A 72089-nucleotide genomic window follows, 5' to 3' on the forward strand; every position below is an offset into this window, starting at 1 on the left:
AAAAATTATGAATTGAATCCATTTTGGAATAAGGCTGTAACATAAAATGTGGAAAAAGTGAAGCACTGAGAATCATTTCCGGATGCACTGTATTTAAAGGAACACGTGACTTTTTGGGACTTTAGCTTATTCACCGTATCCCCCAGAGTTAGATGAGTCCACACATACTATTCTCATCTCCTCATTTACATGACCTCTGCTTTCTCCAGATTTGAATGTTGCAGATCGTACTTTCAAAGGTTAACCAAAGTCCCTAAAGTCTTTGGTTTAAACAGTTTCACATCTCAAGCGTCAACGGAGCGTGAGCTGCACTTGTTTTGTCGCTGCCAATATCAATGAATGAGAGCGTTCACTGAATGAATCGGAAGCATGACGGCCGACCCTCTCATTCATTAATATGGGCAGTTACAAAATACGCACTGTTCACGCTCCGCTTGCGATGTGAAACATGCGTAATAGACATGGCAGAATAGTCATTTAGGAAGAAGTTTGTGATCTTTTAACGATTAATCATGCAGCTCTACAGCAACCAAAACATTATCATAAGAAATGTGACCCTAAATTGTCCTTAAAATCATACATTCCATGTATTAATACTAAAACAATCACTGATTAGCCTGGATCCTGGAGGGCCACTGCCCTGCAGAGTTTAGCTCCAACCCTGATCAAACTCACCTGCCTGTAGCTTTCCAGTAATCCTGAAGGCATTCATGTTGGAACTAAACTCTGCAGGGCAGTTGCCCCCCCCAGGACCGAGTTGGCCCATCCCTGGTATAGGGGCTTCAGACAACCGTCACACCGGGGGTGTTCTCATGGCATCAACGACGCAGCATTGAAGTGAACCTAAGAAAGGGAAAATGCTTCCCTGCCATTGGCAGACTTTTCTGGCAGCCCAAGTTTTAACTGTTATACGGTAGGGGGTGCTATTACACATATTGTGAAATAGTACAGAATATCCAGATTAAAACACAGGAAAGAAGCAGAAACAAGCAATACAAGCACTGCTTATGAGATCATCAAACATTACACCGCAAATAAATCAAAACTGCCTAATGTTACAGTACTATACCTCGTCGTCCAAGGTCGTCGACATTTCATTCTGTGCACTTTGGGGGTGTTGATGGACTCTATCTACTCTATCATGGGTTCTGTTCTTTCTTTTGATATACCTTATTGTTCCAAATATAAGACACCCCTAATTATAAGACAACCCCCAAAAGTTTGGTCCCGTCAGCGAGGCAGGCAAACATGACAGTCACGCGGCTTTTAGACTGTAAGTTTTTCATTGACTGTTTGCGTTGTCTTTTTTGCGCTCGCGATCTTCTAACATTACACTCGGACACAACGTACTTCTTGGCACACTCGTTTTCCATGTATTTGGCGCCACCTATTGTTGTTGCTCCTGGAGGGCCACTGTCCTAGCCTGACAAGCCAGACCCACATCAAGATGTTGGGTCTGGAAACTCACCATTGACAGGGCTCACTCAATCCGAGGGGCGGGATAAACGGTTGTCTTTCAAATTCCCTCTGCACGCAATTGGATAGCGCCACAACCAACCAAAGAAGAAGGTGAAGCCGAGCTAACGTTAGTTCATAAACTTTCGCCGTATCCGGTAGGCAAAACTCTTCTTTTCTTAAGAATGACTTCAGTGCCGTTCTTTGTTCTTTTCTCAAAGAAATGCTTTTCGCGGCCAAAGCTGATTCAAAAGACCGCTGTTCGCCAGCTTCTATGTTTACGAGTAGCACGCAGAACCTCCGCAACTCCATGACGTGCCGTCGTTATGTTAAGCCCGCCCACCGATTCTACACACGCTGTGATTGGCCTGACCAGAGTTTGGTTTTTTCTCAGGTCTACCGAGAGTTGCTAGACTACACTCGCGGCAAAATACATTTTATGCCGCTAGGGTCCGTCTAGATTTCTAGGCTACCACTGTCCTTCAGTTTAGCTCCAACCCCAATTAAACACACCTGAACCAGCTAATCAAGGTCTTACTAGCCCCTTACCTGTCACCCCCCTTTTTGAGAATACACATGAAAATGCACTATCCAAACTTAAAGGGCTGTAATTCAAGAATGCTTTGGAATATAGACCTAAGTTTGGTCTTGTTTTAAAGCAGACACTCGGCAGATTATTGCTGAAGTGAACCAAATCCAAAGTGAATACAAAATTCAAAATATGAAAGTATGAAAAAGTTATGGAAATTTAAATTTACTGTAAATAAAAAATACTGTACTAAATATTTTTATTTTATATAAAATATATATTTTACAAAAATGTTTTAATCTAAAATTACAATAAAATCAAAGCCATATGTCTAACCAAGTTGTGTTCCAAATTTGAAGTTGATATCACAAAAATTGAAGTTCCCATGAGATTTTGTTTAGGCGCTGTACCACAAATAGCCACCGGGTGTCACACATATTCCATTGATTGTTTTTTTGATGCATTTTTCTGTAAATTTCTGTCCAAATATCCCTTCCATCACAAAATGGTCACCAAATATGGAACCCTGAGACTCAGACCTTTCCGACGATATGTGTTTTGTCAAGATTAGAAAAGATTTTTATTATAAAGTAGTTAAAATAAATGTTGTAATATAAAACATGACGATGCCCACTAGGGGAGGAGCCCGCTAGAATAATTTAAAGTACCGTTTCCATGGTAATGCGATGTCCAATTTCAAAACTGTTTTCACAGGATGAATTTTGAGTTTGTAAGCTTTTGAATGATACCTAATTTATGATAATTACTCAAATATATGATACAAAAAAAAGCCGATCAAAAAAAGAGTGCCAGGTGTCCCGCCAGCGGGACGGTGACAGGGAAGAGGCTAGGCATACTAGAAACTTCCAGGCAGATGTGTTGAGGCAAGTTGGAGCTAAACTCTGCAGGACAGTGGCCCTCCAGGACCGACTTTGGCCACCCCTGGTCTAGACCCTGAATAAAAGACGAACCCATTTTTTCAGATATATTTCTAAGAAAAAAAATTATGTCTTATATTCGGAACAATACGGTATTGAATGTTCAGATATTCATACAACAAAATATTCTTGTGGCCATGAACACCATTCTTGTGGCCATTTGTGAAATTTGATAAAAAAAAAAAAAAAATGTTGGCGGGGAAAATAGTTAATTATGCAAGAAACAACAAAACATTATTCTGAACTTTAGCTTGTTAAGCTTTAGTTCTATTATATATAGGCTATTTTTTATTTAACGCATTGAGATCAAATAATCGACAAGGTAAACTCGCCATTGAGCTTGAGCATAATAATAATAATGTTACATTTATATAGCGCTTTTCTAGGCACTCAAAGCGCTTTACATATAGAAGGGGGAATCTCCTCCATGAGCAGAGCTGCATGATTCTGGATAAACTGAGAATAACATTTTTTTGAGGTTTTGAAATAGAACATTGTAAATTCTGAAAAGACAACTAAATAAAATAAAAAAAACATGTAAGCCCGGTTTCACAGACAGGGCTTAGATGAAGCCAGGATTAGGCCTTGTTTAGGATATTCAAGTAGCTAAACATGCCTTAGAAAAAAAAACAAAAAAACACTGCTGTTCATCTTGAGATAAAACAATGGTCGATGACAAATAATTTTTTTAACGGTCACTTGTCGCCACATACAACGTCATTGATACAAAGCATTAAGTTAGTCTCAAAAAGTGTTTTATTCTATTTTGATCGCAACTGTAGACAGTGTTTATATCTGAACTATATACTTTTATCCCAGTACTTCTGTGATCATTTGAATTATTGTAAGATGGAAATGATAATTCTGTGTTGGTTGAAAATACTGTTTGTGAAGCTGTTTCATTCCTATACATGACAACTGCTCTCTGGCTCAGCGCCAATGCAGATTTAAATGTCCGCTAGTACTTGCGGTCAAAGGTTTAATAGAATTGTTGTCATTTAGGAATAAGATCACATGGGTGTTTGAATTGAGATCACAATCTTTAACGATTGCTTGAGTATCCACACAATCTTTGACGTCAACAAGACTTACTTTTGTCAGAAGCTTTAATCCAAAGTGACTTGCATTGTCTCCATTCGCAGTTCATGCATTCCCTGGGAATCGAACCCTTGGCGTAGCTAACATCATGCTATACGGTTTAAACTACAGGAATGCAAAAAGAAAAAAAGTTAAGCAAATTCATTTTGCTTTCCCAACTATGCAAGATTATGATTAACTTTAGCATTGTTTTTTCACCATTGTCTGTGACCCGCCAGTTGAGAACCACTGTTATATGACATTATTGCTTAGAATTATTATAGACATAACATATGAATGGAAAACACAGATACTTGTGTGAGGGTGTGCTAAATACTATAAAGCCAGCAGCATTTATCAGCCAAATGTGAGACGGCTCTCATTTCTGCAACATATACAAATAACAATGGAATGAGGAATTAATACACCTTCAATCTCTTAATTAAAAATAAACCAAAACATTCACACATTGGAAAACTCTTAAAACCAGAACTAATTATAGCTGAATGTTGCAGGAGATTCATTTCATAATGAAATGAAATTACCCTTTCACTTCCCCAAAAACAACATCCTTATGTTGCCACCCACAGTCGTCACAGCGCCTTTAAGAAAAACAGTTGGCAGCTATATTTTAAGGAACAGATGACGGTCGGTGCAAATAAAACAAGTTCAGAAATTTCTGTCACAAGGGGGACGGAAATAAAAATAGTAATGGCACATCTTTTGAAAAAAAAAAAAAAAAAAAAAAACAGGCTGCCAGAGAGCTTATTATTCACCGCACATCTCTAAAAAAAGAAAGTCACCCACACAGGTTAATGGAACAAAATACAGGCATCTGTCAGACCTAAATAAAGAGAACGGGATCAAACGAGCGCACTGTGTTTGGTCATGTGTTGACTATAACATGGAAGAATTTGATAAGTGTTTTTGTTGATGCGCCGCCAACGTTAATTGCTTCGGAATCTGTTTGTTAGGAAGCCATGGTGAAATGACTCAAGCCGAGCATCTGTCAGCATCGTGACGTGTTCTTCGGCGTGTTTCACACTTTGCTCAGATCCAGCTTGCACAGATACGGGGAGCGGAAGGAGCCCAGGTACAGGTAGCCGTTGTACTCGTGTGCCTCGCTGATGTAGGCCGCCACCATGCCGTGTGGGTCGTGGAAGCTACGCACGCACGTGCCGCCGTCCTGCAGCTCTACCACCAGGCTGTAGCGCGGCACAAACTTCAATAGAGTGTCTTGACTGAAGAGCTGAAATCGCACAAAACATGGAAAAGCATGTCAATTTCAGAAATATATTGAGTAGGAACCACATTTACAAAAAAAGTTGTAAGCAATGAACCAAGCCCATCAGCAGAAGTGAATCACAACACTACACTTATGCTGTGTTCACACCAAACGCGAATAGAGCGTCTGTAGTGAGTGATTTCAATGTAACGGTCTGGAGGTCCTGCGGCGCCATGGACGCGATTCCGCCTCATTCGTGCGTCCAGTTCGAATGAATGACGCAAATCGACCGTCTTGCGCGAATTTGCGTTGCGTTGGAAAATCTGAACTTTGGTGTCTATTCGCGCCGTGTTAACCAATGAGGAGCCTGCTTGCTGCGGTCACGTGGTAAAGTGACATGATGAGAAACCCGCATAATTTTAAAATACTACTATTGTGTCCCAAAATTTAGTTTTAAGACTTTTTCAGGAGAGAATGTAGTTGTTTAAAGCTCAAATATGTGGTTTATTTATAAAGAGAGCGCCTATTTAAAAACATGTATCTTGCGTTTTTGGAGTTGTGAGATCCAGTCGATCAGTGGCGCTCAGCGCTCATTAACCCCCGCGAGAGCAGCCTTTCCTCGGCCAGTCCTTCTGACGTTTGCCGCTGGCTCGGATGCCTCTGTAGTGGTTAAACATGAGATAGAATGTGTAGATCTAACGGGTAATCTTTGGTGTCATGAATCTATAATTTGTTGTCTGCAAATCATTTTGACTGAGGGCAAAGAGCATTTTTTAGGATATTAAAATATACATGCAGCGAAGATAATGTAGGTAGTGCGTTATATATTTTTTTATGAAAATGAAAAAAGGGCAGAGTGGTGTTTTATGACATTTCTCCTGGAGCGCCTTGAACGCGCGTCTATTTCACTTCAAACGCTTGATTTATACACGCGTCCAATTCGCTGTGGCTGCGCGAATGGATTCAAAATGTTCAAGCGTCCAACTAGACACGGTAGACGCAATTTTGACGCTCTATTTGCGTTTGGTGTGAACGCAGCATTAAAGCTGCAGTCCGTAAGTTGCCTCTGTGTCGCCATCTCTGTTTGAAACCTGCAATTGCAGTTATTTGCAGAGTTATCATCTGTGCGCTAGTTGTGTGTCTGTGCGGCTCCTCAGCGCAGATTAATCTAATGTTTTGAGGAGTTTGTGCGGCTTTGCTGTCAGTCACCGCACCGGTGTGGATACTGTACTTCAGAATCGCAGATTCTACATCTTGGAGTATAACCTAAATACGAATTTCCACCGGAAAATGTCATCTGAACAAGTAAGTAACATTTCTGCCACTTTTGGGAACAAAACATTACAACAAATTGTGCTACCAAACTTAGACTGGGTAAACCCAGCCCGATCTGCCGGCAATTTGATTACAATCCTCCATCAAAATTATACTTTGAATTACTCCAGCTGCTGTGAGAAAAGGCTATAAATGATCCGGTGAAGAATATGCAATCCGCCCCTCACATGCAATAGCCTACTAGCCGGACTCTTTCTTCATGTATACAGACGTGACGTAATGACGCAAAGACATGCTTGAATTTCCCGTGGAAATCCACCATACCACTCTAATCATAACACATTATTATAAGCTTACCGTTGTGAATGGGGCTAAGGTAAGGAGAAAGTTTTGAATACTAGCTTGTTGTGTCATTTTTAACCAAAAAAAGTTACGGACTGCAGCTTTAACTACACTTAAATTTAACTTTAAATAAGACAAAAATACAAAAGGTACAAGACTGTATACATTACAGCTTTGGTGAGGGAAAGAACTACTATCCCATGAAGTAGGGCTTGTGTGATTGGGAGAAATTGTGATTTTTCTGACAGATATTGCGATTTGATTTGTGATTTAATTTTGTAAAGTCAAGCTTCAGCTCAATATTCTCAATAGTGTGCAGCACACACTGTAAATGAAAGGAGCACAACATGCCTTTAACTGTAGACCCCTCCACTAGCTTGTAGTCTAGCAGATGCTGTGTGCCTTTCTATTAGTGTTCATTTTGTCAGCTATTTTTTTTCATTTAGTCTTAAGCACCATTCACACCGGCAGCAAATTTTTCACTTTATGTCGCTAGTCTCTTCTGAACTGTGTGAGACGCTTGTGGGCATTCCCAGTGCTGTCGATCTAATCTTATTGGTAGACTGCATGTCTGGCCATTTCTTTCGAAAATGCAAACCACATGTGATATATAAAGCGGAGATATCATTCTAATTTAAAAGGTAACATTCTGCTGTTGGAGAGTGTTATATAAACCACAGCAGTGCATTAAATCGTTAACTAGATTAACAACCGATCTATTAACAAATTAATCTCACTCATACTGTCAAAAATGACTAAAACATAATTCAAACACACGCAGACACACACACACACACAAGTATTTTGAGAGCATATGGAGATTGACTGTCATTCAAAGTGCTTCACTTTTTCCGACTCTTTTTCTGTACAGCATCATGGGTAATGTTATTTTTCATGTTAAACATGATTATTTAAAAAAATAAACTGAAATAATGCGGGCTGACGCTTTAGCAGGAGTAAATAACAACCTTGTAGCTCACAATACGTCTGAGTTTTAAAGATTTATATTTTTGTATTAATACAGTTTGCATATTTAGAAAAATATTGATGTATTCTCCTGTGTTGGCGTAGGTTTAATAAATGATTTACATAACAAATTTGATGAAATGGCTTCACATTCCCAGATGAACGTTGTAAGCAACCCAAACTCACAGCATATTCAGAGATGGGATGCGCTCCACGCATGTAAATGATTACAGTTCCTGTGTACTGTGAACAGAGCCGCTCTGGAGACGCACGCAACCTACACGCATGTAAATAATTAAAGTGTATATATATTAAACCTGCAGGGCATTTATTTATTTGAATCGCAGCCTTTGTGGATCTCACAAAAGCACTATGCTATGGTATGGCTTTTAAATGGTTTTAATACATCGTGCAGCCTTAGAAAATGGTCTAATAATGCAGTTCATGGATTCTCGTCCGTGGAAGGTGTCACTTCCGTGATTTTGTCAGTTACTCGACGCGGGTAAAATGCAATCGAGGATTTAAAAAAATTAAGAACTTAAATTTAAATCGAGGAATCATGACACATTTTATTAAAAACAAAAATATTTTTTAGTAACGTTTTTATTTCATTTTTTAAAAATGGCAGCTTACCTTAAATATGAGCTTCTTAATCCAGGGTCTTTGAGACAGGAAGTCCAGCATAGAGAAGCCGGGGTTGGGTCGCACAGCAGACATGGCCACCCAGTATCCACCTGAAGAGCTGCGTCGAATGTTGTCAGGAAATCCTGGGAGGTTGTCTATAAAGGTATCCATTCCTCCTTTATTGAGGCCAGACACATGAACTCTGAGAAGAGAACAAAGTAAACATTCAATATGCAGAACTGAACATGAGCTAAACCGACAAGTCAAGCTGATGTTTCACCACTTTGAGACTGTCGACATTGGGATTGATAGGAATTTAACAATTCTGGTTCCAATACGTGGTAATACTCCAACCAAAAAAATGCTAAGTCTTTTGGCAACATATTTTAATGTCTTATATTTAATTACCGTAACCTCAGTTAATCTGTGAGTCATTTGAGACCATCCCAGATCACCACAGGGTTAAAGTACATTAATATTAAACCTTCTGCAGCACTGAGACCACACTAGCTTTAGCAAGAGGAAACATGCTTTGCATCTCTCCACACAGGAAGCTTAATGATGGAGCCTGTTGCCTTGGCAACCGCATGCACTCATTTATCCAGGTAAGGAGAACGGCCTGTGCCTCTAGCAAACATGAGACGTCAAGTAGCAGAGAACGAGGACTGTGTCATTCAAGAATTCAGCTGTGAGAGGCGATAAAGAAGTGACAGGGAGAATAGATGTGTTCTAGCTGACCTGATAATGAATCAGCCCAAAGGTAGGAACACGTTTAAAATTACACGGGACGCTCAGAGTTTACTGAAATATAGATGGAAAAGTGAAGCACAGAACCGCGAACTATTCATCGGATTTGGATTAGAAAGCAAACATGAGCATCTGTCAAAGATGTGAAACTTGCCATGAGGGCTAGAAAAACACTATCGTTCAAAAGATTGGGTCGGTAAGATTTGAAAGAAGTCTTTTAGGCTGCATTGATCAAAAGGACAGTAATAACAGTAATGTTGTGAAATATCATTACAATTTAAAATAACTTACAAAATGCATGTTATTTTTTATTTAGTACCAGAGATGTATAGTAACGAAGTAGAACTACTTCACTACTGTACTTAAGTACTAAAAGGCAGTATCTGTACTTTACTAGAGTATCATTTTTTTTCACCTACTTCCACTTTTAGTTTAATACTTTTACTCCGATATTTTTTTTATGTGCTGAATCGTTACTCGTTACAATTATAAAAATGTTACGAATCATTCCATTCCAAACCCACATAACCACTGCCAGAACGGTAGATGGCAGGTTTGATGAAGCTGGCACATCATTGAGCGAATCAAGCTATTAAGAAGACTGCGCGTGCTTCCGTTCCTTTTGATCAGCTTAAAAGATGGACAAACCAAAAACACCACCTTCCACCCCTTCAACTTCAAGTGATCGTGGCTGTGAGAGGGAGCGCACGCACGCGTGAACGAGAGAGAGAGCGAGCGAGCGAGCGAGAGAGAGAGAGAGAGAGAGAGAGAGAGAGAGAGAGAGAGAGAGAGAGAGCGAGAGAGAGCGAGAGAGAGAGAGCGAGAGAGAGAGAGCGAGAGAGAGCCCCACGCGCGCGCGCATTCACTGTCTTTAAAACAACACGAGTGTCTTGAGCTCAAATTGCTCTATTTGTTTACATAGTTAATGTGCACTGTGAAGTAACATATACAAACAATGAACAGCTGTATTTTTATTAACTAAGATTAACAAAGATTAATAAATACAGTAACAAATGTATTAATCATGGTTAGTTCATGTTAGTTAATAGTCTAATACATTAACTAATATAATGTTAACAAATCAAACCATATTGTAAAGTGTTACAAACAAATAATTTACTCAGAACACCTCTTGAAATGAGAATATAAGTGTGCTTACCCCATTTTTTTCATAGTAAGAATGGTTAGTAAGATTTAATCTTAATGAACTACAGTATTTTCAGGTAATTTATAGTGGTGTCAACAATAATCGATTCGGCAATGCATCGCAATGCGGGGCATGCACGTCTCAGCATCGATGCGGCTAAGTGCCATAATCGATTATGTCATCGTTTATTTTCTGGTCTTGAGTTGGACAATAAAGTTGTGAAGTTTCAATTACTTCCGGGGTCATTACAACAACAACAATCAAGATGGCTGAGGCGGAGGGAGATTACTGATTAATTAAAACACTTATGTTCACTGCTGGAAAAAGTTGGCTGTTATTATTGCTCTATTTAATTTCAAATGGTTCTAAAGCAGAGAAGAGAAACATTTCTCATTCAAAGCACTGAAAGCAGTGATTTATGTTTTCTTTTTCAGGTTTGAAAATGCCATATCCAATACCCTGTACCATTCAATTTTATTTTATTTAATGACATTTATGTCAAAGATACAGGAGAGTGATAATACACACATAGCAGCCAATAAAATCTGTTGTTCAATATCTGACGGCTTGTATTGCCTCATGACTGATTAAAAATTTGCCTTGTGTGCAGTAGAATTTTGATGCATCGCAATGCATCGTAGAATCGAATTGAATCGAATCGTTACCTGGTGAATCGTAATCGAATCGAATTGTGAGGGCAGTCCTAATGCACACCCCTAGTTATTTATATGGTAATGTGTAGAAAAATTACCTACCAACATTGTGATTGTCCTTTAGGTTAATCATTTGAAATAATAAAAATAATATGATGTTCAAACTTTTGACTACTTTCTTTAATAACTACATAACACAATACTTGTACTTTTACTTTCAGTACTTGAGTAGTACATTTTAAAATAAACTACTTGCAATACTTAAGTACAAAAAATTTTGAATACTTTAGTACTTCTACTTAAGTGTGGTGCTTAAAGAGCACTTCAACGTCTACTCAAGTCACTTTTTTGATAAGGAACTTGTACTTTTACTCAAGTCTGTCTCTAGTACTTTATACATCTCTGTTTAGTACTAGGGATGGAACGATTACCGGTTTCACGAAAAACCACAATAAAATGTACTAACGGTTAGTAATATCGTTTAAAATTGAATTATCATTAATACCGTGTTGGATTATGATGATTTTGAAAACTTGCAGCAAATACTGTCCAGCATTAGTCTGACGCAGGCTCAACGTTGTTGTTTTTTTAAAGAGAAGAAATTGATTTTTCAGCCAAATCTGAGGTGTGGTCATATTTTGGCTTTTACAAAAGCCCCGAGGGAAACTTAAATCGAGGGTAGTCACCTTGTCTGCAGAACATGCAAAAAGTAAACCACTGCAATAGGGGCACTTAAAATCTGCCGAGTCATTTTCGTGACCACCCACTGTTGTATAGTGAACACAAGGCAAGTGGACTTTGACCTCAATACCAAAATAGTTTAAATACTTTATCTCACTCGCTTGAAATTAACGTGAAGCTTCCACAAAGAAAAGTGCCTTTGAGCCAAAGACGAATGAACCAGTTCAGACAAGACTAGGGTGACATTTAAGGGATAATAATGTAAATCCATTGAACACTTATTACACAGATTTTCTTTACCACATAAATAATTACGGGGACATACTGAATTGAGATTAATATTTTAAATCTTACCTATTTATAAATACATTTTGTACAGCAGACAAGATGATCCACATCAATATTATAGTATTAATAGTAAAGTCCTCTGATTTCATTTTCAATACAAATCAAAAACAGAGACGCAAGATGCATTTGAATTAAACTAGAGAGCACGTCCATTGTGATACGTGGATGTGCGCTGTTATAATGCGTTGCTATTGACGACGGTCATTATAAGGAAGGAAATCCCACAGAATACAATCTTGCTATTAAAAAAGTGCACAGAGCTGCTTGATTTATTTGTTGTTTGTTGATTTTCAAATATAAAACTTGTTGAAATGTTTTCAGTGTGTGCATCTGTTCTTTTTGAACACTTTCATCTCATTTGAACAAAACCATGATAATATTGATAATCGTGATAATTTGGGTCACTATAATCGTGATGTGAAATTTTCATACCGTTCCATCCCGATACTGTCCTGAATAAGATATTTTACCTAAAATATGTCTACATATAGTCCACAAGATTATAAAAAATAACCCTGATCAAAAGTTTATGAACCCTTGATTCACTGTCTCTCGTTACCTGGAATAAAAAAAATTTTTATTTGAAGGTAAATTGTACTTAATTTGTCTTTCGGGGAACATGTAAGTATCTTCTGTCGTTTCCGAAGGGCAGTACAAAATAAAATAAAACAATTATATTTAAACAAAATGGGTTTTGATGGATCTCAAAATCACACAGTCACTGTGTGGGTTCAAATATTCAAAAGATGGTGGAAAACTGAAGAATGTGCAGGAGCTGAAGGATTTTTCTGAAGAACGTTGGTCAATTTACCTGATCAGGACAAACAAGGGACTCAAGAACAACCATCACAAAACACAAAAACAGCCGTGGATCATCCAGGGAACGACACACAGTGTTAAGAATCAAGGGCTCAAACTTTGAACGGGTCATTTTTATAAATTCAGAAAAAATTGTGTCTAGGTAAAATATCTTATTGAGGACAGCACTAAGTAAAAAATAACATGCATATTGTATGATTTCTCTTATTTAGTTAAAATTATTCACTCTTCACATCAGCAGTGTGTGATTCAAAGCTGAATTTTCAGGATCATTACTCCAGTCTTTAGTGTCACATGACCCTTCAGAAATCATTCAAACATTTCATTCATTATCATAGCTGAAAACAGTTGTGCCGCTTAATATTTTTGTATTATTACATCCAGGATTCTTGATAAATAGAAAGTTCAAAAGAACAGCATTTATTCAAACAGCAATCTTTTGTAATATTTTAAAACTTTACTGGCACTTTTTAAAAAAATGCATTAATGCGTCCTTGCTGAAGTATTACAGGTAATTTCTTTTTTTTTTATCTTACTGACCCCAAACTTTTGACTGGTAATGTGCAGAAGTAGTGTGCTTTTGCTCTGGGATAATAACATCCCAGGTTTTTGATTAGAATCACTTAAAAATTAAACATTAAACAAGTACATTAACAATCAATGAACAAAGTAACAATGTAAAGTACGGTGAGTATCACCTCCTTATTCTCGCCATCGTGGTCTCAGCCACCAGAACAGACTCCTCATCAGGGAAGAGCTGGATGCCATTAGGAAACCTCAGGTTCTCCATCATCACGGAAACTTCCTTGCTCTCTGTATCATACTCAAGCACACTGGAAAACCAAATTAGCAACGTCAGTCACTGCACTAAAACATAATTCCCTATAAAAACAAGCAGTGATTCAGACACTAACCAAACAATAAAACTGAAAGTGAGGAAACCCGTGAAATGCACTGAAAATCAGATGAATTTTTCATGTCCCAGTTACCGTCCATCTGCTGTGGCTTCCATGATCAGGTGCATGAAGTCTCTGCGCTGCCACCTGCTGCTGGAGTCAGTGAAGTAAACCTTTTTCCCATCCTGAGTTACATCCAGATCATTGACAAACCCCAGACGTCGACCACCGATCATCTTCCCTGTGCTCACCAGAGATGTTACCTCACCTAAAAGCCAAAACGAGAATTGATTCTTTTTGGAGCCTGACAGACGTGGCCAGTGGCCACTATGAACTATGAGGAGGGGTGTAAAGATGCTATAAGATGAACTATCCCTTTAAATGAGTACTGACTTTTTAAAACAGAATATGTGGATTCCCTTGCTTACCTGTGACAGGATTGACCTCAAACAGTCCCAAATAGGCATCAGTTACAAACAAGGTGCCATTGGGTCCCACGCGGATTCCCAGAGGACGTCCACAAGTGTGTTCTTGCTCATGAGAGCCTTTAAATCAGGGTGGAAAAAAAATTACTTGATGGATATTCAACAATAATGATAATAGTATCTCAATTATATCTATGGGCCAGTAGTTCAAAAAGTTTCATCTGGATCAGAATTTAAAAAAAAAAAAAAAAAACTCAATGCTTTTCATTCTCTCAGAAAAGTTTAGAATAGCAATAACCTGAGAAACTGCGTTCACTCAAGTCAATTCAACTTTATTTATATAGCGCTTTTCACAATGCAGATTGTTTCAAAGCAGCTTCACAGTGTTAAAATTCGTCTGTACAGCCGCTCTGAAGAAAACAGTGATCAGTCATCAGCTCATTTCAATTATCATACAGTGAGAATGTGGGCAGATCCGTAATATAGTTGATATAGTTCATGTAGTTTAGTAACTAGATTTATTTGGATATTTTAGTTGAGTATTTAGTGTCCCCAACTGAGCAAGCCAAAGGCGACAGTGGCAAGGAACCAAAACTCCATCAGGGGCATAATAGAGAAAAATAAACCTTGGGAGAATCCAGGCTCAGTCGGGGTGCCAGTTCTCCTCTGGCCAATCACAAAGAACTCATAAAGAACTCACAAAGAACTTTTGACTGGTTCATCTCTTATTGTGCCAATGTAGTTTACAAACAGTGATAAAAAACACTTTAAATTAAATATAATATTGTTTGATATTTACAGCTCTTTGGTGAATATTTTATCAAAATCTCTTTTTTACTTTACTGTAGGCTGCCAAATGGCCTAATGTGTAGCCTAATAATGTCTACTTCTAATTTATAACTTTAACAGTTAAACGAAATCAAGAGCAAAATAAAAAATGTGTGTATATACATATATATATATATATATATATGTATGTATGTATGTATGTATGTATGTATGTATGTATATATATATATGATACAAATGTTGTATTTTTTTGACCAGTTGTAAAGTTATTACATTTTTGTTCCTGAAATCCACCCTTCTGCTGGGATCAGTATAATCCAGATTTTTTTTGGATCAAAGGTATCCCAGTCTTACTAAAAAGTTTTGAACACAAACTGATGATTTGATCCATATCAAAACCACGATTGGATTTTCTGATCTAATCTGATTTCAGAATCCTTTTTTTCTTTTGAACAACCAATTTTCAAGATTTGATCCAATCCGCTAGGCGATTACTTTTGAACAGCTGGCCCTAAAACATAACTCCGTTTTTAAATAACTGATGTGTTTGATGTTAGAAAATGCCTGAGCTAGTCAACAATTAAAATTCTAAGCACATCTTATGTTTGTTTCCTCAGTGCCAGCAGTTTACAACACAGCCAGGCAAAAGGAAGGAGAACATCCACTGTATAAAAAGCCCTCTTCCACTGTAATAAAACACATTAAGAAACTATCTATGTAGGGCTTTAATATGTTACATTACATTAATGCATGTGCTCTTTACATGCATTAATGTAATGTTCCAATAGGGCTGCTCCAGGCTAAAGATTTTTCCAGCCGACAAGCCATTAGTCAGATATTCATGATATTAATTGAATAACTTAAACATTATACTTGGGCAGTGGAGTCGGAAAGTGGGTTCAGTTTCAGGGCTGACAAAGAATATTATATTATATCTAACACTGCTCTACATCACAGAGAAATACTAAACCATAATGATGAGCATTTAAAATATAAACTAAAGGTGCAGTAAGCGGTTTCTGAGAATCATTGTTGAACACAGTTGATATTTGAAATCCACCCAAACAAACACACCCCTCCCTTCATTGCTCCGTCCCTGAAATGCACAAATGCACAACGCAAGAATGGATGTCGCTTTATCATAGCAGAAGCAAGGAAAAATAAAGCTTTGTGAAAAATAAAGCAAAGATGACGAACGAACGACAGTACAAGCAAGAGTTCAGTGTTATTCATCAGCAGCACACACTCAGCAGAAACAACGCAACCTCGGCATCTGTTTTCAGGCCATCCCGCTTTGTTTTCTCAGCGCTGGAGAGCTTATCTAATATTAACACGGGTCCTAAAGTCTTGCCTGATCATAACCCTTCTTTTTCCAGTGATATTCCTCTGAGCTTTTCTCTTTTGTAATGTCTCCTAAATCTTCAAATCTCTCTCTTGCTCACTCGCTCTCCTCCCCCATCATGAGTGGACACGCCCCCTACTGCTGATTGGCTACAAGTTTGTTGTGCTGCTCGATCCAAACCACTTTCAACAGCGTTTTTCAGAAATCGCTTCCTATACATTTAAGAGCTCAAACGCAGCATAAACCTCGCCTCTGTTACAGTTTAACTGGTGACCATGTTAAGTTGTGACTTTATGCCAGATGTGGCCTCTTTCAGCAGATAAAGGGTCCTGTCACAAAGCAAAAATGGTTCAGGAATGCTTTGAGGAGCAAAACAACAAGTTTGAGGTGTTGACTGGGCCTCCAAATTCCCCAGATCTGAATCCAATCGAGCATCTGTGGGATGTGCTGAACAAACAAGTCTGATCCATGGAGGCTCCACCTCGCAACTTACAGGACTTAAAGGATCTGCTGCTATAATATCTTGGTGCCAGATACCACAGCACACCTTCCGGGGTCTATTGGAGTCCATGCCTCGACGGATCAGGGCAAAAGGGGGAACAACACAATATTAGGATCGGTGCCTGATCAATGTATTTGAAGACTAAGATCCATTCGTTAGTTGTGGTGGCAAAACAGCTCAACTCGATGGGATGCGCCAATGTTGCGTTGATTGTATTTTGATGGATGAGTTTGAATAATTCAATCATTGAGTAGTAAGAAAGTTTAATTGCCATTAAAAAAATTGCACAGGTTTTTCGAATTGACAAATCTGTGGCCGATCATTCACATCTGACTTAAAGTCACAACTTAATAGTTTAACCGTAATACTCCAGCGCAACGGCAAAAGTAATGAATATGAATGTGTCAGGAAAAACAACAGCAAGGAGATTGTCTGAACATTTTAATAAATTAATAAACTAGCGAATGTCGGCTAGCTACAAAGATGAAATTGACGATGCTGACTAGTCATCTCCACAGAACAGTGGATGCGCCTTTAGAGAGAAATGCACGTTAAGTTAAGCATGTCATGAGGTAAGTACAGGCCCGGTTCCAGAATCAAATCACTGAGGGTGCTTCTGAAATCACTGAGGGTGCTCTAGTAAAGTGCAGATAGGCTAAGCTACCATGGCAGTGTACTGTGAGAAATGTATGATTATTTATTTACAAGTCATCACTTTTACCAAATTGGAATTTCAAAAATATTTTTCTACAAATTGTCTATTAATCTATTAGTTTGCTTTACATTGCTTTAATGCGTCACTAGTATTTTAACATGTCATCTTCCTGAGAACCAGGAAAAAGGGTTTTGTGTATCTAATTTGCATATTAATGTGTTTTGGGACAATATGTAATGTAAAAAGACATGTAATAATATTTTTCATAAGAATATCCAGACTTAAAACTGTGTATGTTGTCAGAGAAATTCGCTAAAATATAATGTCCTCTACAGAGACAAAACCGCTAATCTGGCATTTATATTTAGATGTCAATTCCGAACCTTTGCAGCATGCAATTGGCCGTCAGTCTTTAGCAACAATAGTTTTATTTAATAAATGTTATTGACTGTAGCCTCGAAAGTGAGCTACGATCACTAAAATGCTGTTGCTTTGTCAGTTCATTGCGATCTCACAAAGTTACGATATAAAAATGAAGTTGTCAACAATAAATCTCTTTCTTACATTGTGTCTTGACTTTTGTTTGGCAATGAGAGGTTTAGCGAGCCTGCATTAACTCAGCACTGAAACTCTGCCGTTTTGAGCGGTGAGATTCTGATCGCGTTCGAGAGATCAACAACTATATCTATGATTGGCTACATTACTCATAAATCGATGCATTTGACGCTCTCCAGAGCTCGGACACAAATTTGTGAATCTGCCAAATCTGTTTCGCCAATATTATTATGGTATCAACTGAGGGTGCTTTTGCTTGCGTTTGAGGGTGCTTAGCACCCTAGCACCCCCGTAGAACCGGGTCTGGATAAGTAGAAGGGTCCAAAAATCTGTACCCGACTCAAAACCGACACAAATTACTTCTTACCCAAACACGATGTGCACTCAAGCACTTACACGTTTTGTCCATCAAGATAATTCTGACAGTTGATCACAACTTTTATACATTTTGAAGTCTAAATGCAGTCGCCAGAAGTAAAAAGGTAAAGGTAGGCTATAAACGGACTACACCACGGTCGCTCGACTTCAACGTCACATCACTAAACTTCCGACTCTTTCAGTTTTTATCTCAAAACATTTTCCCAGAACATCTGAGTTAGACTAGTTTATAAGAGCACAATTATGAACAAAACGACGTTGTAAAAGCGGACTGAGTTTACTTGTTCGGCGTGATTACGTTTAATTTCCTCGACAGTGTAGTCCCATTTAGCCACTCGTTAAGACACGTAACAGCTTAAGAATCACGAGTGGGGTAATACTGATGTATTTTATGTCGTAGAATAAAAGTGTCTTGAGCTTGTGTTCACCACAAACCTTATTTCAGCCATTTAATCAAAACCCCATTCAAAAAACCCATTGACTTCGGGACGAGGGAACCGGAAGTGCTAAAATACTAACTCGCTTCCGTGTTTTGGCCTACAAAGTGATGTCATACCTGCACCACTCTATTGTCATGTTGTAAATAAGACATCTGTATTGCAATCCCTTCCATGTTGCTTTTTTTGTTTTCGGCATCACTGCCATAGAAACCAATGCAGATATTCCGGAAAACGAAAGATCGGATCTGATCTATCACTGTGTTGCGATACACAGTGTGGACAGTCAATCATTTTGATCAGATTCTGATATTTAAACCTATTTACATATAGTCAAATGTTTACCCCTGTCTACAGCTTATGACAAAAGTAACTAAAAAAATTCATTAATGTTACAGTTTCCTAAAAGTCACATGAAACATGTACAAAGATTCATGCCTTGTGCAACAAACCCATGAACCCGAGCATTTCAAACGAAAAGGTCACTCATGTTGAAATGCCACATTACGCAGTGTTTGAGGAAATAGTCCAGTATTTTCGGTTCTCTTACCACATGGTGGGTTGCCAAGTGTTGCTAATACATGAATGTTCCTTCCCTCGATTTTGACTATCTTTCCATCAGCCGTCCCAGTGTACAAAACATCTACAAAACAAGAAAGATTCAGAGGCATTACATGCTGTCATTAAAGCAGATCATTTTTAAATATATAATGATTTAAGATTAATATTAAGATCTACATATATATTAATGTATATCTTAAGATAACACACTTCCTTATATATTGTCAGAGTGTGCAAGCATGCAATACTAAAAATACAATAACACACTCCAAGTCAACACAACGTTTATCTATTTTGGCCAGTACACCGCAGGCGATGCCTGAGTGCACACACTGCCAAACAGCTGCGACAAACTGGGTGAAAGGTCAAGTTTGACTGCATTGCTTTGCAAATACTGACCTCCAATATTGGCAAGGGATTCTGGGCCGATGAGCTGGTCCTCGAACAGTCGCTCTGCCTGTCTGAGTTTTAAGTTGGGCTCGTAACAGCCAGTCATAAATGGTGGTTCATTGAGACTAATTATTAAAACACAAGAGGGGGGAAAAACAAAGAAGAACTTTAGTTAAGTTTCACGTTCAGAAATGTTGAGAAGAACTGAACTGAAAGCCGTTCTTTCGTGAGAACGCTGGAGGAGATGAAATGCCCTACATTTCAACTGCAGAGGCATCAATTATTAACCATTGTCAGAACTAAAAGAGAAATGAGAAAGCACTGTGGGACTTGACTTAAGATGAATATTTATATTAGATTCTGTCTTGACTCTCAAGAACATTTTAACAGCAGATCAGATCAGAACCTAAAGGACTATATTGGATCAGATATAAATGAATTAAAGAAGCTTTCCATTCAGCGTTAAAGGAATGATTCATAGAAATATGAAAACGGTGCATTCATTTTGCTTACTCCAACTCATATTACAAACCCATATTATTTTATTTCTGTGAAACACAAAAGGAGGTTTATACTGACAAGATCAAAAGGACAGAAAAAACACCATAAAAGCAGTCCATTTGACTTGTGCATGATATTTCAAGTCTTCTGAAGTCATACGGCAGCCTTGTGTGAGGAACAGACGTTATTTGCAAATAAGCTTTGCCTCCACAAATTTATTATGTTATCATGTCAATAAAAATAAAAAAGAGACCCCTTTCATGAAACGTGTGACTTCATCTACATCAACTTCCTGTAGTGTAAAAATTGTTTTCAGCAAACAAAATAAAGCTGAAAAAAAAAAAAAAATGAAAACGAAAATTATAAATGCTACCTTGATAACGAACTGAAATAAATAGGTTGAAACACTAAAATTACCCAAAAAAGTAAAACTGAAATAAAAATAAAGCTATATATAGAAATATATATAGAGAATATATTAGAAATAATTAATTTTTTCAAATTTTTATAGTGTAATAATTTCAATAACTCCCCAAATTAATGTAGAAACAACTTAAAGACAGTATTTTAAAAATATTTTTTTAATGGCATCTTTTTATGAATGAAGGCCAGTATCACTGATAATAAAACTGCTATTGATGTCTCTATGAAACTGATCTTTTTAAACATTAACGATAGACACTCAACATTACAGTATAATTGAAAGCTTCAATTTCAACATTTATTAGGCTTTAAAAAAATAACTTTTAATTTAAAGTCAACTTAAAACAATCTTCACATAAACTCATTATAATTCCCATTATAATAAATGTCATATTTACCTGTGGCCTTCCTTCCTGTCTAACAGGCAGGAAATGCACAGAAATGTAATTCATTTATCAAAAAGTCTGCACTGCATACATAATTAATTCAATATAGATTAATCTTAATTAAAGCTACAGTTTTCTCGGTTAGATTTGTTCTTTGATGAACATTAATGACAGACAGAATTAGTCGCTGCTGTCACTTTAAGATCTGCCGCTGCCGAACATGAAGTGGCTCTGACGTGCTGTCACTTGCATCTCATTTGCCCGTTTTGTCGAGCATTCTCGGCTATCTTAAATAACGTCTTAAATTAAGTTAAAGGAACACACTACTATTTTTGAAAATAGGCTAATTTTCCAACTCCCCTAGAGTTAAACAGTTGAGATTTACCGTTTTCGAATCCATTCAGCCGATCTCCGGTCTGGCGGTAGAACTTTTAGCATAGGTCATTGATGATAGATCAATGATGTTACGCAGCACCTGAAAAAGGTCCCCAGCACGCTCCCTGTGCAAGCAGGTTGTCACGTTGGTAATGTTGACGGAAGTCAGCCTATTTTCAGGCGCTGTGTAGTATCATTGAGCCGCTGCACTCATGGTACAGCACAAAGTTCCTTGATTATTACGCAGGAATGAGAGTATAGCTCCTAGCCATATCGCATAGAAAATATCGACTTTTCATTTTCCGTTGGTCTTAGTACACAATGCAACAAGAGGAAAAATATTGAAACTCTTTGGTCAATTTTTTGAGTGAGATGCTAACGGTCTAATCAGATTCAATGATCTATGCTAAGCTATGCTAAAAGTGCTACCGCCAGACCGGCTGAGATCTGCTGAATGGATTGGAAAACGGTAAAACTCAACTGTTTAAAAATGATTTGGAAAATTAGCCTATTTTCAAAGATAGTGGAGTGTTCCTTTAAAGGGGCACTTCAGCGCTGGGAAGATGAATGTGTATTTAAACTGGGTCATTTATGTAGTAGAAATGTGAAATTATTTTTGAATTTGGTGCCTTCTAGACTGAGAAAAGACAGAAAATGTATTTTTGTCTCATGTGGATGAAAGACAACAACTCCCAGAATGCACTTGCTTCGCTGCCCTACGAGACCAATCCCTACACCGCCCCCCAACGTCGTTTTTATCTTCATAATAATACAATAATTTCGTTCAGTTAGAGAATAAACACTACAATTAAAAACTGAACGTGTATTTTCAATAAAGTGTGAGTGAGCCGAACGAAAGTCCCAGGACAAACGCAGCTGGAGTCAGATTTTTATTCAGCACGAGAGGAAAGTAAGAGATGAGCAGAGCTGAGGTAAGCGCGGCTGTCATTCTCAGCGCGTGTCCAGTCTGGCGCGTTTTCTGATCGCATATGGAAAGCTAACCTTTCATAGGAATTCATTGAAAAGTTGAAACACTCACTTTGCTCCGCACCGCTGCGTTATGAATGCCCAAGGCGAAGCTGAGCGCATTTTCATTCTTAGAGTGAGATCTCTCCCCTGTGGGCGGGTTGATAACATGTGGAATAGCTCCTTCTACTGACTGTTGTTTTTAGCCTAAAAAAAAAATCCTCAGATGACGCAAAATTACGATATTTGCGTCACCGGAGGATTTTTTTCCTGAAATAAAATGCATAATTCTCTCGTCTCAGGGGGATATGAGGGGGGAAAGTACCATAATTCAAATATACTAAGGGTTTCTACTGATACAAAGCTTAATGCGAAATCACTGAAGTAACCCTTAAAGTTCATTTAAGACATTATTTGATTAATTTAAGATTGCTCATTTAGGATGGTCGAGAATGCTCGACAAAACGGCTATTTTGACATAATTATGTGTTATTGTTTGTTAGAGCGAAAGACAACTGGATTCTGGCACGCTGTCTGTGCACACGAGACTGGCGCGAGTCTTTCTGTGCATTGTGTGTGTGTGTCAGGACATTCACAGACATCTTTTGTCTTGTTGGGGTTGAATGGTTTAAAAGCATTTGCATGAATAGGAGCGTGATCATATAATGTAACTCTAGCCAAAGATGATATAAAAAACGGATTCTACGTTAATTGCGTTACTTTTTTTTTTTACTAATTTTTACAGCACTAAAATATATACAAAAAAATATTGAAAACAACAAAAGCACACCAAAATTACTAACACTTAAAGTAAAATTAAAATGACTGAAAATGAAATCTAATTCAGAACATTAATAAATACAGTGGGCGCCACATGTATTGGAACCCTTGGTATATCAGAGCAAAACTGACTGTAAAAAATGTCCTCTTAGTCTTTCATTCAAAATAGTCACAAAAATCTAACCTTTAATTAAAGTCAAATATTTGAGAGAAAAAAATCTTGAAATATATGTATTCCACAATTATCGGCACCCACTCTGTGCAACCTCCCTTTGCCAAAATAACAGGTCTTGATCTTCTCCTATAACGCGTAATAAGGTTGATGAACATATGGACCATTCCCCCATACAGAACTTCTCCAGATCCTTCAGATGGTCATGCATGCGGACTCTTTTCTTCAGCTAGATCCCACAGGTGTATTATGGGGTTTGGGTCAGAGGACTGCGGTGTCCATGGGGAAACCTTCGTTCTGTGTTCAGTGAACTATTCTGTGGTTTATTTTAAGATGCGCTTTGGATCATTGTCATGCTAGAAGATCCAAATACAGCCCAGTTTAAACTTCCTGACAAAGCCAGTCAGGTGTTGATTTAATATCTGCTGGTCCTTGATGGAGTTTATTATACTGTGTATCCTAACAAGTTGCCCAGGGTCTTTGGGAGAAAATGAGCCCCACAGCATTAAAGATCTTCATGAGGTACTTTTCTACATGGCTATGTTTCTGTCTATGCCAAACCCACCTCTGGAGTTTTTCCAAAAAAAGCGTAATTTTGGTCTCATCTGACCATAAAACCTAGCCTGGCTCCGCCCTCCTACATACTTCCGCCAATTTTCATTTTCCTTCAGTACTCCGTCTGGGATTGCGGTATATTCTCAGTTTTTTTCCAGTCAAATTTTAACCGGTCCAATCAGCGAACAGAGGGAGTGGCTGAGAACGATAACGTTGATGTTGTGCGCTAGTTTGACATGACATACGTCACGCTAAACGTTAGCGATTGGTTATGGCAGATCCAGAGTGGCTCTGGGCAGATCCAATAGTTTTAAACTTCAACAGAGTACTCTCGCCTTCAAGGAAGTTAACGCTTGTCAATGGAGGGTGGCCAGACTCTCTGTACAAATGAAATGTATGAGAGTCTGGTAAAACCAGGCTACATAAAACCCAGTCCCACTGAAAGATCCAGTAACACCTGGCAAACTCTAGGGGCATGAGATTGTGGTTTGATGTCACCAAAGGCTTTTTTATTGCATTCTTCCCAAATACGTTTTAGTTATATATTTTAGATGAGGTCTGATCATAGTTTTGGAGACTTTCTGACCTCAAGACCCAACTAGCATCTGCAATTCTCCAACTTTCAAATCAAACCATTGTGTGTGGGGCCAATGTAGACACACGCCCTCTTCCAGGTAGATTGCTATCATCTACAGTTGATTTAAACATCTTAATCATTGCCCAGATAGTGGAAATGAGTACTTCAACAGTTGCGACCTTGTCAGCGATCCTTTTTATTTGACAAAAAAAGTTTTATTCATTTCATATGATTCAAAGACAAATTAGTTAACTACTTAAGAAAAATTAAAACACACAACACAGAATTTCTGAAAAAAATCATAGAAATAAAATAAAAAAATAGAAAAAATAACTACATTTTGTTGCTTTTTATGAATTCAATTAATTAGACATGCTTTTTGATTATTAAAATGTATTTAGACCATTAAAACGGAATACAGAAAACTTAAAACAGAAAAACAGCAGAATTTGGTAAAAATAAAATGGAATTTGAGAAAACAATAAATAAAACTTATTTCATAGGGCCATAAAAATTTTATTTTTGCTAAACATTTTTGATTACTAAAATCTAATTGATTTAACTATTAAAATGGAGTCCAAAAAATTTAAACGGAATCCATAAATTAAAATGGAATTTGAAAAATATTTAATAAAACGGAATTTGGGGGAAAATGAAATGGATTTCAAAGGGCTCAAAAAATTCATTTTGTGTTAAACTTTTAATAAATTGTTGTTAAATTGTATATGTTTCATGATTTCAATTAATTAGACATGTTTTTGATTACTACAATTAATTTAAACAATTAAAATGGGGTCCAAAAAAATTCAAATGGAATCCAGAAAAATTACAATGGAAAAACATGGAATAAATTTTTTTTTTGGATTTCATAGGGCCCTACAATATTTGTGTAGGCCTATATAATATACTACCATAAAAGTTGACAGTTGCGGGTTAGTGAACACTTCAGATATAGTGCACAAGTCACATGGAATACTTTTAAGCTTTTTTTTCTTTTCATTTTTGGAACTTGGTGGTATAAATCGCCCTCCATTTTAGTTATGTGGATGGCAGAAGCTATATTGTAAATATTTATAACGTGTTGGAATGACATTGAGATGATTAAAATGAAACAATTTTCATTTGGGTGTTAAAAATCCTTTAACCATTAAACTTAACATGTGAAGTCAATAAGAAGGAGGTTTATAAAATTAAAGCAATATACTTGAAATAGGGCTTGTTTAGGATTGCAACAGCTTGCATTTCCAGTTATTTTTGGTATTTTGTAATAAACTTTACAACTGACATTTAGCAATAAACATTGAGTAGGACCAATGACAATAACTCATGGTATCTGAGCAATGCTGTATGACACAATGCCACACCTGTACTCTCTGTAACCACTTATACATCATTACACACACACATGCACACCGTTGCATGAGTATTAATATCCTATTGGACATGCATTACTCTAAAAATGAACCATTTAGTCCTACATTTTAGTCAAGGCTCTTTATATTTCCAGGAACTGTCCTGAGGAATCCCTGAATATGTGACAAACTGTGTGACTTGTGTTTGCCAGTACATGACTTAGTTAAGGTGTTGATCATAGTGAGAGCTGAAAGCTCACCTGAACGCCTCTGGTTGAATGGGAGACTCAAACAGGAAAATGACCACCAGCAGTGGGAAGAGCAGGAAAGCCACCAGTGTGAGTAATGTCACACGAAACACCTTCCCACTGTAAGTGCTGCAACGCACACAACAACAACAACATGCTACATTTATATGAAGAAGACATGTTTCACGTGAATTAAATGAATTCAAATGAATCAGGTGCATATACATGTTCCCCATGAAGGCAGGTAGGTATGTCTTACCTTGTGCTTTTGTACTGGGGTTCATGGGTTTCGTCTGTAATTATTTGAGGTCTGTTCAACCTCCTTAACCGCAGTCCCTCGGGCTCATTCATTTTGTTGTAGTGTCGACTCTTTCTCTGTTTCACAGCTACGTTCACTAAAACATAAGGCTCAATAAACGATGGTCCAACAAACGAGAAATTTATTCACAACATCCCAGAGCCAGCGCGCAGTTCATAACGACGTGCACGAGACCCACGCGCGTTCTCGACACCAGTGAGGGAGAAACACATTCAGTGACACCAGAAACATTTTTTCAAATTAAAAGTCATGAGCTACTCAACAATTTTTTTTTAGAAAGACAGCAAAATTACTAAAATAGCTTACAGTAAGTCTAATTTTGCCCTTTATAAACAAGCAAATAAATAAATACAGCATTTTAAAAACATGAAACGTTTCATTCATGCCATTACATGCCAGATAAAACCACTTAATCAAGAAAATATGATCAATATGCTGAGCTTGTACATGGATCAATGACAAATAAGGTTTTTAAGATAAAAATAAATAAATAATTTTAAGCAAAATAGTTTTAAAATGCATTTTTATGTCCAAAAAATGTATGGTGTTGTTTCATATTGGTTTTACAGCTTTTAAGACAGCATTAATTCATTATTAAACAAGATTTCTCATTTCCAGAAAATGTCAGGTGGTGCGACCATATTTTCATTTGAAATAATATACATATACAATATACATATGAATCATTGTAGTGTCTAAAATGCATATGGCTTGGTAAATTCCCTTTCCATTTCTTTATGTATTGCCCTTTTAGTCCAATTCATATAAATGGACACTATGTGTTCAAACACCCAATTTTCCATAAGGAGTTTTTATGTTTTGTTTTTAAATTATTTGTATACATTATATAACGGTATACAGTTATATTTCTTACTTCATTTTGCAATTGCAGTGGGAATTGATACTTTTAAATGTAAATTTGCTGGTCGCACCACCTGACATTTCAAACTCAATTCAAATCTAACAGGCATTAACTTCGACACCTATACAAATATTTGACCATATGCTCAAGTTTATACATAATTATTAATTTATTTTTTAAATCAAATACACATTTTTTATAATAACAACACATTTTCAAAGTTTTCCAGGGGTCATACTACCTGACATGATAAGTTGAATCAACCTTATCATTACTCAAAAATGTCAAAGTATCTAATATTTATGGGAGGGTGACCAACATTGTTACTGCATCAAAGGGGTCCTCTGGGGTCTTCTGTGTGATGTCATATCCTGTCACATGGTTTTCTTAAAGTAACATTGCATAAATTGGCATTTTTATGTCGGTCGCCCTCCCTGAAATTTGGAGAAGTAAATAATTTTTCTAGTAATAGAATAGTTTTGAAATAGGACTGATACACTATTTTCCCTCATTTATAAGGAATTTAACATAAAATCATGCCAAACTATTTGATTAAGAATTTTACTCAGAAAATTAACCTTTTTATTGTAGTTTTGTTTTCTTCTTGTACATTCGGACGGTTGCACCACCTGACCACAATTTAAAAAGTCAATTTAATTTTTAAAAAATGAAAAGGGTTTCTTATAAAGGAAATATTGTAGATCAATTTGATATATGACATGTATTTATTAAAATTATTTTTAGGAAAATAATGAATTCGGACACAAAGAAAAAATACATGTCATGTCATTGACCCACATGTCAAAGACTTTCAGTATCACTGGAACACAGCTCTTAAAATCATAAATAATATTGTAACAACAAAAACAATGCATTAATACATAAATAATAATAATATGATAATATGTTAATAATATGTATAAAATGCATCGGTATATGACGATTTGCTATTGATTGTAGTGTTCATCTGTACTGTTTTGGTATATTTTTGTTGTTCTATGACTGTGGTAGTAATGGGAAAGCCATTATTAAAGATTAATACTTTTTTTTACTATAATTTTGACTTTAATTTTGAAAATATTTCACTTTTTATATCTGCCTTCACACTGCTGGTTAACGTCGCTTGCACAAGAGGTGTATGTTGATGCTGCAATGGCCTTTATTAACACTGAAAACATTCGCAGTACAATTTGGATTGCCCTCAAGAGGCTTGATCTCAACGGTTGGTATAATTTTTTATAAAAATCTGTCCAAATTGCATTTAATTAAACAGTGGTCAGCTGCGTAGCATCCTGGTTGTCATGGCAACAATAAAAGGTTTGCTGTAGATCCTAGTTTTTCTGCCTTCATTAGTTTAACAATAGGAGAAAAACATTTCTTATAATATATCCTGAATTACTCTGAAATAAATACATTTTGCCTTGTGGCACTGTTGTAAAGTGTATTGCGATGGATAGACAGCAACAGGTGCATCTGACAGCACAAGACTTACTGTTGAACAAGAACAAGGGTTAGGACAAAATAATATTTTTAATTATTTTGACTATATGGCAATTTATAATTGTTGCACAATTTTGTGCTGACATGCAAATCACATGCGAATGTAAAAGATATAGCACAGGTAAGTATCTAAAATGTCTGCTAAACAGCGCTTAAACTGTCATGATAAACATCTGATAAACATATTAAAAGCATCATAAATGTCTAAAAGGAAATGTCATAGAGACATATTGCAGATGAGCAAACAAAAAAAAAACATCTTGCAGATGAAAACACACACTTCAAATTGGCGGAATCCATAAAAAAATGGAATTGGAAAAAATGGAATTTGAAAAAAATTAAATAAAACAGAATTTGGGAAAAAATTCATAGGGCCCTAAAAATGTACTTTTTGTTAAACTTATAATAAATTGTTGTTAAATTGTATATGTTTCATGATTTCAATTAATTAGTCATTTAACTTTTTTTAAATGGTGTCCAAAATTTTTTTAATGGAATCCAGAAAAATTACAATGGAACACTCTAAAAAACGCTGGGTTAAAATTGCTGGGTTTGTCCATTTTCAACCCAACTTGGGTTGTTTTTAACCCAGAATTTTTTAGAGTGAAGAAAATAGATATAAAACAGAATTTGAAAAAATATTAAATGGAGTTCATAGGGCTCTACAATATTTGTGTAGGCCTACTGTATATAATATAAAATAAAAGTTGACAGTTGAGGTGTAGTGAACACTTTAGATATAGTGCACAAGTCACATGAACTACTTTTAAGGGTTTTTTAATGGACTACAATGTTTTCTAACTGTCTAACATCTGACAGGAAATGTCACAGAGACATATTGCAGATGAGCAAACAAAAAAAAACATCTTGCAGATGAAAACACACATTAAATAGACGTCTCTAAGATGTACGTGCATGTGCTATCAAGGAAAATATATAGTACATAGGTATATATAGGTATATATATAGGTAGCCTACCTCTCTAAGATGTCTGCTAAAGAGCGCTTAATCCGGAAAACATCTGATAAATGTCTTAGAAGAAGCAGTTTTACAAATCATAAACATCTTAAAGACGTCTTCTAAATGTCTATTTAACATCTGACAGGAAACGTCTTAGAAAAATATTGCAGATGAGCAACACTCTAAAAAATACATCTTGCAGATATAAATGCAGACATCAACGTCTCTGTGATGTTAGTCTGCTATCAATATTGTAATATGTGTGTGTGTATATATATATATAAAATATGATAACCATTTTTGTTTGCAGATGACAGGGTCACGGTCCTTCGGGAGGTTCACATTCCAAGTGGGGCCAAAGTAACAACCATAAGACAAGTGCGTTTTTGACCAGTTCTTGGGTTAGATATTGAGATTCAATATATGTATTAAATTGGTGTTCTCTCTCCTTACAGATACTAGCTCATTCTTTCAGACTGGACACTTCTCAGATAACACTGAAGGTATTTTGACATTCACAAACTTCCTGTGGTGATTGAAACCTTCACTGCTCTGTATTATATGAACAGAACAATTTTGAAATCAATTTTCAGATGCGAAACAATCGAGGATCTCTAATTCCATTAAACTGCTGCATGCTGCCAAACAGCAAACAAATGTAAGTCTATTTAAACAATTGACAAAGATATATTCATTTAAACTACGGGGCTGTTGAATGCTTGAATCTGATTGGTTGACGAGCGTACGGGGTACGAAAACGCACGGCTACACTTGTTCCAGGCAGGTCTCGACCTGCAAACGAACCAAAACACACAACAACACTGACCAAGGAAATAAATACAGTAAACAAGAGAAAACATCAGATTATTTCCATATTTCTTTGCCACAAAATTATTATTTTACGGAAAGCACACACACTCTTATGGAAGCTTGTTTCCGCCACGGAAAAAAACATTTAAAAAGGTAATTTCAACTTTTTATCTCGCAATTCTGACTTTTTTCCCTCGCAATTCTGAAATTTTTCTTGCAATTGCGAGTTTATATCACACAATTGTGAGAAAAAAGTCGCAATTACCTTTTTTATTTTTTATTCATTGGCTGAAACATTTTTTCTTATATTCTTTTTCTTATGAGAGCTTGTTTCCGCCACGGAATAAAAAAATTAAAAAGGTGATTGCAATTTTTAATCTCACAATTCCGACGTTTTTTCTCAGAATTGCGTGATATAAAGTCGCAGTTGTGAGTAGGGCTGAGCGATATATCGCATGATATTGTTAAGCGCATCTCGTCAGTAAAGCCGGTTTCTTGATTAGTAGTAAATCGCCATCACCTGCTTTCAGATAGAGCGGCATTTACTACACAGAGCCGTAGTTCACAAGCTGAGCCATATCGCATTAATTATCGCAGGCGATAATTAAAGGGTTAGTTCACCCAAAAATGAAACTTCTGTCATTAATTACTTACCCTCATGTCGTTCGACACCCGTAAGACGTTCATCTTCAGAACACAAATGAAGATATTTTAGTGTAAATCTGATGGCTCAGAAAGGCCTCCATTGGCACAATGGCACGTTACACTCTCAAGACCCTTAAAAGGTACTAAAGACATCGTTACAAAGTCCATCTCACTACAGTGGTTCTACAATAACTTTATGGAGTGACGAGAATAGTTTTTGTGCGCAAAAAACCCCTAAATAACGACTTATATAGTGATGACCGATTTCAAAACACAGCATCATGAAGCTTCGAAGCGTTATGAATCAGTGAGTCGATTCAGCGGTTTGGATCGCCAAATTTCAGCAGTTTGGCGGTTTGACACGCGATCCGAATCATGATTCGACTCACTGATTCATAACGCTTCGAAGCTTCATGAGGCAGTGTTTTGAAATACATGTTTCCCGGAAGACAAATGAAGTACAATTTACCTTGATCTTCAAATTCAATAAGTTTTCACCCCCTGGCTCTTAATGCGTTATTTTCTTCTGAAGCTTCAGTGAATGTTTGAACCTTTTTTAATAGTTCCTCTGTGTGAAAAGATGGATCTTAAAATCATACAGTCCCTGCTGGAGAGGGTTCAAATATGAAAAAGATGCTGGAAAACTGAAGAATGTGCAGGACCTGGAGGATTTTTCTGAAGAAAATTGGGCAGTTTAACAGCTCAGGACAAACAAGAGACTCAAGATCAGGATCATCCAGGGAACGACACAGTATTGAGAATTAAGGGTTCATAAACTTTTGATCAGGTCATTTTTATAAACTCCACTATTTTTTGTCTTGTGGACTATATGTAAACATCTTTTATGCAAAAATAACATGCATTTTGTATGATGCCTCATTTAAAAAAAAATATATGTCATGTCTTTCATTGCAGGATATTGAGTTACTGAATCAAAAGCTGGTATTTCTTCACAAACGAATGCAGGTAAAATGTCATTCCTCATTTGTTATCATCATCAAAATGTCATTATTGTTACTGCAGATTATCTTTACCAGCAATGTAATCTCTTTATTATCAGTGTGATTGTGCCAGAATATTGCAATTTAAAATGCGAGGCAATCTCAGATTGACTAAAATGACTATTCACCTTTGATTTATTTTAGACGGCCGAGTCCTATTGTTGGGAGGGGATGCTGAGAAGAGCTCCACTGTGGTGAATGAAGTCCAATAACAATAGCACAATCAGTCTGTTTTCAGTTTTTGTTTAATGAATGATCTTTCTGAAGTATTCTCATTGTGTATTGTATCTTTTTTTCAATATCAACTGGCCTCAAATATACATGGACACAAGTCTGACTTATAAACAGTGTTGGGGAAAGTTACTTTGAAAAGTAATGCATTACAATATTGCGTTACTCCCTTAAAAAGTAACTAATTGAGTTACTTAGTTACTTTTTAAGAAAAGTAATGCGTTAAGTTACTTTTGCGTAACTTTTTCTCACCTGGGCTGGGCTTGTTTTTTTGTTTTGTTTTTTAATAGCAAAAAAAGTCATTTTTTGTGCAAATGTAAAGACCTCTTCACATCAAAATTGAAATAATAGGCCTCAGGCTGAGGTAAAAATGTGCTACCATTCTGGATAATGGAAGAATAGGACGCAGGAGAAAAAAGTTTTACCAATAAAAACAAAAAAATCTAGTAATATTTGCTCATGGTTTAACTGAATCATCGAAGGTCAGCAGCAAGACGTTAGTCAATAAAGGTAGATTAAATGCATAAAAATATTTGTTTTATTTAACATTTATATTTGAAGTTTGCATAGTAGTCTGATTTTGCATTTGACTGATTTTATTCATTTTGAGGAGTACAGAATCTTTATTGTGCAAGGGAGATAAATAAATGCTCACATTTAGTCTAGAACTACAGTAAAACACTTACACACAACATCTCTGCACTTACTCTCACTTTTCTCAACATGGGGACAGGAAGGGTTTGCCGGTCAAATAAATGTGAAAAAGTAACTGGCGTTACTTTTTTGAAAAAGTAACTCCGATATTTTGTTGTAAATTTGAAAAGTAATGTGTTGCTTTACTAGTTACTTGAAAAAGTAATATTACGTAACTCAAGTTACTTGTAATGCGTTACCCCCAACACTGCTTATAAATAACTTGTACAAATCAATTTCTGAGTCATTTTTGCAATGGCTTTTATCCAGTTGGCGTCCTATCAGAGTGACCATAGGTGTAGAGAATCACATTAACTATCAACATGATCCACTAACATTTCATAACTCACAATCTAATGTCAATCTTCATTCATACATTAAAGGAATAGATCACCAAAATATGTAAAGCAGTTCATAAAGTTTGAAAACCCATTGAAAGAAAGAGTTTTATTTATCCAGAATTGCATGACAAAGTTCCTTGAAAGTGCATCAGCATATGGTATATATATTCACAAATATACGAACATTAATGTCCATAAATTTTTTTAAACATCAGTATGTTATAATGCAGGTACTTTAAGTGCGGACTGATGATCATTTATTTTTATTTTAAAAATAGAAATATTCAGTAGCATAGTCTCTCGATTAAAATGAAAGCATAAAAGGTCCATGTATGAAAGCCAGCTTACTGATCTACTATAATTTATTTTATAACGTTTATAAATAATAAACGTTAAATTGTTAGCATGTTAGCAACATGCCGATTCATTTTAAAACATGCTAGCAAACCTGTTAAAATATATTACCAACATGTTAAACCATGCTAACATGTTACTTCATGCTAACAACCTGCCAAAACGTGCTAATTCATATTACAAACAGGTTAGCAACATGCTAATTCATTCTAAAACACTAACAAAAGTCTAAATCATGCTAACAACATTCTAAATCCTGTAAGCCACATAAAGCCAAAACATACCAACATGCTAAAGCAATTTCTTTTGCTAATGTGCCAATTCTAGCTAACAACATGCTAATCCATGCTGACAAAGCTTGCTAGCATGTCTTAACCCAATTAAAACATGTGAGCAACGTGCTAAATCTGATCTATTTTTATGATAGACTAAATAGCCTTCAAAATACTCTTAACTTCAAAAGTAAACCTTCCAACTTCAAGCTTTCTCAAGACAACTTCAAAGTTTGTCATCAGACTTTACTCATTATAAACTTTACTAGTTATACTATTTACAATGGTCTAAGATTAAGAATATCACACGCTCATCTTGACACCCTATAATGACTGCAGCCTTTAAATTTAAATAAAACTGGTCAGAAAGGATTTCCCCGGCACACCTCTCATTACGCACAGATCCCTTCTCAAAAGGCAAAAATTGTTGCTGATCAGATTACAAACAACTAAACAGATATCGGTCAAATACAGAAACAAAATACTTAAACAAGCCCCAATTTCCCACAAGAAAAACAGCATTGCAGTACTTGTCTCCACTTGTTTATTGATAAAGAAAAGGCTGTAGTTCTGAGCAATGACTTATCGTTTCCCTGTACAACCCACAAAGATGTTCTGAAAAAGTACCAAAATATATATTCCAAAATACGTTGTATATAAACCTTAAATGAATGAAATGGATGCTTCATGGCGATGAGAAAGAAAACTCTCGTTTTGCAGTGAGGACTTCCACTCTAAATGCAGTTTCTTTCACATTGATCCCAATGTCAGCCTTCAGTCCGCCCGATTCAAAGGAAAGAAGCACATTTATTAGACATTAGGATCGATGTTCTTTGCAAGCATGAAACAAGGGAGAAAGGAATGTCAATGTCAATCATCATCTCAGAGCATTTCTACAGGATTATTTCATCCCTCTGGACGATGGCTTTATCAGGAAAAAAGAAAATAGACCAGCATCTATCATGTTATTTTTAAAAAAAATGTATTTGATCAATTACATACTGGTGGCAAGAGAAAAGGTCACAATTACTGACACAATGAACAACCATTTAAAAAAAAACAAAATCAAGTTGACGGTTACTGGAAAAACACTATGTACATAAACAAGGGTACGATGGACGAGACGAATACATCAGGAGCACAGACTCGTGTGTCTTCATTTTGCCCGGTTCATTCCATTAGCAATTATAGACCGGCCTGTTAAATACATCAGAACAAAAGAACAAACGGTCTGGTTTAACAGTTCTAGTTGCTTGCGTCTTTGAATAGTTTAAAACTTAAACGCTCTCTTTCTCAGGGAGCTATTCTTAAAATTTTTCCAAGTGGTCTGAATTCAAAAGGGGAAGGTGTCCTCAAAACAATCAGCACATTCAACGACAGCTCTTCTATTCAGTTTTGGATTTTTTGCTGTGGTTGCCGTTTTCCTCTGCCAGGGTTTCCTCCAACTTCCGCTTCTCAGCTATGTTGCTCCCGAGGTGTGGGGAGAAGGTGATGATCATACAGGTCATGTTGTCACATCCTGTGCCGTCCCCCGAGGTGTCTGGTGCTAAGCAGTGGTCAAGCAGCTAGACGGCAAAAAAACACAACTTTAGTACATTGTTCCAGAAATTACTACAAGACAAAAGGCCTACATTTTTAACCATTTAATTGTATAAACAATATAATTTGTTTCCTCGTTTACTAAAACATGGCCACATTGTAATAATTTGTTTTAGTTAAATCGAAACAAGGGAACAAATGAGTTCAACATGGCCATGACTTACTAAAACAAAGGAACGAATTATTAATTTGTGGGAAGAATTCTTAAATTTTCCTGCAGTTTAACAATTTTTTTTTATAAAAGTTACCAGCCACCATTTTTTTAAAATCATTTTAAAGGGTTAGTTCACCCAAAAATGAAAATTCTGTCATTACTTACTTACCCTCATGTCGTTCGACACCCGTCAGACCTCCGTTCATCTTCAGAACACAAATGAAGATATTTTAGTTGAAATCTGATGGCTCTGAAAGGCCTCCATTGGCACAATGCATGGTTCACTCTCAAGACCCTTAAAAGGTACTAAAGACGTCATTACAAAGTCCATCTCACTACAGTGGTTCTAAAATAACTATGAATCGGCGACAATAGTTTTTGTGCGCAAAAAAACCCTAAATAACGACTTATATAGTGATGCCGATTTCAAAACAAAGCATCATGAAGCTTCGAAGCGTTACGAATCCCTGAGTCGATTCAGCGGTTTGAATCGCCAAATTTCAGCAGTTTGGCGGTTAGACACGCGATCTGAATCATCATTCGGCTCAGAGATTCATAACGCTTCGAAGCTTCATGATGCTTTGTTTTGAAATCGTCATCACTATGCAAGTCGTTATTTAGGGTTTTTTTGCGCACAAAAACTATTGTCGCCGATTCATAAAGTTATTTTAGAACCACTGTAGTGAGATGGACTTTGTAACGACGTCTTTAGTACCTTTTAAGGGTCTTGAGAGTGTAAAGTGCCATTGTGCCAATGGAGGACATTCAGAGCCATCAGATTTCAACTAAAATATCTTCATTTGTGTTCCGAAGATGAACGGAGGTCTGACGGGTGTCGAACGACATGAAGGTAAGTAATTAATGACAGAATTTTCATTTTTGGGTGAACTAACCCTTTAACAAACATTTTATGGTTTCTACATCTTCACCTGTGTTTTGATCAAGCCTGCTGGCCGCACTCGTGTTAAAAACTGAAGCCAAAGCGGCTCAATCTATTCTAATGGACGCGAAAATATAAATCAAATTACACTACAAAAAAAATTTCCCCAAAGACAGGGTCATTTTAGGTAGTTTTTAATCACACTGGTTTCATTTCAAGGGTTCGTTTTTTAAATAAGTTTGGTTTCAGTTTATTTGATGCTATAAAAACAAGGGTATGACGTCATGATTGACAGCTGCTCTGAGTGAAGTTGTCACTGAGGCACTAACGGACTTTAGCTTAGCTTTAATTTCTACATTTTCATAATTGTTTATTTCACACCAACATAATGAATTGTTCTGCATCTGCGAGAGTGTGGACGGGCTTTTGATATCGCGCCTCTACTTCCTGTTCTCTACTGCACACTCGTATAATAATCGTGAATGCGCAGATTTGGGACCATTACAATGTATAAAATCACATGAATACTTTAGATTTTAAAGTGTTATTGTTTGCCAGATTTGAATCAGAAATAACAGTAACCAAATAATACAGCACAAAATAAAGACAAAAGTCCATCTCTCCCTTTGGAATTAAAGAAAGGTCTCTGCTCTGTAATCATCTATGTCAGTGTGAGGGGAATAAACTGAACTGCTACGGTCACCCATACCTATTAATTTCAATCTTTTTAATAATTAATCTAATTTTACATGTGGCCTGAGAAAGTCATGTCTATTATTTGTTTGTTTGCGTCACTGATAAATTCAAACGTGCTTCTGCGCTTTGGCTGGCGCTGAGCCAGAGACGACACACTCCGTGCTTTTCATAGATCACTATTCATTTATCACTCATCCACATAATGTTTATTTGAGGTTTCAGAGATATAAATGGACATTTAAATGAATTACTAGCCTATATAAAAAAGACATGTATAGTTGGTTAAATTTAATTTCCATACACCGATATCTATGGACGCTGCAATAATACTTTCAATTATAATTTAAATAAAAGTTTTATTCATATCAGATACACAATGTGCATGAAACAAAGTTTGTTCTTCTCCCATGTTCACAGGGCACTTCGTTTTTCAGGGAAAATTTATGAATTTACGTGATGAAAACAGATCCTCTGAATTGCAAACACATTGGCCCTCATTTATCAATCTTGCGTAGAAACGGGCGTATATGTTGGCGTAAGATTATGCTTACACTCCTCTCACCGCCTGATTTATGAAGCTGTGCGCACCTCTGAAATCCAGGCGTACGCAAAACCTGCCCTTGATAAATGCCGCGGCTGAAAACGATCGTCATTAGAATAACACGCCCCTATATATTCCAGTCTCTGCCTCCCCCACGCCCTCATTTTACGCCATGGACACTCGGAAGACGGCAATGAAGCGAAACTTCTCTGACGTGGAGATCGAGACCATCACCAGGGAAGTGGAAAAAAAACTAAATTGTTTTATTTGGGAGTTTAAAGAGTGGGATTAAAGGCGCCCACAAAAAGGTGTACGGTGGAAATCCAGTTTAAATAGCTTTTTGGATGAGAAATTACCTAAAATTACAGCACGTGTTTTGAAATAATTCGCATTTAATTTCGTATCACATCACATGTATTGGGGTGTACAATAGTGATGATGATGTGATGTGGAGTACCATTCATTCACATTAATATAATTGCATGACAATTTGTTAGATTCTTATTATTATCATGATTTGTATTATTAATGACGCTTATTGGTATTTAGAAGAAGAATGTCGTTATTATTATTATTTATTTTATTATTATTTAAAAGAAGAAGAATGTCATTTTTATTATTTTGTCAGTCTGAATTATGTTCAGTCCCAGTCCGTGCGCAGCTGCCGGGCCTAACCAACGTCAGGTAAAGCGCACAGGCTCGCAACTGGAGGAATACATATCAAATGCTTTGGTAAAGTCACACAAATTAAACATTGAAGTCCATGTTGCACAAAAATAAACACTGAAGTTTATAATTACTTTTCTATTCGCACGGGATTAGTATATGTGGGGAGCTCTGGTGATTTGTAATAATCGCAGAGAATGCCTGTGATCTTAATCCCGTGCGAATCGGCCATGTCTGTAATATGTAAAGTAAAAATTCCCCCGCAAATGACCTACCATATTTCGCCAAACACCGAGGTCCTGTGATAATATTATAATTTTTGCAAGGTTTTTGTGTCCTGTGCGCATTTCTATCTTTATCTTTCACGAAGAATGGAGCTAGGCTGCATATAATGCACACCGTTATGACTTCCCGTACGGCCGCGCGGATTATAGGCTACTACTTTCACTTTAGAATGAGCACAATTTGGGAGTAAATTGCTTGAATGGTGTGTTTAATATTATTCTTAATGAAAAACACAAAAACAGAACAGTACAATGACAACTCGCTTAAATGGGCACTTTTACATTAGCTTTGAAACTGAATCTTCCGTCGTAGGCTATATTGTTATTATATTGCTCAGTTACGTTTTTAATTGCGTCTGTTCTCTAACTGAACGAAATTATTTGTATTACTATAAAACAATCAAAATGATATCGATACGACTGTTTATAATTTCATACAGCTATATAACGAAAAAACATTTTCAAGTAACATCATATCCGGGAGATAAGTCAGTAAATTCGAGTAAAATCACAGCTTATCCCGTGCGAATGCGCCACGCAAAATTCAGATGTGGGGGAGTAATTTCTAAATCACATGAGGTCCCCAGATAATACTTATCCCGTGCGAATAGGGCTTTATTTGTTGTTGTTGTTGTTGTTGTTTTTACAGTGGGTCATAATATAGCATATCTTTGTCAGTGCGTTTTGTGGTTTTAGGAATTGTTTTTCTGCGCATTTTTGCACTAACTCAAAACGTGCGTACACCACCTCCTGAGCTGGTGTAGGATTTGAGCGTGCCGTACGCCAACGGCCATATTGATAAATCTCAAAGTCACCGTGGTTTTGGGTGTACGCCAGGTGTACGCTGGAAAATTGGTGTACGCACTTTTGATAAATGAGGGCCATTGCGCGTTATATAAACTAACATGATCATTATTAAGGCGTTTAAATGACAAAACATTCACTTCAACATATTTGACAAACAGAATATCATCAAAATTATAAGTCATGATATAGTTAACGATTTCGTAAATATTTTGAATAAAAAAGGAAAACGCGAAACTTATCTGTATTGTGACTGCATGACGCGTCGGCATGGAAATAACACGTTCTGAAATAACGGTTGCTTTAAAACAAAACCTCTCACTGAGGACTCCGCTACAGACTGCCGACTTCAGCCGTTTCTTTGGTGGAAATAAAGCGTGGCTGTTTGGTCCCTCTGCCACAGTTAATCCAGTATGTACAGTACTAGCATCCTCTGTGCCTCTGATAAGTAGGGCACTTTAAGGTGGTGCACTGCTGGTGTAACCGTTTTCCTTTTGTGCAAGTTGCAACAGTTCCATTCCATGCAAAAGAAACACTCGGTGTACAAAGCCTTTACGGTTAATTAACCGTGACGTTTTTAAGTGCGGTTAATCGAGAAATCAGTTAAATAGCTGCATCGCTAATTCTGTACCCTTTCAGAAGGTGTATAATCGCCTGAAGCCCAACTCGGATAGGCACAGAAAATGAATAACGCCTCTACAGAGCCCCTAAACAAACATGGTTAGGCTTGCTGCGGTAATCGGTTACTCAGTACTCCAGACTCACATTTCTGAGTAAAAGCGCCAGCACAAATGGTGGCAAATGACTAAATTGATGCACCTGCATCAATTTTGTACCTGATTTGGTAGTGCTGGATGGTTTTAATCATAAAAGTAATTTAATCATAAAATGACAATGGATTTGCATTAAAAAAAATTCAGTAACTAATAATATATTACATGTTTATTTCTTGGAAATGCACATTTGACAGTTAAGCACTAAGCTTGAGTTGAGATGCAGATGAAATTAACTTTAACAACCTAAAAAAAACCAACTAATTTTTATAGATAAATATTTTTTATTTATGGTCATCAAATTAAAAGTAACATGGATAATATTTAGTTTTGAAGTGCTGAAAAATGTCTTAAAGGGATAGTTCACCCACAAATGAAAATTGTCACTCCCCTGTTCCAAACTCTTACAGGTTTGAAGCAACATGAGGGTGAATAAATGACAGAATTTTTATTTCTGGGTGAACTACTTTAAGCACATGAAAAGTGCTTGATTTCGCTCTCAAAAGGTTGTACTGAAATGAATGTAAAAACATTTGTGGTATTTCTGCCACAATCCCATGGTTACAGTTAGTGTTACTACATTAAGTCCATGGTGAATGTTGGTGATTTGTGGACCGAAAAGCCTTCTATAACTTGTTTGTTCACCATGTTTGGTACAATGTTTCTCCTGGTTTCCATGTCAATGCGGTTTGATCTGATATCTATGATTTATAACAGAATTCTGAGCTGAATTTGAATGCTTTCTCACTGGATCTGAGCTGATAATCTGCCCGTGCTGCGCAGCTCAAAAGAGTAGCATGGTTGTGTTTCACTTTCGTTTAGTTTGCCGTTTGAGGTTTCTTATATGCAAAAGAAATGGCAGCTCTTATCAGTTAAGCAACGTGGTGGCACCAGTGCATCCTCTAACAAAATGTATTTGCACTGGAAAGAAAAAAAGGTCACAAATGCAACCATTTGGTCACAGTCTGGAGCCATGATAAATTTCACATCAAGCGTTGAAATATTTTTCCTTCAGGTCCCTTTAGGGGTTCTGTAGAATCAGTTATCGCCTTTCCAAATTCAGGCACATCCCTAGTCACACATTTTCCCCAGTACTTACCTCTTCAATAATAGCAGATAGGGGTCTTTTTTTATCAGCCTCAGTTTTCAGTCTCTCATTTACAAAGTCCACCACTTCCTGACTGCTCATCACATTCCTTTAAACACACAAACACAAATATAAACACACAATTTCATCTGGTCATTGGCTATTCATTACACTACTCATGGCAGAGACGGACAAAAGTGCAGCAAAATGTTCCCCAGGGCTCTGTCCTAGGTCCACTTTTGTTTTCACTTTACATTACAAAATTGATCCATTTTAACAATGTGTTTTACCATTTTAATGCTGATGACATACAGTTGAATTGCTCGTTCAATGATTCAGAGTTGCACAAATTAACGGATTTATTGGATTGCATTTCTTGTGTAAAATCGTGGCTTGCTAGTAACGGTCTCCAATTAAATAAAAAAAAAAAAAGACCTAGTTGTTGCCCCAGACAATAAAAACCCATCAATAGTTCAACACCTTGGTTCTCCAAGCTCCTCTGTCCAGTCGAGCCTCAGAAATCTTGGTGTCTGGTTTGACCAGCCAATGTCTTTGGACTGCCATTCTAGACTTCTGGTCAGAAATAGTTTATCATCTAAGAAATATTGCAAAATGGAGGGCAATTTTACATGACTCTGATCTCGAAATGGTTATCCATGCTTTTATTTCCTCACAATTAGATTATTGTAACACTTTACTTTTTTCAACAAATCTGCACTAAATAGTCTTCAAATGGTTCAAAACGCTGCAGCAAGGCTTTTAACAGGATCTGGCAGAAGGACACGCATCCCATTTTATCCTCCCACACTGCCTACCCATTAAATTTCGTATTGATTTTAAAATATTAGTTTTAACTTTTAGAGCTTTAAATGGTCAGGCCCCAAAATACATTGCTGATTTGTTGTGCCCCTACTCCACAGACTGTGCCCTTCGATGCTCAGGCCGCAGTCTTTTAATGGTCCCAAAGACTCGTTATAAAACCCAGGGAGACCTGTCCTTTCAGGCTGTAGCCCCTGTACCTCCGTGTGGCAGACTCAGTGTCGATTCTTTTAAAAGGCAACTCAAGACAGTTATTTAAACAAGCTTTTAGTTGACTGGGTTTTATTTTGGGCTTTTTAAATGTAAATAATTTTCTGATTGTATATTGTTTAATTATTTTTGTGTCACTTTGTAAAGCACTGTGATTTTATCTGTGAAAAGGGCTCTATAAATAAACTTTACTTACTTAAATATATGGACTTGCATTGCAATGAGAGGTTAGAGAACTACCATTATATTAAATTACATTGATTGACTAAGACCACTACATTAAACCTAGATGTTATGCACAATGGTATCGGAGCAGAGTACCTGAATAAACACTACGGCTGTCACTTTAATGAAAAAAAAATACGATTTGAGACATAAGTTCATTGAATCGATTTTTAAAATCGATTTTCCGTTCCCATTTTCAACAGCTACTGCACTTTCGAAATTCTTTATTTTTCTGCTTGTTTAATTGTGAGTCGTTACATCTATCTTTTATTTGTTTAATATGTTCAAATTAATAGTGTACATATTTGGTTAAAATCGATTCCCTATTTTCGTTTTCGAAACTTGTGTTGGTTGGTCCGATTGATTGTGCAAACGATTTTCGAACGTAAAGTGACAGCCCTAATAAACACTAGAAGTCACAAGTTCAGCTTTTTCCGTGATATTTTTTATATCATAATATTCTTGTAATTAACTTATTTCAACCAAATAATACACGATAATTTCAACCAAAACAGCTACTATAGCCAAATACATGCAAAGGATTTATCCAAGAACTAAAAGCATGTGGTTAAAACTAAATCAACAAGGAAGAATGACCTTGAATCATTCTTTTACAGTTATTTTAGGCTGGATGATCAGCAAAAATCACGCATTTGCAAGTTGTCAATTGATTAATCATGATATGCATGTTAATGCATTGTGAATATTTAACAGTCACCAAGCCCTAAAATAAAACGCTCATAAAATCATGTTATTTTTGTCTCTTACCAGATGCCATCACAGGCAATAACCATAAAATCATGGTCTTCATTGAGCGTCAGCACTTTGACATCAGGCAGAGCAGAGATCATCTGTTCCTCTGGGGGAAGAGCCTTGTTCCTTTTATAAAAGTGATCACCTGCAAGAAAACACAACCATTTAGAGCGATGCAGAAAACAACGGTTCTCAAATAAAAAGGAAAATACACCAAAAAACATTTCCAAAAATAAATACTGAAGCCAGTAGTTACCAATAGCTCTGGAGAGGTTCAGGCCTCCATTGACACGGCCGTCCATCGTCACCTTCCCACCAGCATTCTTTATTCTGGTCAGCTCGAGCTCGTCCTCAGGTTTGTGGTCATAGGACATGTCCACCGCCTTTCCCTTTTCAGACACCACACACCTGGAGTCTCCAGCGTTGGCTACAATGAGCTGCTTCCCACGAATAAGAGCTACTACAGCCGTGGTGCCACTGTCTGAACCTGGCTGCAGAACGGAAGAAAACTATTAAATAAACTATGCACATGAGCATACATCACGAGCTCGTGATATCCACTCCTTACACAGCTTATTTTAAGTTTTCAAAGCATTCACATAAGAAATAATTACTTAATCTTTCTCCCTAAAAATTATCATTTTGTTCCACAGTGAAAAACAAGCTTTTTTTTGGATTTGCAACAGCTGATGATCAGAACTCAAATTTCACTGAAATATTAAAATAGTGAAAAACAACAGCAACCAAGTTTCAGAGGGAAAAATACCCAGAGGCATCATTTGAACTTCTATTCAGGGTAAAAAAAAGGTCAGAACCATTAGAAAATGCTTAAATTCATCAACAAACCACTACATTTCCCACATTAAACCACAAAGGAGGTCATGTGACATGCTAACCTCCTCTTTTCCATCCATGCCTGGCAAACACATTTCCTCCTCTTCATCGGTATCCTCTTCCTCCCCCTCTTCGGTGTCATCCTCTTCATCGTTCTCGCTGCTGTTCTCACCATCCTCCTCACTGCAGTCCTATTGATCATAACAGAAAATGAAGTAATTTTTTTTAAATTCCAAAATGTACAAATTCCATAAGTTTCTTTGTGTATTGAGAAAAGTGCTAAACAGATAAACGTGACCATTCCAAACCTGCAGTGCATATAACCAAAATGTGCTAGTCCCAGTCCTGCTAAATGTGTCCACCCACCTCTTCCTCGCTACCTTCCTCTTCCTCTTCTCCCTCCTCTGACTCTTCACTGTCCTCGAAAAACTTGGACTTGGTACTTCCAGGAGCAGGAGCTGCAGAGGAGGAGCAGGAAGGACCAGCATCCACAGACTTCTCACCGGATCCACTCCCGCCACTGGAAGCAGCTGCTCTTCTGCAGGCCCTCATCTTGGAGCCTTCAGCCGCACCTCCAGCAGGAGCTGCCTTCTCCTTCCCATTGCTGTCGGCCTCAGAAGCCCCACATTCTGTCTCACCGTTGATTGCCTTCTCAGCATGAGACTTCTCTCCATCCCCAGACTCTTTAGAGGCATCTGGACACGGCTTTTTGGCATTTTTGTTTTGGTTCTGTCCGAAGCGGCTAAGCAGCTCCTCGATTGTCATGGTGGCCTCTTCATGCAGCAGAGCTGCTTCTTCATTATCAACTGACAAGAAAGAGGAGCATGGATATCAGTTTATTTGTTAACTTGCTGAACTGTGCATGGATTTTACAACCCAGAAGCCAGCACACTGTTATTGATTTACACGTCACAATTGCTTGTCATTTAGGGTGCTTTCATACTTGGTTTGAACCTGTATTTTGTACACCCTAGCGCTGGGCGATACGTTGAATATCAATATTACTGTGATTTATTTGCTGATGATAAAAATTGGGAAATACTGTAATATCACAATGTTAAAAGTTTAAGCCAATTTCACACTTAGTCTCACAAAGACCTGCAGCTGCTTTCAAACGCCCCAGGGCACATGGGTTTGTACTCTGAAAAGCATAACACTTCTATTTACAATGCGTTTCTGCAGCCAATCACGGAATGCAATGGCCAATCAGAAGTGTTGAAGCCAGTCAGAATTCACTCAATACTGCTCAATGCAGCAACCAATTTTGGTAGGGAGATCCTTGTGTTTAATTTTCAAATTTTTATATTGCTACTAAGAGAGAAGTTTCACACACAAACTTATACTCATGAAGGTGTAACTCTAGCTGTAAAATGGTCCCAAACATAACTCATGTTCGGTGCATGTTTCACGGGTTGAGAAGCACGCACAAGACCCTGCTTAATTGATGATCGATAAGTTATCGATTATATGCATTATCAACAATTAATCGATCATCAATTAATTTTTAACATCCCTAATTGACCTTTCACAAAGACCCGCCCCCTTTAGTTACTGTTGCCGTCTGTCCGACAAGCCATGGCGCTCACACCACACACGTTCTCACGTAGAGAAAATACATCGGAGCAAAGAGGACAATTATAACACGCCGACAGACAGGACAGAGCAAGTTACTTTTAACAAGAAAAGTGTCAACTTTGAAATTGTCATTTTTTTAAAAAGAAATTTAAACAATAGATACCGTTTGTGGCTCTTTAAAGGGTAACTAAACCCTAAACCAACTTTTTTTAGTTAATGATCTCTAATACTGGGGCTTTATTAATGCTGTTCATTGATTCGAGTAAATGTTTTGACATGAGTATAAAGTGTTTAAATATTATAAAATATGGTGTAAAACCGCCAAAGTGCTGCCCTCTTAAGGTTGAACGGTGGCTACTGCAGTTGAATTTTCCTATTGGACGTTGTGGTACATCGTGACGTAGGATGGCACTTCCAACGGCTCTCTATCCGCGCCCCTGACACGCTCACCACGCCCTCAGAAATGTTTCCCCCAATCACACGATGAGAACGGCTTCACTCCAGTATGAACTATCATATTACATGAAGTAGAAACATTATGAATGAAACTGACTTGACACTTGCTTTAACATTGTATTGAAGAAAATACGGTTAAATAATGCTGTTGTCAGTACACGTCAGGCTTTTCTTATGATATTATTGCCGCCCATCATGTGTACAGATAATTTTCATACATGAGACGCGCTTTCAAACCCTGACACGCAAGTGGTTGCCGCGGACGCAGCTAGATTAGGTCAGTTCTCTTGCGCGGCTGCTTCACTAGCATCGTCTGCATCGGGAGTTAATGCAGTTTGAGCAGCGGCTCGCATTGATAAGGCTCCGGGTTTGTGTCTACAGACAATCCACCCTCCTCCACTTCAGGTGAAGGTAGGAGAAATGACCGCTCTGTTGCAAAGCTGGCGTCATTCTAGTCATTCTCCATCTTTGCGACTCACGAGTCTGATAGCTGTCAATCAATCCGTCACTGCGGGTCTCAGGTGCACGCCCTCCGCTCAGCCCCGCCCTCGGTTCGTCCCTCTGTCTCCGCTGGGCTCTGCCCACTTTTCCAGCATTTTTCAAAATTTGCCAGTGGGTGGAGTTAAGCTCTGAGCAGGGGTTTAATTACCCTTTAATGTGTGCCTCAGTTAAAGCTGCTCGAAACTGATTATCTCTTCCTTCTAGTTCATTGATAAGCATGAATGAACACTAAAATAAATGTTTCAACCGCAGAAAGATGTCAGTACACACCGTTTTTCCAAGTTCAAGTCCACCAACGTTAATCTACTAACTCTCCTGACTGCTTTGTAGGACAAAACGGCAGATTCGGCGATGTGATTGGTCAGATCGCCTGTCAATCAAACTTGTGGCGAAGGGTGAATTGCTACCTTTAAGTAAATTAGATTTGAAATGTTCCTTTTGTGTTCATTTAGTAAAAAGTAGTAAGTGGTCAATGTTTAGATTTTTTTTTTAAACTAGTGTTGCTTTTGCAGTAAAAAAAAACAAAACCGTTTGCATCCAAGCAGCAGCTGTTCACTCCTGTTGCTTGGAAACAATTACACAGGAGAAGGGAGGAAAATTTGTTGCTTATCCAACTTCTATACTTAGATTTTTTTAACTCTTGTTTTTGTCCCCACAGCATCAACACAAATGTATTGCAAATGTTTTTAAAGAACAAGTGTCCGTTTCTGCAAAAGGCAAGCCAAAATGACAATCACTCTGCTTGCAGTTTACCAACTCACACGTCGATCACACATCATCAATAGTGGTTTACTCATGCAATTTAGTTCAATTGCATTTATATGAGCAACGAACCATACCGGAGTTCACATAACCCGAAGACCCAAGATCCTCTTTTAAAAGTGGAATCGGCGTGCTTTACAGATGTGCACTAGGGATGGGCATTTCAAGCAAAAATAATATTCGAAGATCGCTGGGAATTATTTGATTTTTATTCGAAAATCTCAACTCCTCCCCCTCATGCACGCATGTAAAGGCTACACGCATATAAACAGAGAGTGAGAGACCATTCACGCTCTCAATCTGTAGGATAACAAACTGTTTAATTCATTAGGGAATAGGCTATATCTAGCCTGGCGTGGCCATACTCAATTCTAGTCAGAATATGAGTCTGGTACCGCTCCATTGAGCTTTGATTTTGGGGCGTGTTTCAACCGAGCCAGGAAAGACCTCAATTGGATAGACCCACAACCAATCAGAGCAACGGAGCGACGCGTAACGTTAGTTGTCAAATGTCAACAGAACTCAACTGCACTGTGTTGCCAAGTCCGTGTTTTTCTCCATGTCCGGGGGTTGAAGCAACCCCAATTATGTGATTATATAAACCCAGGAATGCGAATTTTAGCAGGCAACCTTGCCAAAATAACATATTTTGCCAACCAAACGCCATTTTTTTCCGGAGAACCCCCCGGAAAGTTATTGTTTTGGGCTATAGTTTTGAGTAGCAATTGTGCGCGACATTGCAAAAACACTTGGCAACCCTGTCTGCACGCACGCTGGATTAAGTAACAAGTTACTAAACACGTTCCCGTTTACACCTGGTGTTTTAATTTCTTCAAGGGCAGGGTCTATGGGTGGGTAAATGCATGACTTTTCAGATCTTTCGATCTAATGGACAAAATTGATCTCGTTCATAAGTAAATTGCTGGAGCTTGAGACAGCAGCTTTAGGTTTCTGCTCTGAGTCACAAGACAGGCCGAACACAGTGTGTGTTAGAAATCAGGAATGGTGAGAAAACCGTGTGCTTGATGCATTTTCTGCCGACAAAGTTTAAATCATGTCTGGCTAGCACGCTTCCCATAATGTTTACTCATTTGGCCAGTAGGCGGAGAGTAGACGGACCTTTGCGGCTGTTCGACCTAGGGATGGGGTGATTACCGGTTTCAGGATAAAATTAACTGGCAGTTAGAATTATCATTTAAAATGTAATCATTAAAACAGTGTTTGATAATTACGATTTTGAAAACTTGCAGTAAATCCTGTCCAGCCAGCATTAGTCTGGCGTAGGCGCAGCGTTGTTTTTTTGACTGAGAAGAAATGGCGGAAGGCAGTGACAGCAGTCGGGAGATTTTTCAGCCTTCTAAAAGGACCAAATCTGAGGGAAACTTAAATCGAGGGTAGTCACCCTTTCTGCAGAACATGCAAAAAGTCATGGCAAAAGGGGGAAACACTTCAAATCTGCCGAGTCGTCTTCGTGACCATCACCCACTGTTGTATAGTGAACGCAAGGCAAGTTCACTTGGACCTCAATACCAAAACTACAACTGAGAAATAATTGGACAAAATGTTGTTTGGTGTTTAAATAATTTGTATATTTCTCATTTGCTTGAAATAACATGAAGCTTCCACAAAGAAAGTTCGGCTTTGAGCCGAAGATAAACACACGACTATTATGGGTGACAATTAAGTGATAATTGATGTATATTCATTGTACACTTACTAAGGGTTCAATCATCGTACAAAACAATCATCCAGACAAGATGATCCACATCAATATTATAGTAGGGCTGCAACGATGCGATGACGTCGACCACGAAAATACGCAGACGCGTCACATTATTTACGTTCTAGAATAGAACAGATCGAGAATAATGGCGGTTCAGCTCCCGGGCATAGTGAAAATGATCCTTTATCATATAAAGCCAGACCGCGACATTCAAAAGTGTGGGAGTACTTTAAACAGAAGCCGAATAAAACGGTGCTTTGTCTACTCTGTAACACCAGTTTCACACTGCACGCAGTGGCAGAGCAGAAGCTGGCGTTACAGAGCGGACAAAGCACAGTTTTATTCGGTTTAGTCTTTAGTCGTTGTTTATGCACATGTATATCTTCAAAATAGACGACTAGTTATACATTAACACTATGCTGAAAGCTCCTGTATGTGAACCTTTTGCAGATAAATACAAGTGCATTTTCGTTTACTATTGACACAAATCAATAAGTAAATCATACTCAACTATTATAGTAAACAACTTTTACTAATTAGGCCTACTCTGTATACATTTTATGATGAATAGTATCATTAGTTATACATAATGTTTAAAATGCTTCGTGTTCATATATTTCATTATAAAATGGCATAAGTACACTACCCTTCCTGAAATACAATTAATAGTCATCATTCATTGATTTCATGCTAAAATAATATACAAATTCACTACCCTCTTTGAAATACAATAATCAGTAAAAAAAGAATCAGATTAATCTGGAAAAATAATGATTAGATTAGTCCTAACCAAAAAAAATAAGTCATTAAATGCAGCCCTATATTATAGTATTAATAGTAAAGTCCTCTGATTTCATTTTCAATACAATCAAAAACAGACGCAAGATGGCAAGTTGCATTTTAATGAAATGAGTTATAATGTTATAATGCGTTGCTATTGATGGTCATAAGGAAGGAAATGCTACAGAATAGAATCTTGCTTTTTTTTTTTTTTTTTTTTAAGTGTACCAAACTGCTTGATTTATTTGTTGCTTGTTGATTTTCAAATATAAAACTTGTTGAAAGGTTTTCAGTGCAACACTAATCTCATTTGAACAAAACCGTGATAATATTGATAAGCGTGATATGAAATTCTCGTTCTGTCTCACCCCTAGTTCGACCGCATTCGACCACATGAGCATTTACACTAAAAAAAGCAATCCTGTCAAATGCGTCAGACTATTTTTGTAAGTGGGTGAAAGTGGACAAGCTTAAAGATCTCGTTTACACCTGTATTTAGCGGCATCCTCTTGTGAGCCGATCGACTAAAACGCATCTTAATACCAGGTGTAAACGGGGCAAATGTGTGATATACTGTATACAACCCTAACACTAACCATCATCTTCATCTGCTACTTTTTCCGTTTCTTCCTGAGGACGTCCAGCTATCTTAACAAGTTCCTTGATGACTTCCTCTGTGGTGATTTGGCCATCGATAGCCAGGAACGCATCTTCCAGAGCCTGCGAATGTGAAGGCAACCAAGACAAACACAATGAGTTTAGTGATTACACCCATTTTCACACATCATGATAATTAGAGAGCAGGAAAGCCACACGGAGAGAGACTATAACGGCAACAGAATGGAGCCATTTAAACAGCCTTCACATGTTTACTGGCTTGGAACATCTGAACTCTTCCACAATGTCTTCAATACCAGCAGAAACGTGATTTTATTTGCAACCACAGAGTTGTGGGCATATGTAAGTTAAAGGATCATACCGCATGCAAAATGATAAACAACTAAAAGGTGAGGGTTACCTTTTGCAGCTTGCCATCCTTGTATGTCTTCTGCTCTTTAATGATGTCAGGTAAGTACTTGGAGCAAAACAAAGCAACCTCTTCACCTGGAGAAACAGTAACAGATTCTCACTAATCAATATTATCAAATGGATATTTCATCCAAGAATATTATTTACAATTGTTGCCCCTTTCAGGAAGAGTTCACAAAAAAGAAAAGAAGAATCTTTATGCAGCTCTTTCACATTTTAGTGAATAACAAAGAGAGGCGTTACTTTCTTTGCAAGTTGAATCCGGAAGGCGTTCTGCCAGAAGCTAGATATTTTACTTTATTACGTTATAAATATGGATATTTTTCTTACAAAGCCCCATTCATTTGCTTCAGAGGGCCTTTATTAAACCCCCCAGAGCCATGTGGAGTACGTTTATGATGGATGGATGGATGTGCTTTTTTGAGCTTCAAATTCGTGAGCCCCGCTCACTGCCATTATCAGGGTTCCCACTCTTTTTCAGCAATAATTTTCTAGGACTTTCAATTTTACTACAGCGGGAATAAAAGACAAAGATCACGCCTTAAAGTAATGTATTTCTCTCCAAGTCTTTAAAAGGCATAGTTTATTGTCATGACTTGACTATAAAATTTATATAATATTAAATATGAGCTCTTAAATCATACACTATGACTATAAAAGCTTGTCTACGCCACAGAATAAAAATAAATTGCGACTTATCTTTATCTCTCGCAATTGCGAGTTATAAAGTCAGAATTGTGAGATATAAACTCAATTCTGAGAAAAAAATGTCAGTCTTTTCCCCTCAGAATTGGACTTGTGAGTTTATATCTCACAATTCTGAGAAAAAAAGTCAGAATTCACAATTTTGACTTTATAGCACACAATTGCGAGGTAATATCACGCAATTCTGACTTTATAACTCGCAATTGTGAGAAAGTCAGAATAGTGAGAAAAAGTCGCAATTACCCTTTTTTATTTATAATCATAATGCGTTACATTTACATAGCGCTTTTCTGAGTATTCAAAGAGCTTTACATGGAAGGCGGGAATCTCCTCAACCACCATCAATGTGAAGCATCCGCCTGGGTGATGCGACGGCAGCCATATTGGGCCAGAACGCCCACCACACACCAGCTGATTGGTGGAGAGGAGATGATAAAGCCAATCAGTATATGGGGATGATTAGTAGGTCACTATGGACAGAGGCCAAAGGGCAACTTTGGTCAGGATGCCAGGGTTACACCCCTACTCTTTTTCCGAAGGACATCCTTGGATATTTAATGACCACAGAGAGTCAGGACCTCGGTTTAACGTCTCATCCGAAGGATGTGGCAGAAACAAGCTTCCATAGTTTATTGTAGAGTTTTTAATAGGAGCCCTTAATCATACATTATGACATTGTTCTCTTTACCAGAGTCAATATCAAGCTGCACTTTCTGCAACCAACGGTAACTGTTTTGAGCCAGTGATAAACTCGGTTTTTTAACTTAAAAAAAAAAAAAATTTGCCATTACATGCATTTTCCAGGACGAGTGCGAACCCGGTTTATAAAGCTGGGAAACATCAGGATATATATTAATATAACTCTGATTGTGATCATCAGAAAGTTGAAAGTCATGTACACCTAGAATGGCTTGAGGGCAAGTAAATCATGGAGTAATTTTCATTTTAAAGTTAACTAATCCTTTAATGCAGTCTCTCATTAACAACTATAGAAGTTCACCCAACTATGACGACTTCGGCTTCTGAGAAACCCAGAAAAGGAAAAGAAATGTGAAACGGGTGACAAATCCTCTCCTGTGGCCTCATGGGATGGTAAAGTGTCCATTGATGCACACTTCAGAATCACACCAGAAGTAGTAGGTCACCGGGTACTTTTCGTTTACTCTTATGAGAACTTGTGTCATACTTTTTTTCAGCCACTATATAATAGGAAAGCATGTGATTTCAGATACAGCCCATCCCTTCAAGTCTTCTTGAACAACTGTCATACATGGACTATTTGTATGGGGCTTTTTGGAGCTTAAAGGACATTATTACTATTAATATGGCATATGGAACAAAGCTGAAAGTAAATCTTTGTGGTTCAAAGTAAAAATAAATAAATAACAGGAGACTGGAACGACTTTAAGGGCGAGTAATTGTAATTTGAGTAAACTCACTGTTTAAAATGTCTTACACAGGTTAAACCAGCTTACCTCCATGACCATCATAGACCGCAAACATAGCGGTTTCATCATCCAACTCTGGGATGCAGTTGTGCGCGTCCTAGGAAACAAAACAAACCATTAGAAAGGAGCTCGAGGCGGGAGTCACCCTGACCTCACTGGCGCCAAAATCCGCCACAGATAACAAAACACACACACCACAGAGCAGCTAACATTTAAAGCATGCACATCCAATTACACCCGGTAAGGGCCATTGTCTTATGTCTCCTTTCAGATATCATAAGCAGTCCACATAGAAGCAGCAGCAAAGTGTTTTACCTCCATAGACACTCGCCAGCCCTGCATGGCCGCATACCCGTAGGTCATGCTCTTATTCCCGCCGTTGCCGGTGCTCTTCTCCGTGTTGGGTTGAGACAAGTAAGCCCCCATTATGTGTGTAATGAGGTACAGTGAAAGAAAAGCTCGTGATATAAAAGAAACTCCGGTTTGCTGACTCCAAATAATGTAATACGTCTGCGCAAACTAGGTACTTGTCACATTTCAGTGTGCAGAGACCGTTAGGTGAGAGTGAACCGGTGTTACCCTGCTAACTGCTGTTAGCTGACGGGCTGCTAGCACTGCTGGAGTTTCTAAATAAACAATCACGGATCAACGAAGAGTCCAGAGAAGTCTGTCCCAAACTGACGGAACTCACATTAAACACGAAGGGGGATAAATGTTGATTCGATTTGAGCCTCTTTTAAAACACAGAAAAGCCCCTAACACGTGTGAGTCAACATAATCAACAGTCCACCAGCAAACCCATTTCACAGAGGGCGGACTTTAGGCACACCGGAAGGGGAAGTCTGCGCGTTGTGAGTTCGCGCATGCGCGTGGTTAGTAAAATCGATGGCGGGGAATTTTGATTCACCGTAGTGACTCGAATCTTCTGAATCGCTGGCTAAAAAGATTCGTTTAGATTTTTTTTATTGCAGAGAACGGGAACATACAGAACAATACGAATAGCCTACAGCACATAATATCAACCACGACAATAATAAAGGAAAAGAAAAAAAAGAAAAAAAAAGATAAAATAAAAAGAAAAATCAAACGACCATTATTTTATATCACATAAAAATGATCACACAAAGAGATCAAAAGCAGAGCAAATTTAAATAATTTTCTTTGAAGAAAAAGACAGAGAAGACTTTTTTGAAAATTTGCATTTGTGAAAATATCTAAATTAATAACAAAACAGATGCGAGCCTGACAAAATCTTGACAAAAACACCAATATCATCCCTCGTTTTGATTTATTGACTAATTCGTTCAGTCACAGGTTATATCATTAAAGGTGCAGTGTGTAGTATTTATGAGGATCTATTGACAGAAATGCAATATAATAAACATAACTATGTTTACAGTGGAGTATAATGATGACCTTACACAATTAATTATTATGTTTTTATTACTTTAGAATGATACATACTTTTACACACCGCGGGTCGCCTTACAGTGAAGTCGCCATTTTGCGCCGCGATGTTTCTACAGTAGCCCTAAACGGACAAACTTCTCTACAGAGCGCTAGTCACTCTCTGCTGTCTCAGACGACGACATCTTTGTCCTGTCGGCCACTGTAGCTTCTCTATGTGCTCCGAAAGGGAGGGATGAGCGGCGGGCGGTTGCAATTCACAACGTCACCGCTAGCTCTTCTCTTCTCTTCTCTTCTCTTCTCTTCTCTTCTCTTCTCTTCTCTTCTCTTCTCTTCTCTTCTCTTCTCTTCTCTGTAGTCCCATTTATCCCCTTGTTAGCAACCGCCTTTTTCAAGACAAGTAAAAGTAAAAAAAAAAACGCAACTTGCAAGAAGAGAGTATGATGTATTTTACACCGATCATGCATAACATTATGACGTCATATTGTGTTGATCCCCTTTTGCTGCCAAAACAGCCCTGACCCGTCGAGGCATGGACTCCACAAGACCCCTGAAGGTGTGCTGTGGTATCTGGCACCAAGATGTTAGCAGCAGATCCTTTAATGGTCCTACATGGTCTGCAACAATGCTTAGGCCAGTGATGAAAAGATAATCAGAGTTATACACTTCACCTGATCGGTGGATGTGAAAATATCTTGAACTTGTGTTAAAGGGTTAGTTCACACAAAAATGAAAATTCTGTCATTAATTATTTACCCTCATGTCATTCGACGCCCGTAAGACCTCCGTTCATCTTCGGAACACAAATGAAGATATTTTAGTTGAAATCTGATGGCTCTGAAAGGCCTCCATTGGCACAATGCACGGTTCACTCTCAAGACCCTTAAAAGGTACTAAAGACGTCGTTACAAAGTCCATCTCACTACAGTGGTTCTACAATAACTTAATGGAGTGACGAGAATAGTTTTTGTGCGCAAAAAAACCCTAAATAACGACTTATATAGTGATGACGATTTCAAAACACGGCCTCATGAAGCTTCGAAGCGTTATGAATCAGTGAGTCGAATCATGATTCGGATCGCGTGTCAAACCGCCAAACTGCTGAAATTTGGCAATCCAAACCGCTGAATTGACTCACTGATTGCTGTCTTTGATATCCCACAATCCTCTGCATTCCAACACTGTAAAAAAGAATTCAGGTCTCCAATTGAAAATTTTCTAGTGACCGATCACATCTAAATTTTTTAGTTGGCCAAATTGAATTTCTGTGAATTGATGCAATTTAATTGATTCAGAAATTCAAATTGGCCAACTAAAAATTTTAGATGTGATCAATCAATAGAACATTTTCAACTGGAGACCTGATTTTTTTTTTTACAGTGATTCTGTGCCAGTTTTTGACCAACGTTTATGATTTTTTTATGCAATTTCTAGCAAGAAATTACTAATATAGTATTACAAATTCACTTAGTTTTCACCAAAACTCACTCTATATTGTTGTAGATCATTAAACTATTACGCTGCCTAGAAGCCTGTTGGAAATCAGTTTGGTGAGGTACCTACGTGCGCAAAAACTGCCTGCAAAGTCATTGCCTGATAGGGCAGCAAGGCAACAAGTCAGCTGCCTACATTTTTGGACAAATCCCAATAGATATTTGATGAGGAAAATTTTATTTTTTCAATAACTAATTAAATAAATCAACATCTTAAAACGACAGCCCTAATATATATATATACATACTGCTGATATCAAGTGTTGTTTACATTTAAATTAGCCTGAATATTGTCAGTACAGCAACTGTTGTTTTTTGAAATCAACACAACTTTTGCTGAAGCCTTGAAGATCATACTCGCTACAAGCTCTTCACAACTCTCCAAGTTTGATCCATTTGTCTAATTTGAGAAGTTGCTCTTCAGTCATCAGCATGGAACAGCGTCGCTCGAGAAGAACAAGGGCTCTTCCCGCACACCTGAGGGGATTCTTGGTGGAGGGCGACTCTTCCATTCAAGACCCCAGTGAGCTTTCACAGCTGGCAGCTGTAATCAGGTTGGACCACACTTACAGCTCCATCTCTGTGAAAGCACGAAGACCCAGGGGTTTGGAAGAGCGCTACCTGAAGAACGCCGCTGTCCTTCCCGACATCCTCCCAGCAGCCTCAGTGTCTTCGGTGGAAGTGTGCCCGGTACCTCTGTGTCAGCAGGAAGAGCCTATCTCCATCCATGGCTACAGTGTGGAGGGTTACAAGGAGATTTACCGCTCTGTGGTGGAGCCCATGATGAAGACAAGCTGTGGTCGCCGCCGTCCCTACAGTCTTGCGCTGGGAAGGAAGATCAAGCAGCGCCTATGGGAGACCCTCAGCTGCCCTTCGATGGTGGAGACAGAGCAGCCTGATGGACGCATCCTCATCACTGAGAGCTTCTCAACACCCGGTAGAAGCTTGGCTCCACAAATCCACGTGGACATCAGTGAAGAGCCGCTGCCCGAGGAACCCAGAAGAAAGAAGCCCAGACACTGAGTCATCCCAGTGTCACATGGAGGCTGGTGTATCGCACAGCGGGGCCTACGTATGTAAATATTGTATATAGTTATAGAGTAAGTTTATATTTAAATAGTACGTTTATAGTTTGCAGAGTGATTTTTTAGCACACTGCTGTAAGATTGTTAAGATGCTTTTGGTCATTGTGTTGTTATGCGACTCCTCCAAGGTTGTTCCAAGTGGTTTTTAATGTGTTGCTAAGTGGCTGTCAGGATGTTTTTGGTGGTTTCCTGTGTGTTGGAATGCATTTGCCAAGGTTTTCTGAGCTGTTGTTAGCGCGTTGCCGTGCAGTTGCTGGACTTTTCGGAGTGTTTTTTTTGTGCATTGCTACATGGCTGTCAGGACGTTTTGATTGGTCGGTTGATATGCGGTTGCTGTTAAACAGTAAGGTTAGGGTAGGTTAGGGTCCCTCACATGGTTTGCAGCTTGACGTGCTGTGAGGGCTTGTGTGCATCAGTGATGCTGAGAGCTACACCACTGGTACTTCAGATCTCCTGCTAGGGTCACCCGTAGTGGACAGGTCTCAGCTGAGATGCCAGACCAAGACAAACCACCTGATTCTGGACAGATTGGCCTGATGTTCCTGGCAGAAGATCACAGTCTCATGAACAACAACGGCAACATCATCTCAATCACCTGAATGGAAGAAACTTCACACTGATTATATATGTGGGAGTCGCAGAAGGATCGATGGAAGTAACTGATCGAACACAATGAGGAAACACAGACTGGTTTAATATTAGTGAAGGTGTGCGACAAAACTGCGTTCTTTCTACAGCGCTAAGCCAATCAAATTTGAGGCCCAGAAACAATATAATATAATAGTCATGTAACAGAAGAGGACAAACAAGGTGAGAAGCAAAACAGTTCTTTATTTGCAGGTTCTGGAGAACAGCGGGAGATGGAGTCAATGGTGAGTATATCAGCGGTCAGGTAGTAGATGACTTAACTGGAGGTTAACTATTCTCTATTTTGCAGACAGGGTTGGAGAACAGAAGACTTGAGGACTGGACCGTTGAGGGAAGCAGCAGAAGATTATGAAATAATATAATATAATATAATATAATATAATATAATATAATATAATATAATATAATATAATATAATATAATATAATATAATATAACATGACAATTTAATATAATATAATTTCTTAAATGTTTGTATGCATAAAATAAATCATGATCATGTAAACACTGGCGTTTAGAGCAGAGAAAATTATTAAATTATTTAAATACAACCATTACTATTCATAACATGTAAACACTGTCACAGTAATCTGAACTTCATAAACCAGAGATTAATAAAAAAGAAGCTCTGTAATGCACTTATTTGTGTTTCAATAATCAAAATCTGCATGTTAAACATAAAAACTAGAGCTGTGAGTTGATTAAAATATGTAATTACGCAAAATCACACATTTAGAAAGTGCTGAAATTAATCTATATTTACTTCTGTGTCTAAACGCATTTAAGAAACCAAAATATGTAACAAAGTTTTAACATTTTTCAAACAAAGCCTTACTAAAATAAAAATGAAACATACTGAAAAACTAAACCTATATTTCAAACATTGCTTTAGTTTTTTCAATCTAATCAACAATCAAATCTCAAAACTCTCAAAATGTTACAATACAATTACAATAAATACATTTTATTGAAGTTATCATTTGTCTGAGTTTCATTTTTAATGTCTGATTATGTTTTAATATATATAAAGACAAAAGGCAATATATTATTCTGATCTATTAAAGGGATCTTTCACCAGACATAAAAGAAGATATACTGAAAAATGTTGCGTTTTTTTCTGTCCATTTTAAGTCAATGTGGTCTAATGTTTTTTGGACTTCACTGACTTCATTATCTGGACACAAACATTTGAAACATTCTTCAAAATATCTTCTTGCAGGTTTGGAACGACATGTGTGCGAGTAAATTATGACAATTTTCATTTTTGACTGAACTGTGAGCTTGATTTCCTGAAGGCCAGTTTAAAGAGTGATCTGCTTTAGACTCTCAAACTGGATTCAGCGCTCCGTTTTGAACATGATATCGACCTGCAGCCCATTTTCAGGGTCGTGATCTACCGGTTATGAACAGACTGTCCAATGAACAGGTTCAGTCAAAGAGTTTAGAAGAGGAAACTGGTGTATGTGTGTGTAGAAATCATCAAGCTCTCTTCACTGAGGGAAACATCTATAACAGCATCACTGACCTGTCATTACTGATGTCAACGGCTGCTACAGAAGGACTGAAGAAAACAGCGTCTAGATGGACAGAGAAAGACACTTTACACATCAGCAGACTCTACTCAAATATACATATGCATCGTTAAATCTGTCTGTACACATTTACATATTTGTTTTTTACCATGACAGTAAAGCCACTATATACACAAACAAAATAATTGTAATAATTATCTAATTTGTGTGCATATATATAATTTTTTTTTATTAATATATGACAATAATTAATACACACACAACCACTCAAAAGTTCAGTAGTATTTTTTTAAATAAGTCTTTTTTTGCTCACCAAGGCTACATTAGATAAAAAAACTGTAACATTGTAAAATGATTAAATAAAAAAATTGTAATTGAATGTTTTAAAATGTAATTTATTGATCAAATCTGTATTTTCAGCATCATTACGCCAGTCTTCAGTGTCACATGATCCTTCAGAAATCATTCTAATATGATGATTTGCTGTTTCCCATTTATTTTATTAAACATTTTTTTCTTTAATAAATAGAAAGTTCAAAAGAATAGCATTTATCTGAAATAGAAATCTTTTGTGTCTTTCCACTTTTGATCCATTACTTTCCTTTAACATTACCTTACTGTCCCCAGGCAATTATAATTAAATAAACATTTGTTAAAAGAGTCTGCAGGTGTCAGTCTCAAAAAGCCCATAATGACATGTGCTAAAAGAGGGTCACCCATTGTACTGTTCTCCTTGCATGTACAGATGCAATTTAACAGCCAGCCAAACTCCATCCATAAAGTACAGACGAGTCAGGATTCATCTTAGTCTTTGTCGTTTAATAAGATGCCAAGTACATTATTAATAAGGAGTAAAACTGTAAACAAACAGCAAATAAACAATGATCAGAACAATTATCCAATGACTAAAGAATATTCATGTAGTTCTCAAACACTTGTCTGAAAATACCCCAAATTAATCCAATGTAATCAATTTACATAAATGGGACTAGATGACCAAGAAAATAGCAACAAATACAGATATTCATGCCAAAGAGTAGTCATCTTATCTTAGTAGACTGAAATTAACACATCAAGTGCTATATCAGACAAAGGCTAAGCTAATAGCTAAAGGCTATCACAAAAATTACTCTAAATCAAAGCTTTGAATAAACTTATCACAAATATATGCAAATATGTAACATCAAGCATTTTATAATGAAGAATTAACTTACAGATGATGCTTTTACAAACGCAAAACAAAGGATTACATGAGGAGATGCTAACTGGTGAAATGTGATCACTTATTTTTCTAGCGAACTGCCACTAGGTGGCGCCAAAACTAGAACAAATATACAAAATACAAGAGGAAAGTCATCAGTGGATCATTGGAAGCAACTGTTCGAACAGAATGAGGAAAAACAGAATGGTTTGATATTAGTATGTGTACGAGAAGGCTGCATTCCTTCTTCTGCACTCTTGTAACCAAGTTCAACTTTTCACTAAATTTAGGCACATGATCACATAAACCAGAGTTTAATAAAGCAGGAGCTGTGTAACAAACTTATTTGCATCCAAGTGTGCATCCAAATTGTGCACAAACAAAGCTTTACTAAAACGAAAATAAAAACAATTTGTACTGAAAAACTAAATCTATTTACTAACCCTGTGCTTTCAGTATGTTGTTGCATAGGTGAGAAAAAAATAAAAATTTACATTTTATTCAAGTCCGCCCTAAATATAGTATTGAATATTACTAATGTCACATACTATGATGGATAGTATGCGCATTGAGATGCAGGCCTTGTTTTAGCGTCGACGCTTGTTGTAGGCCTACATTATTTTAACCCATAGCCTACTTGTGTGCAGCCTCTGTGTAGGCCTACCCTTACAAAAGTAGCTTAAAAGGCAGGGTAAGATGCCCCACCCCACTAGACTATTTATATTTTAATTCCTCTAAAAATTATAATATTAATTATAATATAAAATACATGTTTGAGCTGTTTTAACTGAAATCAACTTGAACTAACATATCTTAAAATATGTCAGTGCTATTGTTTTGTCTCAAGAAGCACACCAGTAATGTTTTTCTTCTAAGGCATGTTTATAAAAGCTCCTTGAAAGGTGCAGTGTGTAATATTCATGAGGATCTATTGACAGAAATACAATATAATATACATAACAATGTATTCAGTGGTGTATAAAGACCTTACATAATGAACCGTTATGTTTTTATTACCTTAGAATAAGCCATTTCTAACTACATACACCGCGGGTTCCCTTACAGTGAGGTTCAGAAAGATTCACAGCCCTATTAGTCAGCATTGATATATTGCGTTGTCAGTCCCAGGCTAATTAAGGAAAATAATAATGCGGTTAGTGTGTATAATCCAAACTTTAATAACTCCTGAACAATTGGCATTAACAGGAGCTGCTGCTTAGTCTGCATACATGTGCTGCTCTCTTTCTTCTCTCTTCTGAATTCTTCCCTCAAACGAGAGCATGTTCTCCTTATTAAAGCTCCAGATGAAAGTTTGCCACTTGCCAGATATCACAAATTACAGACACCACGGCTGCGTCCGAAAACTTAAAAATGCTGTCTTCAGAAATGCAATCCAGGGTAGGAAGGCATCAAGGAACATCCGGATCCAAAATACCTTCACTTCCTATCTCCTGAGATACCTTCATCTGATTGATTTTTAAAGGCAGCATAGATCTATCCTTCGCTGTCTTTGATATCCCACAATCCTCTGCATTCCAACACTGTAAAAAAGAATTCAGGTCTCCAATTGAAAATTTTCTAGTGACCGATCACATCTAAATTTTTTAGTTGGCCAAATTGAATTTCTGTGAATTGATGCAATTTAATTGATTCAGAAATTCAAATTGGCCAACTAAAAATTTTAGATGTGATCAATCAATAGAAAATTTTCAACTGGAGACCTGATTTTTTTTTTTACAGTGATTCTGTGCCAGTTTTTGACCAACGTTTATGATTTTTTTATGCAATTTCTAGCAAGAAATTACTATTATAGTATTAAATATTCACGTAGTTTTCACCAAAACTCACTCTATATTGTTGTAGATCATTAAACTATTACGCTGCCTAAGAAGCCTGTTCGAAATCAGTTTGGTGAGGTACCTACTGTAATGACGAAATAGAGGCAAGCGGATCCATCTGCAGAACTTTATTAACTCAGATAATGAAACAAGGAATCTCTGATATAAACCACAAAGGAAACACGTAGCAACATGCAGCGTGGCAAAACAACACTTCACAAAGAACAAAGAACAAGGCAGTCCAGATAAAGGGTGGATAATGATAAACAGGTGGATGTGAGGATAATGAATAGACAACCAGACAGGGCTGGGAACTAATGATAGCAGAGGGGAATGATGGGAATTGCAGTTCTAGAACTCCGGTGACAAGGAGCGTGTGAGACCGGAGGGAGGTGAAGACGCGCGCTCAGTGACAGGTGTGCGCTCCGTGACAGAGCCCCCTCCCTGCGAGCGGCTCCGGAAGCGAGGACCTGGACGACGACGGGGTCTACCACGGGGTCTGGGAGCAGGACGATCTGGGTGAGTGTGATGGTAAGTGGTAAGAACAGCAGGGTCCAGGACATCCTGAGATCTGACCCAGGAATGTTCCTCAGGACCGCAGCCCTCCCAGTCAATCAGATATTGTAGTACCCTGCCGCGGCGTCTGGAGTCCAGGATGTCTCGTATCCGGTACACCTCCTCGCCTCCGACTTCAATTGGGGGAGCCTGCACGGAACCGACCCCCTCTTGGACCTCCTCTCACCTGGGAGCGGCAGCGGGTCTGAGAAGAGACATATGAAAAGCGGGTGAGATTTTATAATGTGCTGGGAGAGCCAGACGAAACGAGACCGGAGTGATCTGCCGAAGGATCTTGAAGGGCCCAATGAAGCGAGGGGAGAGTTTCTTGCTGGGGAGCTTTAAACGTAGATCACGGGAGGAAAGCCACACCCACTGTCCGGACCTGTACCTAGGACCCTCACGTCTCCTTTGATCTGCATGAAAACGAAAGCGGCGGATGGCACGTTGCAGATGGACATGAGCGGTATTCCAAGTGGCCTCACTGCGTTGCAACCACGTATCCACCGCAGGGAGGTCTGACGGCTCTCCAGCCCACGGGAAGAGAGGGGGTTGAAAACCTAGGACACATTGGAAAGGTGTTAGACCTGTGGCTGGCTTTACCAGGGAATTCTGGGCATACTCAGCCCAAACCAGGAATCGGCTCCAGTCCTGTTGGTTATCATGACAGTATGTCCGCAGAAAGCGAATGAGGTCCTGGTTCAACCTTTCAACCTGACCGTTAGACTGTGGGTGGTATCCGGAGGTGAGGCTGACGTTGATATTGAGCTTGGAGCAGAGTCCACTCCAAACACGTGAGGTGAACTGAGGACCACGGTCGGAGACGATGTCCTCGGGGATGCCGAAAAGACGATACACATGATTGAGAAGCTCCTCCGCAGTCTGCACGGCAGTAGGTAGACCCTTAAGGGGGATGAACCGACAGGACTTGGAGAAGCGATCCACGACTGACAGAACTGTGGTAAATCCCTGAGACTGAGGTAAATCCGTTAAGAAATCCACAGCGATGTGCGACCACGGGCGTTGAGGAACTGGAAGTGGCTGTAAGAGACCGGCAGGTTTAAGGTGGGAAGATTTAACTGTGTTACAGATGGGACATTGATGGATAAATTTGATAACATCAGCCCGGAGTGTGGACCACCAGAAGCGGTTGGAGACTAACTGTACTGTAGCCGAGATACCTGGATGTCCAGCGCTGGGAGTGCACTGAACCCATTGAAGTACCCGCTCACGGAGCTCGAGTGGCACGAAAAGGCGATCCACAGGACACTCGGGCGGTACAGGAAGAGCTTGTTGAGCCTCAGTGACCTCCGAGATGATATCCCACTGCACAGGTGCCACGATCAGATTGGGTGGTAAGATGGTTTCTGGTTGGCTGATTTCGTTGGAATCCTCGAACTGACGAGACAGGGCATCGGCTTTCCCGTTTTTGGACCCAGGTCTGTATGTGATCCTGAAATTGAAACGAGAGAAAAATAGTGACCATCGAGCCTGACGAGCATTCAAACGCTTGGCGGACCTGATGTATTCGAGGTTTCGGTGGTCTGTGAGGACGGTGAAAGGTTGACGTGCCCCCTCCAGCCAGTGCCTCCACTCCTCCAGAGCAGCCTTCATGGCTAGAAGCTCCCGGTCACCCACATCATAATTGCGTTCCGCCGAGGTTAACTTGCGGGAGTAAAAGGCACAGGGAAAAATTCTCGCAGGATTACCGTGACGTTGGGACAGAATCGCACCCACTCCAGTGTTCGAGGCTTCCACTTCCACGATGAACTCCCTCTCCGAGTCTGGATGATGGAGGATGGGTGCGGCAGTGAATCTCTCCTTCAGCTGATTAAACGCTGCAGTGCACTCAGGAGACCACCGGAAGCGCTTTCCCCCTCCTCGGAGAAGAGATGTGAGGGGAGACACAATGAGACTGAAGTTACGGATAAATCTACGATAAAAGTTTACAAACCCCAGGAATCGCTGTAATTCTTTCACAGAAGAAGGTTGAGACCAGTCCACCACGGCTTTGACCTTGCTGCCGTCCATGAGAACCCCCTCAGCGCTGATGACATATCCCAGGAAGGTGATCCGAGTCTGATGAAACTCGCATATCTGAGTTTTGCCGTATAGCTGATTCTCAATCAAGCGCTTGAGAACTGCACGCACGTCCCGTACATGATCGTCGAGGGTCTCTGAAAAAATCAGAATATCATCAATATAAACAATCACATTCTGATTCAGCATGTCACGGAAGACCTCATTAACGAAAGACTGGAATACAGAAGGACTATTAGACAGCCCGAACGGCATAACTTGATATTCATAGTGGCCTGTGGTCGTAGAAAAGGCCGTCTTCCACTCGTCACCCCTCCGTATGCGAATGAGGTTATAGGCGTTCCTCAAATCTAGTTTGGTGAAGTAACGAGCTGAGCGAAGCATCTCCAGAGCTGCAGGGACTAAAGGCAGGGGATAACGATACTTCACAGTTACCTCATTGAGACCACGGAAATCGATGCAGGGCCGGAGACTCCCGTCCTTCTTTTTGACGAAGAAAAACCCCGCGGATGCCGGAGATGTGGAGGAGGTGATAAATCCCTTAGCAAGCTGTTCCTCGATATACTCTCTCATAGCCTCTGTCTCCGGTCGTGAAAGTGGATACACACGGCCGTGCGGGGGAACGGCTCCAGGTAGAAGTTCAATAGCGCAGTCGCTGGGCCGGTGCGGAGGTGAATTGTTCTGTAATGACGAAATAGAGGCAAGCGGATCCATCTGCAGAACTTTATTAACTCAGATAATGAAACAAGGAATCTCTGATATAAACCACAAAGGAAACACGTAGCAACATGCAGCGTGGCAAAACAACACTTCACAAAGAACAAAGAACAAGGCAGTCCAGATAAAGGGTGGATAATGATAAACAGGTGGATGTGAGGATAATGAATAGACAACCAGACAGGGCTGGGAACTAATGATAGCAGAGGGGAATGATGGGAATTGCAGTTCTAGAACTCCGGTGACAAGGAGCGTGTGAGACCGGAGGGAGGTGAAGACGCGCGCTCAGTGACAGGCGTGCGCTCCGTGACACCTACGTGCGCAAAAACTGCCTGCTCTCGTTTGAGGGAAGAATTCAGAAGAGAGAAGAAAGAGACCAGCACATGTATGCAGACTAAGCAGCAGCTCCTGTTAATGCCAATTGTTCAGGAGTTATTAAAGTTTGGATTATACACACTAACCGCATTATTATTTTCCTTTATTAGCCTGGGACTGACAACGCAATATATCAATGCTGACTAATAGGGCTGTGAATCTTTCTGAACCTCACTGTAAGGGAACCCGCGGTGTATGTAGTTAGAAATGGCTTATTCTAAGGTAATAAAAACATAACGGTTCATTATGTAAGGTCTTTATACACCACTGAATACATTGTTATGTATATTATATTGTATTTCTGTCAATAGATCCTCATGAATATTACACACTGCACCTTTCAAGGAGCTTTTATAAACATGCCTTAGAAGAAAAACATTACTGGTGTGCTTTTTGAGACAAAACAATAGCACTGACATATTTTAAGATATGTCAGTTCAAGTTGATTTCAGTTAAAACAGCTCAAACATGTATTTTATATTATAATTAATATTATAATTTTTAGAGGAATTAAAATATAAATAGTCTAGTGGGGTGGGGCATCTTACCCTGCCTTTTAAGCTACTTTTGTAAGGGTAGGCCTACACAGAGGCTGCACACAAGTAGGCTATGTGTAAAATAAATGTAGGCCTACAACAAGCGTCGACGCTAAAACAAGGCCTGCATCTCAATGCGCATACTATCCATCATAGTATGTGACATTAGTAATATTCAATACTATATTTAGGGCGGACTTGAATAAAATGTAAATTTTTATTTTTTTCTCACCTATGCAACAACATACTGAAAGCACAGGGTTACGCTGTTTTAGTTGCTGGGGATTTTAACATTCACATTGACAATGCTGAATCCAGTACAACAAAAGATCTCATGACTGTTCTTAACACTTTTGATTTGACACAACATGTACACGGACCCACACATGATCGTGGACACACTCTGGATTTACTTATCAGTAAGGGGCTAAACATTTCATCGATAGTTATTAAGAATGTGGCACTGTCTGATCATTTCTGTATTTTCTTTGATATATCAATCTCTCCTGCCATTGAAACTAGATCTGTCTCTGTCAAAAAGAGATGCTTAAATGAGAACACTAGTGTGCTGTTTATGAAGGCTATATCTCTAACACCAAGCATATCTGCAGACTCTGTTGATTTTCTCTTTGACTCTTTTAACTCAAAAGTTAAGAGTGTAATTGATGATATTGCTCCTGTAAAAGTCAGAAAAAAGAGTGGCAAACAAAAAGCACCTTGGAGAAACTCAACAGCAGTGCAATTAATGAAAAGACAATGCAGGAAATCTCAACGCCTGTGGCGAAAGACAAAACTTGTTGTCCATTACAACATTTATAAAAACAGTCTTCGTGCTTTCAATGTGGAACTAGGCAAAGCTAGACAGACCTTCATTTCAAATATTATAAATAGAAACATAAACAACACACGCACTCTTTTTGCTACTGTAGAGAGACTAACAAACCCCCCGAGTCACATTCCCAGTGAAATGCTCTCAGACAGCAAATGTAGTGAGTTTGCTTCCTTCTTCTCCGAGAAAATCATTAATATCAGAAATGCGATCAGCACATCCTTGAGTTGCTCTGAGGTGAGTCAGATCAGACCACAACCTCAGAAAATTATTATGACTGATTTTGAAGCAATTGATGGTAAAATTTTAGAAGAAACGGTACAGCACCTTAAAATATCAACCTGCGCCCTTGACACACTCCCCACTTCTTTTTTCAAAAGTGTGTTTAACTGTTTAGAAGCAGATCTCCTAGAAGTGGTAAACGCCTCACTTCTTTCTGGGACTTTTCCAAACTCCCTTAAAACTGCAGTAGTAAAGCCTCTCCTTAAAAAGAGAAATCTGGATAACTCCATATTGAGCAACTACAGACCAATCTCAAATCTCCCCTTCATAGGCAAGATCATTGAAAAAGTTGTTTTCAGTCAGCTGAACAAATTCTTGAACTCAAACGGATACTTTGACAATTTTCAATCTGGTTTCCGACCAAATCACAGCACAGAGACAGCGCTCATAAAGATTATAAATGATATTCGCCTCAATACAGATACAGGCAAAACATCAATTCTGTTACTACTGGACCTCAGTGCTGCATTCGACACTGTTGACCACAACATACTTCTTGACAGGCTAGAAAATTGGGTTGGGCTTTCTGGAATGGTCCTCAAATGGTTCAGGTCATACTTAGAAGGGAGAGGTTATTATGTGAGTATAGGTGACCATAAGTCTGAGTGGACATCCATGACATGCGGAGTCCCACAAGGGTCAATTCTTGCACCACTCCTATTCAATCTGTATATGCTGCCACTGAGCCAAATAATAAAAAATAACAAAATGGCTTACCACAGCTATGCTGACGACACCCAGATCTACTTAGCCCTATCACCTAATGACTACAGCCCCATTGACTCTCTATATAAATGCATTGATGAAGTTAACAGTTGGATGTGCCAAAACTTTCTTCAGTTAAACAAAGACAAAACTGAAATTACTACATTAGGAAACAAAGATGAAATTCTCAAGGTGAACGCATATCTTGAGGCTAAAGGTCTAAAATCAAAAAATCAAGTCAGGAATCTTGGTGTGATTTTGGAGTCAGACCTGAGTTTCAGTAGTCATGTCAAAGCAATAACTAAATCAGCTTACTATCATCTGAAAAATATTGCAAGAATTAGAAGCTTTATTTCCAGGCAAGACTTAGAGAAACTCGTTCATGCTTTTATCACCAGCAGGGTGGATTATTGTAATGGTCTTCTCACTGGCCTTCCCAAAAAGACCATTAGAAAGCTGCAGCTCATACAGAACGCTGCTGCCAGGATCCTGACCAGAACCAGAAAATATCACCAGTCCTCAGATCTTTACACTGGCTTCCAGTTACATTTAGGATCGATTTTAAAGTACTATTACTTGTATATAAATCACTCAATGACCTAGGACCTCAATACATTGCAGATATGCTGATTAAATACAAACCCAACAGATCACTCAGATCATCAGGATCAAGTCAATTAGAAATACCAAGGGTTCACTCAAAGCAAGGAGAGTCTACGTTTAGCTATTAGGCCAGCCGTAGCTGGAACCAGCTTCCTGAACAGATCAGATGTGCTCCAACAGTAGCCACTTTCAAATCCAGACTCAAAACACATCTGTTCAGCTGTGCATTTACTGAATGAGCTGTGCCACTGTACGTCCGACTGATTGCACCTTATCTTATGCATTTACTCAATGAGCTCTGTGCTTTGTCCGAACTGCTTGCACTTTAATTATGTTTCATTTTAACCCTGTTTTATTTTTAGTTTTTAATTATACTTTTATTTTTAATTATTTTTTATTTTGTTAAGGCTGTCTGGGTGGAAGAGGTTGAGAGACGGGGGAGCGATAAATCGAAATCCCTCCAGCGCGAGGACGATCCGGTCAGATCTGCTCTGACGGATAGATCTGTATAGCCTTGGTGGTAAGAGGAAGGACCGTGTAGATCCGCTCTGATGGTCGAACAAAGTAGAGATAGCCCTGGTGTTCCTGTCCAGGAAGATTTGTCTGTAAGGGTAATGTTTAAATGCACAGTTACCTGACAAATATTTTTTGAGTACTCGCTCCGGTGTGAGGAAGACCCGTTTAGATCTGCTCTGGTGGGTAAAACATCTAGAGAACGCCCTCAAGTTAGGCCAAGAATATTTGTCTGTAAGGGTACGGTCTAAACACACAGTTACCTGACAAATATTTTTAAAGTAAACCTGACTCTCCATTTTCTTCCACCCCAGATAGGGGATTTCATCTTTATTTTTATTTCCTTTTAATTCCTATTATAACTATTATACTATATATATTTTTATCTTATTCACTTATAACTATTTTAACTTCATTTCTGTGTAAAGCACTTTGAATTGCCACTGTGTATGAAATGTGCTATACAAATAAACTTGCCTTGCCTTGCCTTGCCTAGTTTAGCGTTAATAGTTTTAGTTTTTCAGTACAAATTGTTTTTATTTTCGTTTTAGTAAAGCTTTGTTTGGGCACAATTTGCATGCACATTTGGATGCAAATAAGTTTGTTACACAGCTCCTGCTTTAATAAACTCTGGTTTATGTGATCATGTGCCTAAATTTAGTGAAAAGTTGAACTTGGTTACAAGAGTGCAGAAGAAGGAATGCAGCCTTCTCGTACACATACTAATATCAAACCATTCTGTTTTTCCTCATTCTGTTCGAACAGTTGCTTCCAATGATCCATTGATGACTTTCCTCATATATAATAAGTCTGAAGTTTCAACCATTCAGGTAATTCTGGTGTTGTAGCTCTGGTCACAAGATTGTGATCTTCTTCCAGGAACATCAGGCCAATCTACGCTGTCCAGAATCAAGTGGTTTGTCTTCGTCTGGAATCTCAGCTGAGACCTGTCCACTATGGGTGTTCTGCTTCAAGTTTACTTGTCACTTGTATTTTGTTTATTTGTTCTAGTTTTGGCGCCACCTAGTGGCAGTTCGCTAGAAAAATAAGTGATCACATTTCACCAGTTAGCATCTCCTCAATCTTTGGATGTAATCCTTTGTTTTGCGTTTGTAAAAGCATCATCTGTAAGTTAATTCTTCATTATAAAATGCTTGATGTTACATATTTGCATATATTTGTGATAAGTTTATTCAAAGCTTTGATTTAGAGTAATTTTTGTGATTGCCTTTAGCTATTAGCTTAGCCTTTGTCTGATATAGCACTTGATGTGTTAATTTCAGTCTACTAAGATAAGATGACTACTCTTTGGCATGAATATCTGTATTTGTTGCTATTTTCTTGGTCATCTAGTCCCATTTATGTAAATTGATTACATTGGATTAATTTGGGGTATTTTCAGACAAGTGTTTGAGAACTACATGAATATTCTTTAGTCATTGGATAATTGTTCTGATTATTGTTTATTTGCTGTTTGTTTACAGTTTTACTCCTTATTCATAATGTACTTGGCATCTTATTAAACGACAAAGACTAAGATGAATCCTGACTCGTCTGTACTTTATGGATGGAGTTTGGCTGGCTGTTAAATTGCATCTGTATGCAAGGAGAACAGTACAATGGGTGACCCTCTTTTAGCGCATGTCATTATGGGCTTTTTGAGACTGACACCTGCAGACTCTTTTAACAAATGTTTATTTAACCCTTTAACTGTCACCCCCCTTTTTAGAATACACATGAAAATGCACTATCCAAACTTAAAGGGCTGTAATTCAAGAATGCTTTGGAATATAGACCAAAGTTTGGTCTCGTTTTAAAGACGACATTCTGCAGATTATTGCTGAAGTGAAAGCAAAATATGAAAGTATGAAATAGTTATGGAAGTTTAAATTTGCTGTAAATGAAAAATACTGTACTAAATATTTTTTATTTCATATAAAATATATATTTTACAAAAAAGAATTTACTCTAAAATTACTATAAAATCAAAGCCATATGTCTAACCAATTTGTGTTCCAAATTTGAAGTTGATATCACACAAATTGAAGTCCCCATGAGATTTTGTTTAGGGTGGTGTACCAAAAATAGCCACCGGGTGTCATTCAAATTCCATTTATTGTTGTTTTGATGCATTTTCCTGTAAATTTCTGTCCAAATATCACTTCCATCACAAAACAGTCACCAAATATGGACCCTTGAGACTCAGACCTTTCCGACAATATGCGTTTTGTCAAGATTGGAAAAGATTTTGAATATAAAGTAGTTAAAATAATTGTTGTAATATGAAACATGACAGCGCCCACTAGGGGAGGAGCCCACTAGAATAATTTAGAGTAACGTTTCCATG

At 38.0% G+C, this 72089-nt stretch overlaps 3 protein-coding genes across 3 annotated transcripts; 1 reads left to right on the forward strand and 2 right to left on the reverse strand.

Moving 5' to 3' along the window:
- Window positions 1-3158: 3158 nt before the first annotated feature.
- On the reverse strand, window positions 3159-26627 carry apmap (adipocyte plasma membrane associated protein). Its single transcript, XM_079843502.1, has 9 exons — window positions 26351-26627; window positions 26104-26220; window positions 19766-19881; window positions 19356-19448; window positions 14151-14267; window positions 13816-13990; window positions 13525-13659; window positions 8441-8633; window positions 3159-5248 (listed from the first exon to the last, which is right to left on the reverse strand). The coding sequence occupies exons 1-9, from the start codon at window positions 26440-26442 to the stop codon at window positions 5039-5041; spliced, it is 1248 nt and encodes a 415-aa protein (XP_079699628.1). The 5' UTR covers window positions 26443-26627; the 3' UTR covers window positions 3159-5038.
- A 1754-nt stretch (window positions 26628-28381) lies between these two features.
- On the forward strand, window positions 28382-33547 carry LOC307142296 (uncharacterized protein). Its single transcript, XM_079842998.1, has 6 exons — window positions 28382-28494; window positions 30043-30110; window positions 30188-30235; window positions 30326-30390; window positions 32103-32153; window positions 32333-33547. The coding sequence occupies exons 1-5, from the start codon at window positions 28425-28427 to the stop codon at window positions 32116-32118; spliced, it is 267 nt and encodes an 88-aa protein (XP_079699124.1). The 5' UTR covers window positions 28382-28424; the 3' UTR covers window positions 32119-32153; window positions 32333-33547.
- Window positions 33548-34606: 1059 nt separating this feature from the next.
- ppm1g (protein phosphatase, Mg2+/Mn2+ dependent, 1G) lies at window positions 34607-54208 on the reverse strand. The gene is made up of 10 exons (XM_079842997.1): window positions 53699-54208; window positions 53411-53480; window positions 51220-51305; window positions 50798-50921; window positions 44771-45210; window positions 44467-44595; window positions 43827-44061; window positions 43586-43715; window positions 41576-41672; window positions 34607-35644 (listed from the first exon to the last, which is right to left on the reverse strand). The coding sequence occupies exons 1-10, from the start codon at window positions 53807-53809 to the stop codon at window positions 35465-35467; spliced, it is 1602 nt and encodes a 533-aa protein (XP_079699123.1). The 5' UTR covers window positions 53810-54208; the 3' UTR covers window positions 34607-35464.
- Between the last annotated feature and the right edge of the window lie 17881 nt (window positions 54209-72089).

The sequence above is a fragment of the Gobio gobio genome, assembly GCF_949357685.1.
Source record: "Gobio gobio genome assembly, chromosome: 18".
NCBI classification, from domain to species: domain Eukaryota; kingdom Metazoa; phylum Chordata; class Actinopteri; order Cypriniformes; family Gobionidae; genus Gobio; species Gobio gobio.

What these genes read in the sequence shown, in the direction of transcription:
- apmap (XM_079843502.1), bottom strand. Translation starts at nt 26,442, where the DNA reads ATGAATGAGCCCGAGGGACTGCGGTTAAGGAGGTTGAACAGACCTCAA. An exon ending in ACGATGGCGAGAATAAGGAG is followed by an intron (nt 8,634 to 13,524) that starts GTGATACTCACC and finishes TTCTCTTCTCAG; the next exon opens with AGTTCATGTGTCTGGCCTCA. An exon ending in TTAAGAAGCTCATATTTAAG is followed by an intron (nt 5,249 to 8,440) that starts GTAAGCTGCCAT and finishes GTGCGATTTCAG; the next exon opens with CTCTTCAGTCAAGACACTCT.
- LOC307142296 (XM_079842998.1), top strand. Translation starts at nt 28,425, where the DNA reads ATGGCCTTTATTAACACTGAAAACATTCGCAGTACAATTTGGATTGCC. An exon ending in AAGTAACAACCATAAGACAA is followed by an intron (nt 30,111 to 30,187) that starts GTGCGTTTTTGA and finishes CTCTCCTTACAG; the next exon opens with ATACTAGCTCATTCTTTCAG. An exon ending in CTTCTCAGATAACACTGAAG is followed by an intron (nt 30,236 to 30,325) that starts GTATTTTGACAT and finishes ATCAATTTTCAG; the next exon opens with ATGCGAAACAATCGAGGATC.
- ppm1g (XM_079842997.1), bottom strand. Translation starts at nt 53,809, where the DNA reads ATGGGGGCTTACTTGTCTCAACCCAACACGGAGAAGAGCACCGGCAAC. An exon ending in GGTCTATGATGGTCATGGAG is followed by an intron (nt 51,306 to 53,410) that starts GTAAGCTGGTTT and finishes CTGTTTCTCCAG; the next exon opens with GTGAAGAGGTTGCTTTGTTT. An exon ending in GCATGGATGGAAAAGAGGAG is followed by an intron (nt 44,062 to 44,466) that starts GTTAGCATGTCA and finishes TCCGTTCTGCAG; the next exon opens with CCAGGTTCAGACAGTGGCAC.